The sequence below is a fragment of the Diplotaxodon limnothrissa genome, linkage group LG15, assembly GCF_057381915.1.
Source record: "Diplotaxodon limnothrissa isolate DT_005_m linkage group LG15, D_limnothrissa_male_GT1.1, whole genome shotgun sequence".
NCBI classification, from domain to species: domain Eukaryota; kingdom Metazoa; phylum Chordata; class Actinopteri; order Cichliformes; family Cichlidae; genus Diplotaxodon; species Diplotaxodon limnothrissa.
In genome coordinates, this window is record NC_140610.1 from 11198003 (window position 1) to 11270091 (window position 72089).

Consider the following 72089-nt stretch of genomic DNA (forward strand, 5'->3'; position numbering starts at 1 on the left):
CAGGAGGATCACCAGGAGGATCATCCCTGGCGATGATGGTGGTGCCCGGTGGTGGAGGTTGTCGCAGCTGCTGAGTGGTGGTGGTGACCCCTGCTCTCTCTTTCAGACCCAGGCAGCCCAGACTGTGGTGCAGAGCCGGGAGGGCCCTGCTACGCCGTGCATGGCTTTCCTGCTGGGTCTCGTGGGTATCGGCATGTCCGGCTACAGCTCACGCCAGCTCACGCTGCACTACAAGCCCTCAAATCACCTCTTTAGATGAAATGGATGGAGAACACACAGACTTTTCTTTTTTCTTTTGGGAAATACGCTTATTAAATGTGGACTCCAGCAAGTTTGTTTTTGTAGTTAAGAAACGGTCTAACACCTCTAAACCTCACAGTGATTTATACACTTTCCAGTTTTGTGAGGTTTAGGGATGTTGATGAATTTTGTTTCCTGGCTCAAAATTCACAATAAGCAGAAACAAGTGAAAATGATGGGATAAATAATAAATAAGGCTATTTCCCAAAAACTCAAACTGTCGATTGAAGTGATGTTACCACATTGTATGTTTCTGTTCTGTATTTTTTCTTATGTGCATCCCTACTAATTATTCCCTTCATGTGGTTAAAGTTCAATATTTAATTTGTTATAATGTTGTGGTATTTGAGTTGACAAGATTGTTGCCTTAAGGCTCAGATAGTGCAGTTAAAAAGCAGAAAAACATATTTTAAAAAATCCCTCTTACTTCAAGTACCGTGCATTTTTTTTTTCAACCTATATGCAGTAACACAGAGGCAGCTTTTGATGTTTCTGCTGAACGTTGTTGATGCTGCACTCGAGCCACAGTCCCAGCCCATGTTTGGTGCCTTACTGTGGGAGTATTCAGTCAGAGCTGGCCTTTGAAATGCATCAGCGGTCTTCAGAGACACTAAATACAGCTTAGCCAAGCCTAAAGAAATCTCTTCCAAAATCCTCAATCTTTTAATCATTCCTTTCTTTATCTGTGAGATTTTGGCAAACTCTGTGATGTAACACAGAGATCCCAGCTCCCTCTTCTTTCTGGAGGAGGAAAGCCAGCGTTGTGATGTCTTGGCCTGTTTGTGCTTCTTGGATTTCTTGTGTAACAGAGAGATCAAATTAGAAGCATATTTAAATCAGGGTAACTGAAGTCTGCTTTCACTCTCAATTCTTGTCGAGAGTTGACAGCGTGGGTTTCTGATATCTTTTTCCGCTCTATCAAAATGCCAGAGAAGTGAAGAAAATCTGCCTGCTCACAGTCGGCTGCTCAGAAGAGCACAAAGAAAAATGCTTTAACAGAAACATAAGAAATGTGAAGCCTTTGAGATGCGAGCAATGCTGTTTTGCACTTTTTTGTTGTGTGTACATATTTTGTATATAATCGTGTACATATTGCATGCTGAATGAGATTAGTAGCCAATGACGTGGTGTGCTACCAGCCTGTGATGTGAGCTGGACTGGGGGACGTCTGGCTGGATTGACACACAGCACTGCTGTGTTGGTGTCAGGCATAGGAACCAGGACAGCCACCCTGGGTACCACCTGGACAGCCATGTGAATCCACCCGGATCTCTCCCATTTGCACCCCACTGTAAATCAAAGTGAATGTAGATGAATGACCACTACGGTCTCTTAACATAGGTAGACTCCTTTTCTGGGAGTGGGGGCGGGTATCTTCTGTGCACAGTAAATTTCAATGGAAAAAACACTTTGACAGCATATGAATGTATTGCCTACAGGGAATAAAACTGATCAGTTAAACTGTAATTGTGAAGATGACTGTGTCATAATCACCTGGCTAAAGCAGTTTAGCGTGAACAGGTCACAGAGGAGGTGCAGTTATGCTGCAATCCCTCAAAGATCTTCTGTCTTTTTTTAGATAAGCTTATACGTAAAGGTGAGAGGCTTCTGAAATACAGATATAGATATAGCAGTTCAAGAAGTGTGCTTTTTTATGTCTGTTAACTGCATGGCAAAGATTCAAATCTCCGTAGGGTGATTTTAAATAATATGTTGTTGTTATGCTTTATTATTGCTGAAGCTTTACTCGTTTAGCTTTCTTGTTAGTGTTTGTGGACTAATGGCATAAAATGTCTCAAATACTGCTGATTATCTGAGTTTGTAATTAGAACTGTGTATGTTTAAGCCCATCATCATATCCTTTATTTATTTAGCTAGGTCCTTTTGATGTTACAAAAGGCCAGAGGAGATTATTTGCATGCCACCAGAGTGCTTCTGTGTTATTATTATTTTTATTTTTTAATTTATAAGTAGTAAAACTGAGCTGTGGTGTCATGGATCGTTAAGGTTTACCTGAAGCATTCTAAATACACAACTCAGCACCTCTGAAAATGCATTATTTTGTACTGTTCAGTGTATTCGTGTGTGCTAATAAATCAGTAGAACTCAACACAAGGTCTTTTTTGTGTATCCTGCAAATTTCAGAGTCCTGATCTGAAGAAAAACAACTTTCTGCTATGTAAATGAAAAGAAGGTAATGCTTTATGTGCTCACTAGATGTCAGCGTACTTGTTTTTAGCCATTTTCTCAGGACGCAACAAGTGCACAACCTGGACAATATGGGAGGAAAGGAAATGACCCATCATTTACACAAGCTGAGGGAACATTATCAGCAAAGCAAATATTTGAAGGAATACTGGTATTTCATAAATTTCCACTGCAGTCCCACCTGGTTTGTCAATCACTTCAGTTCACAAAGTAGAGAAAATCCCCAGAGCATGTGCTTAAATCATATCTCGTGATTTAAACAGATATTTGTTTTGCTTTCTGCCTTTTTAAGGTTTTTGGTTGGTTACTTTCTGCAGGGAAATAACATATTGTTCTCTAACAGCTGGAGATTCATGCTGTTTCAAATCAGCCAAATTGACAAACACTTCAGAAAGTCACATTTCCATTGAACTGCTAACAAGTGAAGGCTGACCCACTTATAGATGTACATGTGAGCTGCTTTGGGAACAAGCCCTGCTCTATGTCGGTAGGAGCCAGTCATGGTTGCAGTTGTGCTACTTACAGGGAAAATGAGTGGAAATATACTGGGAACTTGTGATACTTGCAGTGATTAAAATGGGGTTTAACCACTTGTTGGTAACAGTCACACCAGTGTGGTGGCCACAGTGGGCACAGCTAAACATGCCTATTCTTCTGGGTTTTAAGAAAAACCTGTTTCCTCGGGGTGGAACATCAGGAAATCTTACTAATGAGCAAACATTAGAGAGGCAATGTGGAGACAGTTTAGACATGTGCACAGGAGGCATAGTGGATATAATGGACGAAGGATGTTGAAGATGAAGCTGCCAGAAATGAGGAAAAGACCACAGAAGACCAAAGAGAGGATGCATGAATGCCATGAAGGACAAGCAGAGGGTTGGTGTCACATACATGATGAGGTGAGACTGCAGCAGATGAACCACTGCGATGACCCCTAAAGGGAGCAGTCAAAAAAAGAAGAAGAGAAGAACATCTGGAATCAGGACAGAGAGACATTTTCTTAGTCTGCCTCATTCAAGTTCACAAAAACACACTCACACACACTCACACATACACACACACAGAGGTCCTTTGTGTTTCAGAGCCGTCACCTCAGCAGGCTCTTGTTACGTCCCTTAAAGCCAACAACAAAGAGCTGAATGTCTTTTCTACCAGAGCGATGGATGAGAGGGGATCAGGGGCATATCCACATAACCTGATAAGCCTGATACCGTTGGTGAGACTGTATGTGTTTGTAGGTATTTTCAGAGTTATTTCTCCCTTATAATCACCTAATACAAGCACATGTTAATGAAAAGAGGGAAATTGTAACAAGATGGCCTGACTTAATAATGTGCATTGTACAGCGGCACCTCCAGTGGGTTTTGTAACAAGAAACAATCTGTCAATGTAGACAACAAAAAATTAAAGCGCCTCTGACCAACAGCAGGCCACAAGAAAAGCAAGCATTCCTCTCGTACTGTATGTCCCTTTCATATAGCTTATATCCTCTTCTTGAATCAGTTCCACACATTATTAAAGAAAAAAAGGTGGTTTTGCAAATTTGTGGTGCCAAAACGAGACCCACTAATGTCAGCAGTTATGCAAGGGGTTTCACAAGACATAACCAAACACCAGCACCAGCAGCATCAGCAGGGAGAGACTCCTACGCTTTAACTTTTGCTACGCATAGATATCTAATCTGTCTTTTCCCCTCAAATACACCAAGATAACTAGAATCAAAAATGTAGCTTTTCAAAATATTCTTTATTACATACTTTCCTGTTTCTATTCTGACTTTAGAATGTCATTCAATTATGATTGGATTTTCATAGATGATTTATAGGCTGAAATGTAACTTTTCAGCAAATAGTTTCATATATCTGTGAAGCATAAAGAGGGAAATAAAGACATATTTCTATCAGATTCCCATGTACACACAGAAGCATAAACAGATTGATGTGAGAAAGCACTTTTCCTTTTTTAACCCTATGAATTTGTATGTTGTACTCACACGTTCTTTCTTCTTTTAAATACCTCATTAACAACAAAAGAGCTTTATTTTTTTAAGTTATATTTTTGGCATTTAAAATTAAAAAAAAGAACAAAATATAATGCTTTCAGAGTTTTTTCATTCATTCATTTCATTTGTTTGCTTAAACAGTAAATGACTGGAACTATTAAAAGGAATAAATTGCTAGAAAAATACTAAAAGGAAAGTTTGCACATTTACTAAGTAAAAGAATAAATAGAACAATAAAATATGAACCTTATTAAAATGCAGCAGCTCATTATCTTTTCTATGCAAATACAGTCACGTGTTCCCAGATTCATTAGTCAAAAGAAAAAGAAATTCAATCAATGATCTTTAATTCTGTAGAAATGTATTTTTTTTGTCATGTTTTGTCCTTCCTGGGCTTATTTATAGACTTAAAGAGGAAACAGCAGCGTTGTGGGTGCGTGATTGTTCCCAAACACTAAGGGCGAGCTGTATATGCAAAGACACATCTAACCGGTGTTAGGCCTACACTTCAAAATTAACGAGGTGTGATCACGTAAATGTCTCCTCTCTTTGTGCTGAAGCAGTGAGTTACAAGTGTTTGATAACACTTATGTAGAAAATCCTCTGGCATATATAACAGTGCAGCTGAGCTACATTGCTACTGCCAAGTCATCTATCTTAGGGGAAATGCCCTCAGACATACAGCACAATTTGTGCAATTGCCTCTGAGACCAGTGGAAACATGATTTATATTTACGTTTAAAATCCCAAATGCAGGATTGAAAAAGCATGCATTTTCCAAGCTCTGGCCCTGATGATGTCCAAAACCCCCAAAACCTGCTAAACAGCTTTAAATCATGCTGTTTCACTGACTTACCCTCACGGTTATGGTTTCTGACCTTTCCTTTTGTTTTCTGTCTTCACCTTTCAGTGTTTTACATGCCCTTCATTGACAGTCCTTGAACATACAGGCAGGGCTTTTGTAAGGAAAGAGAGGAGGAAAACTATAATGACTTTAATGTTTATTGGAATATACAGAAGGAATGGCTGCATTTGAGTGAGAATGGTCTAGGTTTGAATTCTGAAACTTTACTTGATGCGTGAATGTACAACCTCATTTGGTATTTTGATGACGGTGATGGAGAGGGCTGCTGGGCTGAGATCTGATGATTGTTAAGGCCATGGCATAAATTCATATAATATTCATCTTCATGAGATCATTCAGTGCCCCATAAATACAGGCAGCAACACACCCATCAGGGTTTCCTTTAATTTCTCGCCCATTGATACTTTTAGGCACATATTGCCTGATTTTTATGAGTGTTTGGTGGTTTTACTCTTACCTAATGTTTAAATCAAACATATATATAATGTCCTGCAGTGTTCAGAGAGCAAACATTTGAGTTTAAGTCACTCTTTATGTGACAAAAGCACAGCTCAGCTCAGCAGATATTCTCTTAGGAACATCTTGGTGAGTTGGCCTGTGGACATACAGTAATTAAAGCTTTAATCTCTGTTCTTGGCTAACATGTTCTGCTGCAGTGACCTGTGGATCTCATCAGATAGTTGCTGAGTCACAGTTAATCTCAGCCCGTCTCCTTCTGTTTGCTGAGCAACCACAGTGAGCATAAATACGGTGTAAAGACAATAAGGTGTTAAAAATAACTTGTTTTCCAACATTTATCAGACCGGGAAAATCTGAAAGATGATTTTAAAAGTTCTCTTTGCAACAACACACTGCTCAAGACAGGCTATAAGCAATCAGCAGTGGTTACAAAGATTTGTAATGTACACACAGCAAAATAAACAAAATAAATAAACCAAGATAAAGAGTGAAAAGTAAAAAGATTCCCAAATATCAACCACAAAGCTAAGGTAACTTAAAACTTTAGGATAAGCAGCAGTCTGTAAGTGAATGGAGCAGCAAATGTGAATGTGTTGTAGACACAAATAGTGCTTCGTAGTGTAGTGGGTTACACACCTTACAAGCAAAAGACCTATGGTTTGATCTCAGGAGCAGATGCAACTTTGCAAACATGTTGTGGTGTCTCTCTCTTTAAGGGAGTATCTGAAAGTAGTAGATTTACGGATGTTGACAGAGGGAATAACTCTAAGACCCAAACTATTTTGTTGACGTATGTAGGACATTAAGGAAGATTGGAGCAGAATTGCTAAAATTGCTTTGTGGAAATGAATATACAGGTGACTGTGTCACGGCGGGGATCGCTGGTGTGTTTATGGTGTGGACCCAAAAGCAGACAAGGGAGAGGCAGAACTGAATCCTTACTAAAAAAGCAAGCCGTTTATTTCAGGTTGATGTTAAAAAACAGAAAACAAGACAAGGTGTACTGGGACAAATAAAAACTAGAAACTAAGCTGGGAGCAGCTAAGCTAACTATGAAAACTAAGACGTGAGAGACAGGAACATGGAACTGAACAGGAACATGCAAAACATGAACATGAAGAATCAAAAACATGAACATGAACCTGAGCAGTAGTAAGAAAAAAACAGCCAAAAAACTCTGTGACCAGATATGACTCGCCGCGAAGACAACAGACAACCCGACAAAGGACAGAGGAAGACAGAAGACCTAAATGCACAGAAGGATACTGAGGGAAGTGGAAACCCCTGGGGGACACAGCTGACACAAATGATCATGATGTCACAGGGAAAAGTAAAACTAAACACACTGAACATGGAAACACCAGAACTTTCAAAATAAAACAGATTAAAAATGGAGCGACATGAACTGGGACACGCAAGCTTGATACAAGAGGGAGAGGGAGAGGGACACAGAGGAGAGAGACACAAGGGGAACCTACATAGAAGAGGAGACAACACATGACAAACAGAAAAAGACTCGGAAAAAAGGAGACATAGGTGAAACATAAACTAGAGTAAAACTCAATTAAATCCAAGCTGGTAATAACCACACAAGAACTTAACGTATTTCCAATATAAGAATGTAAAATGTAAAATAAACTCAAAACGCTGGGTCGCAGACTCAGCCCTTGATAGACTGAGTCTAAAAGAAGGACTAGCATAACTCAAGCGTAAAATAGGCGGTAACCGTTAAATGCTTTAAGATTTGTGATGAATCTCAGTGCTCAGTAGATAGCGTAGCAGCATAACCCTGCACTAATTCAAAAGTGGTAGCAAAAAATCTCCTACCTGCCTCAAATTAAAGGAAGTATTTGATTTAATTACAAAGTTTTAAAACAGAAATCCCAGACTCCAACTTTACTTTTTTTAAAACCAGTTGCCGTCTGTGAGTCATAAAATTGACACTTACCAATTATAACTCCACACTATTTGTTGTGGGAAACTAACTCAGTCTTGGAGCCTGGTGCACAGTGATACATAAAAAAAGGAACATTGCATTCTTGACATTCCAGTAGGAGAGGTCCAAGGACTGATCCCTGTGGCACACCCCTATCAAATAATTTTCAAACTATCACACATTTCTTCTCTGATACGTTGTGGGTTGTTTTTTTTCCTTTAACATTGCATAATCCACAGCCTTTTTTTTGCTATTTAATATTCTTCTCCTTCTTTCAGCTGCTCCCTTTTAGGGTTTTGCAGCAGTGGATCATCCATTGCACCCTATCCCTTGTGTCCTCTTCTGTCCCATCAACCCTCTGTATGTCCTCCTTCACCACATCCATCTGCAGTCATCCTCCCCTCCTCCTGGCTGATCCATCGTGAAGATCTCTCAATGAGTATGAATGACTACAGTAACAGTTTTGGTTTGTTACTTAAATGCTATTAAAAATCAAGAAACTTCAGATTATCAGTATTTTCCTTTTCTTTGTTTAAAGTAAACCCAGAATGTTGAATTTTGACCACATGATGGTAGCAGAAATAAGTTGCAAAGATGACACTGGCATATTTATTTAAGTCAACAAAGTTTAAGTGTTGCTTATTTAATGATTAAGCATTATGAGGCAACATTGTTGTTCATTTCATGTTTCTATTCTCTGCCAGTTCCTGAGAGAAAAGTTCAGCTCTTTAACTGCAAAATTCTGCATTACACTCACTTAATAGTTGCTGACTTTGTCTATGTGTCATCCTCTGCTGGAAAGAGAGCATGTAATTCACTTTTAAAGCTTTTCCTCTTTGTTGAAGCCAAAATGATGGAGTGAAGGTGGTCAAAGGTAACAAAACCAAAGCTTTCACCTGAATGACACCAAAATGCTCTGCTACAAGACTTCCATTCTCTCAGTAGTACAGAGAGGTTATTAAAACAGCCTTAAAATGACAAGAAGCTGCAACGTCACCGCTGCATCACTTTTTAAACCACATGTAACTGTCTTAGTGTATTAGTGAAGCACAGGTACACAATTAAGGGGATTGATTAGTGATGTGCCTGTTTGCATCAGAGCCACCTCGCCCGTAAATAACCTCTGTGTTGATACAGTAAGAATGTGTTGATGCATTTCCAAGAAATGGTCTCAGGTGAACAGTTGACCCTGTGATTAACTTTATTATCAAAGGTCACTGATCTGACTGAAGATGGATCCTGACGGCCAGTCGTGGCTTACGTCAGCTGACACTAAACTTTATATACGAGCAATAGAATAAACCGAAACAGGTTATTGGGGACATTTGTCTGTGATGTAACCCTGTTTTCAGTGTCGGCCGTGTAATGATTCTGTTTTGCACCTTATTGTGGCGTAAGTAGTAAAATTACCCCACTAATGAATTCAGAACACAACCTTAGTGAAGTGTTGCACAACAACTTGTTTGGGTTAAAACACCTGTGACCAAAAACATACACTATTCTAGGCGTTAGAAACACCCATAAAAGTGTGTGCTTTTCTAAAAAAAAAAAAATAAATCTGATAACATTTGTTTTTTCTCTCTTACATGTCTTACAACCTGGCTTGCATTTCCAGCTGGCTTACTGTATAATGAGGCATTGAGACAGGAATTTAAGGATCTTTGAATCAGGTGAATGGTCTTAAGCTACAGCTAAGCTAAACTGCAGCTATTTTAAGAGGCCAGCCCACCAGGATAATGTGTCATTTGTTTCCCCGAGCACCAGAGGTCTTTGAAAAAGAGATTTTTAAATGAATACACAGTGGCTCATGCTTAACCCAGCAGTCGCTGTCTATAGTAAACATGAGATCAGACTGTTAAAGATTTTGAGCATGTTTTTTTCTTGTTAATGAATGACTCAGCAGCTTTTTATTGAAGTTTGAAGTTTAACTGCTAATAGTCAAGAGGAAAAAACCCCTTTGAACAGTTCAACACATCTTAAGAGACACTCTGATCTGAAACTGAGTAGCTAAAAATATTTAAACAATGGCTGTGAGAAAAAACAAAAATCAAACAGGGTCTGGATCACAGCTATGCCCCCAGAAGTACATTGTTGTTGTTATTTAATTTTTCTTTCTTCTGTGTGGTCATCAGAATTAAAATACTTTATGGATCCCAGGGGGGAAATTGCTTTGTTACAGAAGCTCAGTTAAAATATAAAAACAAAAGTTTGGGACAGCGCAGTAGTCTGGTGGTTATCGGTGTTGCCGCTTAGCAAGAAGAAGTTTTTGGGTTCAAATGCAGGCTGGGGTCTCTCTGTGAGGAGTTTGCATGTCTGCGTGTGTTCCTTCCTGGTAATATGGATTTCCTCTACAGTCCAAAGACATGTGAGAGATTAGGTCAATTGGTGATTCTCCAAACTTTCTTTAAAAAGATAAGTAAAGTGCAATGTTAAACTAAATATTTAAAATTAAAGAATACTGTGTGCTCTTAAGGGTGAAAATAGCGCAGGTGTCACAAGTTGTTTGGTACTTAATTGAAACACAGACCAAAATAATATTTTCCCCAATCTTCCAGTGAGTCTTGCTGCAAATGGGAAACAGATTATGGAAATACAATGCCACAATGATAAGACAGCAAATGTGACACAACAGGCATGTCCAGCCTTTCTCGAGTAATTACAGTTTCCATGCACCTTAAGGTATCTCGATTTTCTGTCAATTTACTCTAGACTGTGTTACATGTTGGTGCGTCTTTATACGAAACACATACACATAGAAATGTTAGTCTTGGTTATTTTCAAGACCAATAACATGTTATAAATTAATGTCCCCAATGACAAATAAATTATGACTGGTGCCACGTCAGAATAAACAACGCAGCAACATACTAATAAGAGCATGTTGAAGCTAATAGTTTTGACACTGTAGTTTTTCTTCTGCGCCTTTAATTCAAATACAAAACAGACTGATGTCGCTATTTATACATTTTGACTCCCTGGTAAGAGATAAAAAAAAGAGGGGGAGAGAGTGACAACAGCTATTCTTGGCGTATACTTGTATACTTCCTCTTCATTTATAGGTGAGTTGCGTTGTTATTGGCTGGAGATGAAACGTGTGACCTCTTCCTCTGTCTTCCATGGCAACTTCAAGCAGTCGGAGGAGCAGGGGGATATGGGAGGAGCGAGCGCTTGAGCTCCAGGTGGTCGCGCAGACTGCGTAAAAACGCACGACAAACTATTACGAAACGAATCGCGATCGTCACCTAGCTTCTGACACGTCTATGAATGAGCCGCTAACGGAGAAAGCGGTCTCGATTCTCGGCTGGAGAAACCACCGAGAGAGTTCAAAGGCTAGGGTGATGCGTCGCTGAAAGAGTTATCAAGAAAAGACGGACAAAGCGACGCAGGACAGTGCGGGGTCGACTTCAGAGTTTCTCATACAACTTTTTTTTTCTCTATAGGACCGACACGGTCCATTTCAGCGACAAGTGGAGATATGTTTAAGAAAACCAAGAGTAAAGTGCTGGTGGATTACGCGTCAGAGGAGGACGACATGTCCTGGCACTATCATCACTCCTACAAGGTAATGACACGGATAAAAAGCAAACAGAGGCATTCACTGCTAATAATGGTACGCTTATACTCTGATGAACTCGGGAAGCTGTAAAATTGTAGCAATACAAACAAAAAAACGAAAACTGTATCAAAATGATTGATTTCACCTGTTCAGGCTTTTTAAAAATGACTTTAATAAACACAAATAAGAATATAAAGTAGCCTGAATAATTATACATCTGTTTAAATAATGACAAATCATAATTCTTCTATTTCTTATGTTTTCTTCTCATAAAAGTTGCCAAATAGACTTCAAACAAAGAAATGGAGGAGGTGCACAAGTGCTGAAACTCAGGTTAGAAAATGCAGCTTGGAGGTCAAAGAAGGGAGCCTGAATCTAAGAGCTAGAGTGTGTGGACTAATTTTGGCACAATACTGCTCAAGTATAAGAAATATAATTTAAATTAAAACGTAATAAAATAAAATACAGGAGGGTAAATTCAGCATGTTATTATAGAGATGGATATGATTTAATGTACAGTAGGTTAGGTTTTACATGCAACTTTGAATCTATTTGCAGTTTTCGTAAAGGTCAGAGGTGTGATTGGTACTTAAGAAGGCATGGTTCACAAATGCCTGTTTGTTGTGGGTTGTGTTTTTTTTCTTCTTTTTTTGTTACCCATATTTTCCAGGTAAACAATAAGAGTGTGAGAGGTCTAAAGAACCTCTGTATCACCACTTGTAAGCAGCTGGGCTCTGTCATGCTGATGGGAGCATGGGGGAGGATGCATACGCACCCACAGACACACAAGGATAGCCAGCCACGACTCATTGCTCATAAGAAATAGCAAGGTGACATGTTTATCAGTTGAGATTCTTGTGGTGGTGTTTTTAACCACTTGGATCAGGTTTTGAGTAAAAACCTATGTTGAGTGAGCATAAGGTGCTCACATCTAGTTGAATAGTGAAGCTCCAGTGAAAGAGGAGGAGGACGGGCGGCTTCCAAATCTCTGGATACATAGATAAATCTGTTAAAACTCATGGGATATTTTATTCCTCATAAAGGTTGGAGGCACAAAATAATGTGCTTTTGTCATGCTTGCGGTATGTAATCAGCTTACTGTATGCATGATCAAAGCTTCTTTAAAAGGCCAGCCATGATTTTAGGTTTCTTTTTGGTAGAGCGAGTAGTGAATCACATTTTTAAGGACATTTGCAACACCAATTACATAAAAATGCTCTCCTTAATCATATCAGTGTCATATTTTACTCACTGCCTGCACCTCCATCCCTGTATACACCTCAGACTACATGTATACATTTGTCATGCAGTACACAATTGGGAAAATCCACCAACATCATTTCCCAACATTTTTCATCTGCTGTTGTGACAGTGCTGATATCTGTGACCCTTGGCTTAGTTTTATCAACCTCCAGTAATAACGCATGTTTCCCTTACATGTGTAGGGGACAGAGCTGCTCTGAGTTCACTTTGTGTCTCTGTCGCCAGTGGTCACAAACAAAAAAACTATAAACTGACCTAGGATCAGAGCAGCAGCTGCTCTTTAGAGATCCTGGGAAAGCAATCAAGGAGGAGGTGGGTGGAGGGGGGGTCTTGTCCCGTCTGCATGGCAGTAAAGTACATAAAAGGGTCAGGGGTCAGATCATAAAATGCTGTAAACACAGCAAAGACCCAACAGGATGAAGTCAGGATTAAAGTTATGATAACAAAGTCTGCAAAGGAAAGATTTTTTCCTTCCAGTTATTCAAACTGACGTAGCTGCACTGTCTGATTTACCACATGCAGAGCAACCGAAGAGGAGAGCGAAGCGAATCTGCAGCATTTTTGTATCACAATGAAATTGCAGGGATAGCCTTTTGAATTCTTCTGTACTTTTTAAACAAAAAACAAGAAAGACCCCCCCCCCCCCAAAAAAAGGATTAATCCACTTTAAAGCTACAAAAAGTACCAAATCTACTAATTATCTTGACAAATCGAGGACAGAAAATAGACGAGATGACAGCCTGTAAGCACAACATGGGAAAAACACATGACTACTTAAGTGATAATCATGAAGAAAACCAAAATGGTCTTGTTGAGGCTGTCGATTGAGCTCTGTCCTGAACTTTGTGCTGAGTCACACTGTATGGAGTTTTTTTTTTCTGTACCATTTTTCGGTATTAAGTGTAGCTTTCCTGAAAAAGAGAACATTGCTGGAAACTACTCAAAACAACAATAGTCTGATCTGTTGGCTACTGTGCGCCTACACTCAAGCCATCAGGGGTCAAGTTTCTGCTTAGGAGAATCTGAAATCCTGCTCTTTAGCTTTCTCCACCCACATATATCCAGGTGGCCCAAGAGTCAGCCAGCGACCTTCATTGTGTTATATCTCACACCTCTTCCTCTGTTATTTTGTCTGACAAATATACTTCCACGTATTTAAATCTCCTGATCAAAATCTTATTTTTGCTTATCGTCATCACAAGACAGCAGATCTCTTTGGTTGTAATAGTGGAGAGACCTGCAGTCGGACAGATACGGACAAGTAAAACACAAAGACAGGGAGGGAGAAAAGAGCAAGAGCAGAGAAATGCATAGCCTGAAGTTACTATCATTCCTTTTGTCTATGAACAGTGCACCGGGGTGACAGCAGGCCCTGTGCCTGCTTGCTTTTGCCACTCACTTCTACTGAAGTTCAACAAGTTGCAAGCAGCTGTCAGCTTGCAGAAGGTGTGTTTGCCTGTTTGTCTGTGGCTTACTGCAGTAACACTCCTAAATGCTTATATAAAACCACCATGACTGTGAAGTGGGGTAATAAGAGTATACATCACGTCTAGCGAACCTTTGAAGGCCTCACTTCTAAATCATTGAGTCATAAAGAGGATAGTAAAGGAAATGTGATCCCCTGCTGAAGGGAAGAGAGTTGAGTTCCTGGACCTCAGACACTTGTTTGGTCTCACAAGTTTGCCTCAGTCCAACACTAAAAATGTCATAAATAGGATCTGTCTGAATGCTTTCTACATTTAGCTGTTCAATACGGGGACCAGGAGATGGCTTGTTTAACTTGGGATGAAGAATGGGAACAGTGGGGGAGTCTATTTTATGAAGCCGTTTAGTATAAGGTTATTTAGTTTTTTTTTTGATGAAAGAAGGAGAGCCAGCAGAGAAAATATGGGGATTGCAAAAACAACCTGATAAAGACTACACGGATGGATAACAAGGAACAGGTGAGTTTAATCCGACACTTGGGAGAGTGGGGAAACGATCAAAGGAGGGAAGTAAAAGCCACAAAAGGATCAAACCTTCAAAATAAAACAGGAAATAAACTGAAAGAGGTACATGTTAAGGAATCAACAGCACAAACAAAGAGAAAAGTAGGGGTAATGACAACTGGGATAAAATGCAGATGATGATAAGCCCAAAAAATGTAGGTATACATCAATTCAAATGATGTGGCTAGAGTGTTAATAGTGGTGCTCTGTTCATTCTGCTTCCATGAACAAGCATGTGGCCTTTCTCTCCATTTACAGGCTTTCTTTTAAGCCGAGCAAACTTGCTTGGTATTCAGTCTACAGGCGTGATACTGGCATGCATGCCCTCATTTAACCTTTGGCAAAAATGTAAATAAGCACATTTCCCAAGACATTAAACTGTTTCCTTAAATGCTTTCTGTGTCCCTGGGTTTGGAGAATGTGAGGTATAAATACCGCTTCTTTGGTATTGGAATTCAGAGTGGTTCTTTATCGCCCGGCAAGCTCGGTTGTGAAACACTGCGCTTAAATGTGTGCAGACACAAAGAGGGAAAGTGAGAATGCAAAAAAGGCCGCCCTGGGGGTGTGAAATAAGAACTCCTGATCTCTGTTGTTAGGAGGATTTTTTTCCAAAACACTACTCCCCCTTGCCCTGAATCTCCTCCCCCCCCTCACACTCTCTGTTCTGAAGTTGTTAATGCTTTTTACGCTCAAACAGTAGTCAGCAATTGTGTGAGACTGTATCTTTGATCAGCTCAGGTGGCGGAGACCCAGCAGACTTTGCTCAGACATGTCCAACCACCATCTCTCCTCCTTTGTCCCATAGAGTTTGGAGATGTTAAAAGTTAATGCAGCTTTGATCATTTAGCAGGAATTCTGGCGCCGCTCCTATAGAGGCTTGGCTGTACAATTAATGACTTCAATCAACCTACTTATCATGATTTAATATCCTTAAGTCTTCTGGGGCAAGTTAAGTAATAAAACTGCAAGATATGGATGATGGGATGTGTCATTTAAAATTCTAAAGGAGTCTGAAGTTTATCAAACTGTAAAGTATTTTCAAGTGCAAATATTGCTTTTGAAAAATGCTTTTGCTTATTGTCACATTTGGCATCTTGGTGTAGAAGTTGAGACAGTTAGACTCTAAGAAGAGATACAAGTTAGATGTAAATACAGCTGAAATAAAACGATGGCGTGAAATAACACTGACACTGTAAGCCGAAATAATGGCTGGTATAAATACTTATGCCATGATTTGGAAGAGATGACAGAGGTGTCAGGTGACTGAAACTGGTGGGCAGGTGGTAAAAGAAAAGGACCTGGAAATGTCCACAAGAATTCCAGGAAAAAGTGAGGTGGAAAAAGTGTCGTAAGGGAATGACTGAGGTAGTGACAAAGATAATGATCCTCAATATATTTTGTAGTGGTTTGTATTTAGGTGTGATGTTTTACTAGGAGTGTACTTCCACAAAAACATAAAAAAGTGTATTTCAAATTTAATATGAAAGAATGCCGATTTTATTTACCCACCTCTATTTGAATACATTAAACTATACTTGTTCATTCAGTTATCGTGGTAATTTTATGACGCTAACAAATGAAAACACTCTTGTAGCATGTAACTAAATGATTACTGTTCTGATAAAAACTCCATTAGGTTTACAGTAAACTTTAGTACTTCTACTTTCAGAGCAAGTGCTTTCTTGCTGCAGGCCTAATTCATCCATTTCACACAAATGCCCTTTTTCCTATACCTAAGCACTTTTAAGCTAGTGTTCACGCATCAGGGGCAACTCTGGGTTTGGGATGATTGCCGAGGATACTTCAAATTGTAGACTAGAGGAGCTTTGTGGAAGTGCAAATATAACGGTCTTGGAAAAAAAATGAAAATTTAGTGAACTGTTATTGTTTGCTTCTTTCTGTTTCTTGCATATTTCTTGTGGGTGTGCAACTATAGTTAAACCCTACAATAATAAAGTGAAAACAGAGAAAACCCCAACAATCAGATGAACCCCTATGAGCAAACGATTTGGCAACAATGGAAAGGAAAAAACTCCCTTTTAACAGGAAGAAACCCCCAGCAGAACCAGGCTCAGAGAGCCTGGTTCTGCATCCCAGTCTGCTTTTAAATACTCTAGAAAACATGTATGCTATGCCTTCTAAGGATGCTGCCTAAGGGAAGCATATGTAATGTAAACAGAATTGGTCCTAGGAAAGAACCCTGTGGAACTCCATAGTTAAAGTATTTGAAGAAGCCTCCCCATTTACATGAAGAAATTGGAGTCTATTAGATAGATATGAGTCAAACCACTGCAGCGCAGTGCTTTTATTACCTACAGCTTGCTCTAATCACTATAATATTCCTTTAACAATGTATATAACCTACTACAGTCTTGAGGAGTCATTGTGGAATAAAAGTGGATAAACATGCAAGTATTAAAGCAGACCATAAAAATTGCTTATATAAATAATAAGAGGTAGAATATTGGTGAATGGAGTTATTTACATGGTTAAACAAAATGCACAAGCCCATTGGCAATTATATAAAAGCCAAAACAAAGGGTGTCAAATAATAACACAAATACAACGTCTATATTAAAAACAGTCTGCAGACTGAAACACAATGAGACCAAAATAGCTCTGTTCAGTCCACATATTGTTGAGGACCATTAAGGGAAGAGGTCATGGGTTTGTTTTCTCTCCCTTTTGTTTAAATCTGCCCTCAGAGCTTAGTGGTTTCCCCCCATCTCTCCCAGCTCTCTATCCATCCATCCATCCCTCCATCCCTCCATCCCTCTATCTCGCACTCCAAATACGGTGTGTTTGTGTTAGCACTTGAAAACGGTTGCCTCCCTTTTTTTTTTTTTTTTTTTTTTTTTTTTTTAACAGGAAGGCATGCGCACAGTCCGCAAACACACAATCCCTGCTTTAAAATGTGAGAGTTTCTGTTTTGGGGCGGGAAAAGGTTGCTATTTGTCTTAACTCACTGCGGGTGTATGTGTGTCCTAGGACAAAGACATACAAGGAGAGGAAGAGGATGAGGAAGCCGTCACTGCAGTCTCCAAGGTAAACAGCACCTTCACAGCTATTCAGACAGAACACAGACGCAAACACACTATCTGCTTCCAAACATACATCAGCTTACACAGTTGACACGTGATGGTTGTCCGCTCAAAGATATGCACTCAGGCGACCCACGCTTATCTTTCTGTGCACACGCTCAGAACATCGCAGGAATCGACCCTGAAAGAGTCAATTTTATGTCGCCCAAAACATCCAGATGCTTTAAATGGCCAATGCTCTGTCAGTTCACACACGCACGCATGCACAAGCTCAGTGTCACTGCACTGTTTATCTGTAAACACACCAGCTGTCAGCCATCATCCCCCGTCTTATCCTTAACCTTATCGCTGGAAAACTGTCTGGGTTGTTTTGTCACTGTGTGCGTTTGTATTGTCAGCCTTATCCCAAGAAAGAAAAAAATAGGTTATTTTGACCTTTCAGTGGACTGTTTCTTTTATTTAAATCACTTCAGTTCAGTCATCTAAGGTATCGGTTTTTATTTTGTAGGAACCTCTGATGTCATATCACAACATGGTTTTGTAAATAGTTTGAGCAAAGCAAAATTACAAATTGGAATATTTTCCATTCAAAATCATGATGCAGGTGCATTTGTAGCTGAAGACAAGTACAAGGCCACTTTTCTGGGAATCCTCTTGTTTTTCAGCAGGTACTTGAGGGTCACCAGCATTTTGCCCCTTAACTTGTATGCCTTGCCTCAGTGGATCAGAGAAAATAAAGTTAGTCTTCACTTGCAGAAGGCTTCAACCTGCGAGTTTTCATCAACCATAACCATATTGGGCTTGCTAACTCTCTAGTGGCACTCTTTAATGCTTTACTTTCCTAGCTGATCTTCTGCAGGAAATCGTGCACTGTTCACAGCCAACTTTGACAGGAAATGACACTGCGTGCCATTCTTTGACAAAGGCCTCATCAGCCAGATTTTACTACGTGGCTTTCTTCAGATCATGAAAAATGGACAGCGTGTCCTCCTGGAGCACAACAAGTTTGACTAGCAAGATGGTTTTTGTGCACCTACATAGGAGAATCACATCTGGGTGGAGTGCGGGAAGACTTTCTGAGATCTGGTTGCATCTCCTAGTTAGAGGTGTGGTGCAAAATGTGGGGCAGGCAGTTGTTGTTGCCTTTGAAGCAACATCCCCTTCCCTTTGGAGGCTGATAGCCTCAAGTGGTGACGGCCTGGAGTTTATTAGCTTTGACCGTCCATTTGGTGATTTCTCTTACGGCTTTATTATGCCTCAGCCTGTAGCAGACATCTCTCGGTGCTTTGGGACATCCAATTAAGATGTGTTTCAGGGTTCAACCAGGCCTGCTCCACACTGCATACAGGTTGTGTAATCATAGTGATGTTCATTAAGACCATACATTTAAAACCCCAAAAATTAACCAAACATGTTTATGAGAAAGAAACAATGATTGAAATGTATTACTGTGACTGTGTGTAAGCATCCATCACAGTTTGCACACAGCCTTCCTGGTTCATTTGAAACTTCTAGTGCGTGTGTACATTTTTTCTGTTTAATAAGCAAGCATCTTAAAACCTGTCTGACTGCTTATATTTGACTTTGTCCAGGCACTGATACATGTAGCACTAATTATGTCAGTCAGTACTGCATCCTCACAGCTCTTAGAAACAATGACCAAAATAATTAATATAAGATTTAAGGAGTCACAAATTAGCTGAGCTGAAAGTGAGTCTGCTGGAGGAAAGCTCTGATCAGCTAAATCAGCTTGGTCATCACTGCTGTAAATATAATAAACAGTGGTTTTATTTTGAGGGTTTGAGGACATGTGTCCTTTGTCTGTGGAGGTGAGTTTTATCTCAGCGCTCTGTTCATCTTATAATCTGTGCTGACGGCGGTCCTTTACTCAAAGGCGTGCTGTGTGTGAACTTGTTAAGTCTGATTTGAAACCGCACACAGGTGATTCATTGTCTTTCAACCCCGGCTGGTCGCTCGCTTTATTGTATAGCCACTGTATTCGACTCAGTTCACAGGACATATTTCATACACCGTCCTGTTTGTGAGGACGGGGTGGCCGAGCTGGAGAAGGGAAGGAAACTGAGCATTCTTTCGAGGAGCTGGGCTTTTTGGAGTGGAACAATCAGTGTGGAAGAAAAACAAGGCTGAAAATAGCCACAGACACTGTGGAAGGCTGCAATTCTTTCACCCTCTGTTGTTCCAGCTCATATTAGGACTCACTAAGTGCACAGGGAGCCCTGAAAGTGGAGGTTACCTGTTGCTGTTTCACTCTACGATGCTTCAACAATGTTCATTAAGCTTAATGAACATGCTTTTGTACTTAAAAATAGGCTTTCATGGGCAGATGCTTCTTTACTTTCAGAACTACCACTCTGTTCTATACATTTTATCTAATGCTAAAAATAATGAATTGAATAATTAATTGGTTAACGAGTCAAACTGCAAATTAATGGACAAAAAACATACCCCAATGACTACCACATGAGGCCCCTAAAACCACTTGTGTGCTTTCAGTCCAAAGCTAAGCTAAAACAACCAGCTGCTGGCTTAAATTTTGTCGGAAATATGGGAACATGTTATTATTCACCTTATCAAATTCAAACAAGCTTATATCTTAAATGTTGTTGTTGTTGTTGTTGTTTGTTTTTTTTAAAATTATTATTTAAAGCTGTTTTTGGTGTCATTAGAAAAAGCAAATCCACTAGAACTTTTCAAGGTATTGCACTTGACCCATAGTCCTGTGTTTTCTCTGGGCTCTGTTTACAGAATATAAAGACTGTAAATTATGCATAAAAAAAGAAGATTGGGTTAAGATATGGGCTAAGAAGACAACTCTCACCTTGCAGAGGAGAGGTAGCACAGGGCGTAGAGTGGGTTGTTTATTAATTGGAGGGTCAGTGGTTTGATTCCTGTATATGAAAGTTCAGTATCTTGGTTTGTTTGTGGTTCTACCCCTTTAAACTGTTGCTTTTGGTGCACTGGACAGTTTTTAGATCAATTATGAAATTAATTGGTGATATAAATAATGTTCATAATAACCAAGGCCTGATTGTGAGCTTAAAACCCCCCTGAATTTATCCCCAATGTGTGCAATTCATGCAGCAATCCCTCTGCTTCAATGTCAGAGGTATGGAAAGAAGAATTTGGTCCATAACACCTCCATTGTTCTGCCAAGCGTGAATAACACAGAGAGCCAGAGAGCCATTTGCTTTACCTTCTTGGCCAGTCACTGAGCTGCTTTGGATCTAGAGGCCCAGAGGTTAGAGCACAGTGGCAGAATAGGCAGGCCTCTATTTGTGCAGGCATGCATGCAAGCACATACACTCATATACGTCCATTCAGAAAGGCTCCAACTCTTTCGGGATCTCCGGTTTCTTTGCTGGACAGCTCGAACTGCTTCTGCAAACCTTATGCAGTTTACACTCGATGGCACTCGGAGAACAAGAGCTGGGCAGTCAAGAGTTGAGACAGGGTGCTGAAACAGCTGAGATGAGGTTTTGTAAATGTTTTTTGATGATAATAAACAACAGGAAACTGGTAGGGGGGCAGTATGCCTGCAGGCATGTTCAGAATGAGAAGTGAGTGGAGGATATTTGGGATTTTTTTTTTCTACTTATAATCAAAGAGACTTCCTCTGAGTGAGATGCAGAGGGAGATATGATGCATTTTCACTGAGTAAAGTGTTTAAAGATCCATCAGAGATATGAGCTGTATCTTAAGTATTTGCATGTGTATGACTTTAGCTGGTGGAGCCTATGTAGTGGTAGTTTTGTAAAGTTTGTTTTATCTGTTGGTGACAGATCTTATCATACGTGTTCCTGTTAGGCTTTGGGAGACAGCTGATTTCATATCCAGCTCATTGTTTGTTTGTTTGTTGTAGCTGCTGGTGGCATCCTCTGGTCAGAGATCTGTGCAGGTACTGCACACAGAGCCCTGAACTAAAGTCCTTCATAGGTATGAGAACAATAAAAGCAGTTGAAAGGTCATGTCAGGGTTAAGCTCATTAATCATGTAATATTGTGTATACTGAGAATGCACACTCAAGCAAAGGCGAGCACGGATGTGAGTAGGAGTCAAGACCTTGATAGCTGACCTTGGGAATTCTTCCCAGGCGAGAAACAAAGCCAAAACTTTGTTCCGCGGTCGCTAAGGGCGGCTGCGTCAGTGCTCGGCGGAAATCTGCGAGGGCATGGCAGGGAGGAATTCTGATGTGACGGGGAGGCTGGGATTTTCAGAGGGAGTGGAGGATCTCCCGGTGGAATGTGCTCTATGCCAGTGAGGCCCATAACAGAAATTCCCCTCTCCCCAATCCAAAAAAATAAATAAAGATTGCACGTTCATCAGTGTGAACATGCTGCTCCTCTCAATTCCTGCAAAGCCAACTTTGTGAAATCCTCGTCTTCAGGGTGTATCAATCACTCACAAACAGGCATACAGAGATATCAAGCTAACATGCAACAGATGAGTGAAATCGAGTCAGATCGGCATTTCAAAAACACTCTTGTCTTGCTGGTGTCTCTCAGGAGGCCAAAGTGAAGAAGATCATGTCCAAGAAAGACAGGAGGGAGAAGAAGATGTTCTCATCTAAAGATGACGAGCGTTTCTTGCTAACTGGAGAGAAGCTGGCTGACCGCAAAGGGTGAGGTTATGCGCTTATTACCTTTATCATATTCCAAATATTTCTCTTACTAGGGGGAAAAACTGAGCTAACACAAAGTAGAATATGTGACAGAAAATAACTCCAAATGAATAATAAGAATAAGAAGCGCTCCACTGTTTTCGCTTCTATCATGGTGTAGAAGGCAATGTTGTAAGAAATGGTCTTTCTGAAATTATTGATTACCGATCAGCAGTTCTATATAGACATATTGATTAATAGCATGCAGTAAATGCACAGTCACGTCACAACTACCCACAACATTTCTGGTTTCCATCATGTTTATACAGAGGCACTCAGTAGCCATTACTGGTCAAGTTTGTGAAGTACAAACATTTACACTCCTCACTAAATATAATGGATCCATGTCAAAACCACTTGTGTGTATATTTAGTCATGTCACAGCTACCCACAATAAATAAATATATATATATATATGTATGCATGCATGCCAAAGCTTTATTGTCCAGCTGTTGCTAACTTTCAGACCCCTTGAGGAAGTGGAACATGTATGAAGGTGGAAATCTTAATCAGTTCACTTGCTTTGATAAACAACAGGAATTCCCATATAATAGCTCACTGTAAGTGTTTCCCACCCAGACACTCCTGTTTATGTAGGACGGGGGAGGAGGGGGAGGATGGAGGGGTGGTTCTTAGTAAGTGGCTGTTATATATCAACATGTTTAAGACTACAGTTATGGTTATAAGTTTACAGGCACTCATCGTTGGAATGTATGTCATGGTGATTTTGTACTTTGAATGATTTCTTTTAACTTTTCTTCTACCAGGAATGATTGTACAGCAAACATCTGCAATGACTTTAAAAATCAAGAATTGGGTGAATGTATTTTTTTTTCTAATCCACATAGGCTCACATATCTGCATACACTCATTTAAATCTCTCCAGTTGTTTGAAATCATCAGTTCAAACAACTGCGCGTAATCAGATGTTTTTCAGATGTGGCACAACTTTTCCAAGGTTTGGAAGAAACCCCAAACTGTCATGCTCATATGAAAGAAAATTGCTTAAATGTTCAGCATTCAAAAAGTTCAAATCTGCTATAAACTGGAATGTGCTTTTTAAAAAAGTAATCAAAGATGTATGCTGTACAATCATTCCACCCAGAAAAAAAAAATCAAAGAAATGATTAAAAAAATCCAAAATTGCCTTGATATTAAAATGTCAGTGAATGCAAATTTCTGACCACAACTGTATATTTATTTCCTGCTCAAAGGTCTCACAAGAAAATCAAGGATGAGGAGAAGGAGAAAGAGAAGAAGGACAAGCCAGAGAAGGCCAACTGCTTCTGGGAGAGTGTTACGATGACGATGAGGCAAATCTCCCCTGCCAAAAAACTGGAGAAGATAGAAGGTTGGGAACCACCACACTTGGAGAACTTCGCTGAGACTGCTCCTGATGAAGCGCTGGTAGGCAAGAGCCAAAATGGGGACGTGGCAGAGTCATCCCCCAGCTCCCTGAGCATCCCGGCGACGGCGTTAGAGCTCCCCTCCTGGTGTGGACGGGGTCAAGAGGAGGACTCCTCCCGCTACGCTAACCTGTTGGACTCCAATGATTCAACAGCTGCCGTCAAGTGGACGGCCCGTGCTAAAGTCAAGCTGGCCGGCATCAGCAGGATGAGCAGAGGGATTGTATCAGAGAGTGCAAGTGTATGGGAGGGGTTTAAATAGCAGCACTTTATACCTCTGTACTATCAATAAATCTGACAATCTGAACCAAATATTTCTTTCTATCTAGCTCTGGACACAACCAATGTTAATGTCAACATCATGCTGACATGTTGTAGTGAATCAGAATATAAGACGAAGTATTCTGACTGAATTTGTGACTTTTAAATCACAAAAACTACAACTGAACAAAGGAAAACCTTCAACTGCTGTACATTTTTATCTGCAATACTCACTGGCATGGCAATTACATAAATAATGTTGCCAAGAAATAAGAAAAGTGATTTTTATTTAATCTTTGGGGCGTCACTGGTAGAGACTCAATGAAGAATATCCTGCTGAAGACGTTTTTGTTGGCTCTCACTTCCTTCCTGTCTATGCAGTCGCAGTATGTGAGCGATGAATGTCTTAAGCCTTAACTTGTATATTAATTATGGGCTGTGCAATCACGAAACAGCTTATGACATAGCATTTACGTGTAAAATACCCGTGTGTGTTTGAGAGTGACAGAAGATGACTTTGTGGGAAGACAGCTGGCATCACGGCTCTGAGATCTGAATCTCTGCTGTTGTATTGGGGCTGATGCTGCACTTGTGCCATATCAGACTTATAATAAGGATTTCTGATCAACATTCATGTCAAAATCTACATTAAAACGGAGAAAACTACATTTCCGGCATGTAATAATTGAAAAGTGATTAAAAACTCAATGGATTTTGTAATATGCTGACAATACATTGCATTTTAATCCCCAGATGACCAACTTTGTGATCAACTCACCATCTTTATGACATGAACATTTGTAAGATCTCATCTGTAGCATCTATCCCATATGATGGCAAAGCAGCTCTGCTGGTGGTTTCATGGACGGATGTTTTTAAATCTGATGCTGGATATTTGTAATTTTGCTAATGATGGAAAAAGTAAACGCCAAACTAATACTAGGACCATTTCTCATGAGAAGCAGTAGCTCTGTGCACTTGTGCCTTGTCATTAAAATGACATCATGTGTTTGCTGTAAACGACCAATCCGCTGAGCTCATTGATGCACCTGTATGTGCTCGACCACACTTCCTGTCTCCAGTTACAAACCAGTGTCTCGGGATGCTATAAGCTTCACCAGCAGGAGCAGCAGAAGTGTTTTTGTTTTTGTTAATTCTTAAATGCTGTGTGATATATTATGTATATTGGCTATAACACATACAATGAAGAGTCTTCTTTTCCTACGATGATTTTTGTTTTCGTGCTTTCCATTGATATGTACTCATCTTTTCTTCTTTTTAAATGGGTTATTTGTTTGATACTGAAATCTGCTTCATCACAACCAGAGATCTACACATATGCAGCTCCACTGGCCGGGATGCCTGTGACTTGTATTTATTCACTAAAAGGCTGGGACTCATTTTTCTCCAGAATAAAGATCTAGACTGACACGCTGCCTCTGCTTCTTTCAACATTTTGCGAGTGAAGTAAACACACTGGACTTTGCTTTTGGAAACTATCTGGACTAATTCAGTGATCCAAACAGAAATGGTCTACTCTGATCCCCCCCCCCTCTCTCTCTCACACACACACACACACACACACACACACACACACACACACCGAGATAAATAGAAAGAATACTGCAAATATATTGTTCTATTAATAATTAAAAACATAATCTAACCCTTACAAATAGGCAAAATGTGATCTTTCACTTCTTGTTTTCCAGTCTCCTTTTTAACTTGATTACATGGCTTCAGAAAATTGAGTCTCATCAATCAAGTAATAACAGAGTACAAACAGGTTTTTAGAAATATTTATTACTGAATAGCTACTTCCTGCCCCGGAAAAATCATGACAGTACCATCAAGAGTATGGGAACAGTAGAGGGGTATTACAAAAGTTGGAAGGATACAAAATGTTCTTTTTTTTCATAAATAATGCTTTGCAATTTACCTGTCACATGACAGTTCTGACAAAAGTAGAACAACCTGATCAGCTGATGGGGTTTTACTTCTTTTGTGTGTGTGCGTGACGCATTGACGCTTTTGATGTACACAGAGCACGGCAGGTATTCACAGAGGACAACATAACAGAGACGCAAACATGGCATGCAGTTATTGTAGGAAAATGCCACCAAAATGAAACGGAACAAAAAGCTGTTGAACCCCATTAAAAATAAAAGATTAACACAAGTCATCTTTTTCTGCCACACAATAAATGTTAAACTTTCTTTTTAAACACATTACCATTACTTACATACTGAGCCCCCTAAAGATCACTCAACAGAATAGTTCGCCAGGCTACATTTACCTCGCAATAACCTTTTATCTGGCTGATGAATTTAAGGTTGAGCTGTATTATACAAAAGAAACAGACTGGATCTCTGAAAACGACTGCAGACAGCTTTAAGTCACTTTGGCGGCAACCGTGCCTTCACTGCAGCAATAATGGCTGGAACATGGTTGCTTTTAATGGGAGTAAAACTTGCACTGGGTCAGGAATGTGTTGATGCTACTTCATGTTGCTGATACATAAATCAGAAGCACCACAAATATCAAAAGTACCACGCCTGCTACAGCTGGACATCCATAGCACCACAGACTGAAACACAGCAGTGGGCAAAGTCCAAGCTGGGGAGGTTACAATAACTCTCTAAAGGCGATAACTGTGGCGTGTCTTTTTGTATAGTTATGGTAACTGATTTTAATATATTCAAAAAACAAAACAAAGCCGCACAAAAAAAACTAAATTAGAAATGAATTTGACTGATAGCATTATTGCTACAAAAGTCAAATGCATCTCAAATATTTTAATATATATAGTGTGCCTATAGAGCAGATAGTAGTAGTGCAATAATATCAATATTGTGAAGTGCTATTATGACAGGCCTGGTGCAATAACATTAACTAAACATACAGCAACAGCTAATGGCAGAAGAAATGCTTCCAACCAGTTCAGAGATCTTTTTCCAATCAGTTTTAAAGAGTAACTGAACTGGACCGACGCCTGCAATCACAGGGAATGGAGGGCAGACTGCTTTTGATACTGACAGAACACAAATGAACGTATTATGGTCGTAGATCGCTTTGTTGTAATGATGCAATCATATCCTTTCATTTTCCCGCTTGTGAGGGGAAAGGAAGTTCATATCAATGTGACTATTTTATGGTTCGTTAGAAACGCATCTTTGTGATTTAAAAAAATAAATAAAAATACATGTCTGCAGTTAGGTTCAAAATTTGTGCAGACTTTCAGCTTTGATTTAAGCAGTTTTAGAGAAATTTTGCTTTAACTGTTTGGGGATTACAGCCATTTTTATACACAGTTCCTCAAATTCAGAGGATCAAAAACGACTGGACAAGTTAACAAAATTTCAGGTACGAGGATAGTTTTTAATACTTGGATGAAAATTCTTTGAGCTTTTTCCCTGGACCTGCTCTCTCAGGCCTTTACCGCAGCCACCTTCAATGGCTTCTTGATTGTAGGTCTCTGCATTGAGTTTTGTATTTAATAACTGTAAAGCATACTCTGATGGGTTGAGATCAGGTGACTGACTTGCCCATTGAAGAATATCCCATTTCCTTGCCTTGAGAAAATCTTTTTTGTTTACTTTTACAGTATGCTTTGGGTGACTATCAATTTTCACAAAGAAGTGGTGTCCAATTAAGGTTTACAGCATTTGTTAAACCCCTTAAGGCTGAAAGTCATATCTTCAATGTTTGATTTAAATTTAAATTCCACATGAAAAGAACTCCAGTCATGATCTTTAGGGGGCTTTGTACTTAACATAAACATGCTAAGATTTGCTCTACATATATTTCCTTTCAAAATATTCACATTGCATTTACATCATATTTTATTCCCTGTGTAAGGAGCAACCTTTCTTGTCTTAAAAGACAAACATGTATGCGAAAGGAGAAAGCCTTGCTTATATATCACCTTCTATCAACATTCTGAGAAATCCTCTCATTTAATTTTTCCTCAATTTACGGAAATAATTGTGCGTAAGGAAGTAAAGACGTAAACGAAATAAAGAAAACATTTCTTTGAAGCCCTTTGTATTTGGGTTAAAGACATCAAGTTCTTGTACACACCTCTTGGTGTGGGAGTGATGCTAAACGGATGCTTCAGGTGAAAAACAGCATGGAGGGTTTAAAACTTGAACAGGTCGATAAAGTGCTGCGGAGAGATGGGCATCAGGCAGCTGTCTGGATCGTTGGCTGTGCACGGGTGGCCAAAGTCCTGGAAGGAAGTCAACAGCTTAATCATTAGAACGAAGGCACACTGGGAAACCTCCGAGTTGGCGCAGTCATGATTCTAGCATTTACTTAGAGTAGAATTAAAACTGATTACAGCACAGAAGCGAGCTCTTACTCTTAGGGTGATTTAGTAATTATGTCATAAACTGTGAACATAACAGCACTGGTTATGGCAGTTTTAATTAAAGGTTCTCAGGGCCATGTGTCACTGTTTACTCGTGGTAAAAACACACGGCCTATTTAAGTGCATATAAAAGATAAAATGTGATGTGACACTTGATAGATAAGCTTGTGAAAACTAAACAGAACTTAGGAAGGATTTTACAAAAATGTGGTGAGCAAGTTCTGGATGATAGCACATGGAAGTGTCCAAATATTTATGTTGGACAAAGTGACAGCTGACATTCAGGGGGAAAAAAAAAATCTATTTTAACCGGAGCAGGTTAAAGGAGAAGTCAGCGGAAACAATGTCAGAGTTTACAAAACACGATGACAGGACAGCAAAAGACAAAAAACTCAATACAAGGAAATGAAATCGGACCATCGGGGCAATCATCGGGGAAATGAGACAAGATGGCAATCTAAGAAATAGAAAAGCATTATGGGACATAAAGTACCTTCAATAACAAAGCCAGATGGCAATCCTTAAGGTATCAGGGACAAGGGGAACCAGGAGAAGAGGCAGGAAGGAGAAGGATGCAGAGAAAGCAGCAGGTTAAATAATTTAGGTACCCAGGAAAGGATAATAACGAGTTTGTGGCAAGTAAATAAAGAAACAAACAGAGGAAACTGAATGTATAGGAATACTTTTTAATAAAAGTGCTGCACTGTTCAGTTTCTGTATCTCTAGAAGTTCCCTGATCTTGCTATAACATGATATCTGTCTTAGTTAGTTAGTTAAAAGGTCAGATTTTCTGTGCTGCTGAAAGCAAACCAGTCGGTTAATTTGCTTGACACTATAATTTTTTTTTAATTATTGTACTGTAATCGTGAACAAGGATCTGCACTACAGGCAGTGCTCTGCGGTTCTTTTTGATTCAGCAAACCTTTTTATTGCTGGCTTTAAGAATTTAGAGTAAACTGAATATTAAATAATTAGAGTTAAAAATACAAAAGCAATACCAAGGAAGGTAAACTATTCAAAATATAAAGATATGACTTTTCTTTTAACAGCAAGCAGTTAAACTTGGACTAAACCTGTTAGGTTATTTCAGAATAGCAGTCTGGTGAACTAAATTTATAATATAATAGTCATATTACTATTACATGACTACAAGTCATGTTAGATTTTATTCATTACATATGTGCCTACAGGTTTTGATTATCTTGATCCCCACCAAATCTCCCACCAAAATCAATAAATCAGTATAAGGAAACGTGCTTAGACTGTTGCTGCTGCATTGTCTCGTTTACCTTCCAGAAGAGGATGCTACAGTGTTTGCAAAAGTGCAACGTGTCGCCGTACTGCTCCTTCATGGGGTAGTGTTTCTGCAAGGTGAAATACATCAGCTTCCAGTCCACATTGTCATTCCTGGTTATGGCTAAAGTCCTGCAGAACTGCAAAAATGCAGTGGGCACACACACACACACACACACACACACACACACACACACACACACACACACACACACACACACACACACACACACACACACACACACACACACACACACACACACAATGGATGGAAAGAAACTTTTACCAGCTATTTAAAACACTCTGGGGATAGATGCAATTAAAACAAGAACAGTGTGTATTTAGATATAATCAAGAACAATTCCTCATTAACATCAATCCTGAAAGAGTGCGAAAGGTCTAAGATAGTGTGCTTGGGTGTGTGTGTGTGTGTGTGTGTGTGTGTGTGCTTGGGTGTGTGTGTGTGTGTGTGTGTGTGTGTGTAAGAGCTAGAGGATAAGCTCATTTGCGAGCTGTGAATAAATTGTGCCAACTCTGCCCTCTAGTGGTTAACATGGGCTCTACTTCTAGTTCTGAAGCAATCCAGTTTTACAACACTCGACTATATATGTATGACTAAAAGTAATAAAACCTTAGATTCAAGCTCAAATGATTAAGTGTAATACTCACCGGTCTGTCCGAAAAGTGAAAGAGGCAGAGTTTCTTCCACAGTGTGTTGTTCTCACTTAGGATGTGCAATGTTGGTGTGGCCTGTCCCAAGTTAATGATGTCACAGGCATCAGAGAACTTATAGAGGATCTTGTTTTGCATGTGCAGGGGCAAATCACTGAATGACATGCCAGTGCACATTTGCTGAGGAAACAAGAATCACCAAAAATAAATAGTGGACTAACAACACTTCTGTATTTCACATTTCTCCCACATTAAATTCAGCTTGTAAATTGGACCAGCTTGTCAATAAGTCATAATTCATAAGCAGGTACAAATGGAGCTACATGTATAGCACTGTAAATAAAAAGGCAGATTTTTAGCCTACTTCTCATTTTAAACAGCACTCTTATGACAAGTCAGCGCAGACAGATTTCCAGCATGGCTGCTATTTTAGATTGCTGTCTGGAAGTTCTGCGGTCCACCTACTCTGCGATTTCAATAAAAATACCTTGGGGATCTGGAGGTTGTTCAGCTCCTGCTGCCATTTAACAATGGTTTCCAGACGGCACAACCAGATGTTGACGTTTCCCACGAGGACACACCTGCCATGGATGGTCAGACTGTGCAGGGTGGAGCTCAGGTCTTGTAGAAGCTCTTTGACGAGGCGTGGGTTATAGTGGTCCTCCAGAACTGGAATAAAAACACAAGCAAAAGAGAAACATGAAGGAAAACACCAGGGCTATTGAGGAATTTTTTTTTAAGGATCATAACACATTTTTTGTTGTTGTGCGGGCTCCTGCCGTAAACCACCCCATATACATAACAAAAAGACAAATGGAAAACTAATATTTCTTTTTACAAAAAAGCTTCAAGTTTGCAAAAGAACTAAAATGTGTTTACCAGAAATATACACACCACTGAAGGATGAAAAAAAAAATACAGTCCTGGTCTGTCCTTTGTAACCCTGTAATGATGGAGCATGCTAGCCCTATTGGTTTTGCGGTTAAACATGAGACTGCAACGACTGAACAGCAGGATGAGAGAAAGCATGTTCTGATCGCTCAAAGGCTTCACATTCACACACGCACACACACAAAAAATCTATAAACATAAAAACTACTTTTCCCAACACAAAACGCCCTGAAAAAAACTAAATTAGAGTTTGAAAGCCGCTGACACCAAAAGTAATAATGAAAATAAAGAGTCTGTATGTGCAATTTATCCCTCAGACACCCCATGTCAGGTCTTCTCACCCTTTCGTACAATCTTCTCCAAGATATTGAAATAGTTTTTCTGGGCAGCTCCACTCAAAGACGTCAGCTGCGATCTGGCTATTAGCTGAAAAAGCTGTGGGTGACAGAAAAAAAAGGAGGAGCTTAAGATGCGCTATATAAGTCATACAATTAAAAGGTTTCTTTAACATCATGTACGAGCATCAATGCTCACTTTTGCAACGTAATTAAATCTTCTCAAGTCCTGAATAGCGCTGGAAAAGTCTAGCCGGTTGAGAGCTTCGCCGAGTGTGCAGTATCCATGTCGCTGTAGGTACACATCAGAAAAAACATGTGCACACAAGCTCTGTTAATTAAAGAACTGACTAATGTGTATTTTCCATTAAAAGACAATCGCTCCTTTGTGTGAAACGCCTCAGTACTCACTTCTTTTGTGCTCCCTTTCTGAATGTAGATCCATTTATCTGTGAAAACAACTAAAAAAAAATGCAAAAACAAACATTTTAATGAAAGCTTTCTTACAGTTGTGCATCATTGAATTTTACATATTTTAATGACAAGAGAGGGACAAGATATTTCACCTGAAACTTAATGACTTTTTAAAAATGTATTTATTTGCAAAAGTTTGAGTCAACATTGAACATTATAACATTTCCAAAGTCTGAAATTGTTTAAGGGTTTCTGTATGGATTACATTACAAGTCTTACTGATACAGTAGGATAATGATATAATACAATCAATTTGTGCTCTCTAGAAGAACTGATAGTTATGAAAGTTTCAAGATCATTTAAGGGCAAATTATTATTAAAAGTATAAAAAGTTACTTCACTTCAGATTTTCTATGTAAATCTTAGCTATAAAATGCAGAAGTACTTAGGTAAGCTAGACAACCTCAAAAGGTGCACAAGAGCTGCTGATGTGCTTATTAATATTATAATGGATGCACTGCATCTGGAGACGGAGGACACTACAAATTGATAAAAAAGACAACATTTGCAGCACAACCTTAATCCAAATCCCTGAGAGTTTTATTTCTGTCTCACTGACTTTTGCACTTTTGTACACATTGCTTTTAATCTTCATGCCACAAAAAGTTCCCCGAGCCAAAACAGTGATTATGTGCAGCTGAAACTCACACTGGGATTTAGTGTTATTGTTGTAGAAGTCCTTTTTCCTCTTTGTGGTGGAGAGCTCACACACATCTCCAACAAACAGATTTTCATTGTTGCCATTGCAGAGCCTGTTTGGACAGAGGAAACATGTGCGTAATGCATTAATAACACTTCCACGCAAGTCTGAAAACACCATGTAATTACAAACCACCGAACCACTGTGGCGTCGCCCTGAAGCAAATCAGTGACTTTTTACTGATAGCCTGTGTGTCACAGTTGCACGGCAAGATGGCTCATAGCCAAGTTAGGTGATGTAGTGTTACTGAACTTATAGGGAAAACCAGTGTGAGAAATAAATAATTAAAGATCAGAGGAAAAAAAGAAACTGAAGGAAACCTGTTGTATTACTGCTACACTGATATGCAGGCCAAGGTCAAACATGTCGGACAGAGGTCTCAGAACATTAAGCGTGCTGTATCTAATCTTTGTTGTTTCTTGCCTCAGGGCTGTGTTATTTTTGATAACACAGAACTTAGCATTTTCGTTGTTGACCTCAACTTCACATTGCTGTCGGAGAACACTCAAAAAGGCCGAGCTCCAACAGAAATACGAATTAAAACATGTCACATTCAAGTCAACATAGCGAATACAGATGTTCCCAGGGTTTGTGAAGACGTTTCTTACCATTTTTACTGCATAAAAAGGCTAAAAATTCAGATTACAGTCCTGTGTTGTGCGAGAGACTTGTTGCTTACTTTGTGCCTGTTCTCTACTCTTTCAATCTACTTCCACAAAATTAAACCACCAATTAGGTAAATTATTACTATGTCTTTACTAAATTCAGGTCAAAATATTAACTAATACTCACAAAACAAATTACTTGTTGAGTACAAACAAATTAAAACAACTATCTACAAATAAATCTATGTGAAAAAACAATAAAAAACAAAAAACAAGCTGCAAAACTTCAATCATGAATAAGAGTGTGATTATGGAGTTCTGGTTCGCTGATTTTCTAATGAGCGTTGTGAGACAGATCAAATTACTGAACTAAGCTGGTATCTGATACACTGCATTAATAATCCATTGGTTAAATTAAGCGGCAACACTGCCAGCTAAGAGAGAATTCTTGGTAAGCTAACCCCTCCCTGGGTGTCATAGGGTGAGACGTGGGTTCTTTATCGGCCATGTCACCAGCCTGTCATGACTGACAAGACAGACATGCTTATATTTAAATCTAAAGCCAATTCAAAATCACTGGTTAACCTAACATGCATCTACACAGGTACAAGGAGAACTTGCAAACTATACACAGAAAGGTAGCATCTACCGAGTTCGCTCAGGCTCGGGATTAGAACCCAGAACCTTCTTTCTATGAGGCAATAGTACATTGTACCATGGTGCACCCATAGCCCTTGAGTAAGTCAGAGTCCTGTCAGTGGGGGTTTCCAACTCAGGGTCATCATATGGGTCATGTAGTCTTTAAATAGTTCCCAACAGTGCTCAGCGAGCAGTTGGAAAGTCTGCTGATAACACACAGACTTGTTTTTTAATCTCATACCTTTTAAAAATGTGTTTCCAACTTCTGTGCTGCTATATCTCTATGATGTGACTAGCATCATGCTAACCTTTGGAACTAGTGGATGCTTTTTTCCTTTTTTTTTTTTACCCGATTGCTTTCTAGAGGTTGAAGAACTTGTATATTTGGTGCATTGACAAAAATGTCCAGTGCGGTTGGTCCCATGCGGCTTCATTTGATATGTTTTGTGACTTTTTCCTCTCTTTTTCCTGCTCTTAAGCACTGGATTTTCTTCTTTTGCAAAACAAGTTGGTTTGGACCAATCCTGTCTACCCCAATGTAGAATAAGATCTTGCGAGTGGGGCCTCGCAGAAGCACAAAGATAGCGGGGGTGGACTAGTGAAGACGGAGGGGTCAGGACAGGGACAACTTTGCATATTCATTGATCTGTCCATGCTAACAATCAATAAAATAAAATAAAATCAGGAAAAGAGGTAGAGTTACATTTAATACATGTTAAGGCACGAAGGGAATTTTTTCATGGAAAACATCTTCGAGGAGAGCTCCAAATAAGACCCTAGGGCAAATGGATGGTATTTATACAGTCCTTTCTTTTGAACTTATCAAAACACTAACAGTGCAAGCCACATTTCACCATTCACACGTATATTCACACCATTAAGTCCATTATTCTGTGGACTTTATTGATCAAATAAACCAGTGGACGTACTGGGTATGCAGTCTCCTGGTCAAGGACACTTCAACGTGTAAAACAGTCAAACCAGGGATCAAACCACCAGGCTTCTGATTAATGAACAATCTAATCAACTCCTGAGCCACAGCTGTTCTACATTACACTGGTTATCAATTCTAATATACTTCCAGAAGCATATTTAAGTTGGTCTTATGGAATAAGAGACCAACTTAAATTTTCTCCAGCATAAGTAAAGACATGGCTTTGCTTGTCTGACTACAGAGTCAGCTGATCAGAGTGAATGAGCTCCACAGTAATCCCTTGTCTCTATCCATTTATCCAGTTGCACAGGCATAAACGCAAACACACTTGCAAGCGCAGTAATCTGTCAAAGTGAATTATAAAAAGGTGGAATTCAATAGGGTGACTTTCTTACACAGGCTGCACATGGAATAACCGTCTCCAAGGAACCAATAAAAACATCACAAAGGAACAACTTATTCAAAAGGATTTGTGGACATTTTAAAATCCTCAAATAAAAGATAAACAGGGCCCTGAAGGGAGCACGTAGTTCCAAAGGAAATTAACCGAATACAAAATATAGTATGAAGACTTTTAGATGATGTTCTAGTCTCTTAGTAGACAAACACATTTGATTAAGTTCAATCAATTTACACGATTACTTGTAAGAGAAATGAGCATTAAACTGAGGTTCAAACACTCAACTGACACTCGACAGCATGAAGATCAGTGACCAGTTTGTTTTAGATTTACACACGCACTGTGATCTGAAGTACTTCTGTAACACTGTGTACCATTCTAGTACACACCCAGTGTATTGTCTCCTTTCTTTCTGGCCTACATGTGGTCGCCTGGCAAACGTACCTCGGTTGCCATGAGGTCACTGGCTTTGTGGAGGGAGACTGCATCTGAAGAGCAGCCAATTTGCCTAAATGATGTAATTAGTTATTGTCTGATGACAGGCTAAAGACTGCTGACGAGTCACTGTGGTACCGAGAAGTACTGTTAGTTAGACAGAAAATTCCCCTGGCCTGAAGGGGACGTCACCAACTGCTACTGAGATGCCATCAATTCCACCCTGTCAGTACCAGCGTGACACGAACCAAACCCTGCGTGTGTGTTTACGTTTTATGAGGCTTGCTCATGAACTATTGTCCACCATATCAACAGTCTCTGGTCCTCACAATGATCAGAGATGTCACCAGTTGACTTGAGAAGATCACTTTTCAGTAAACTCTAATGAAAATGCAACAAAATAAACAACAAATTTCTAAACAACAGAGGGAGGGAGTCAGATAAATTCAAGATGTAGAAGGACGTGCCAACATATAAATGCCTAGTCATATACAATGAGGCAATTAATAATCCTCCATCCAGTAAAACTCCAAAACACAAGCAGAACAAGAAGCTGGAGCAGAAAAAAATACATACAAAAAGAAATGAATGAATACAGAAAATCCCCTCTTGTCTCCTCATTTTTACAACTGCTCACTGCCAGTTGGCACATGTCAAAACAATACAAGTTTCCTGTGGAGAACAACATGAGCTCTGCTGTGGGAGGCCACATGAGCTGCAGACAGGGGCAGTGTGTAATATAAACCAGAAAGACGAAAAGCAGAAGATGTTTTTTTGGTTTAGCTGATCTCAACAAGCTGTTGCCATTAAAGTCTTTAATCCACTAAGCCCCATTATTTGAACACACAACAGCCAGCGTGTTTGAAATTGGAGGTTATCATTATGCACTGTTATCATAAAAGCCAAGGCTTGTAAAATAGTTATGATGTCAATTCTGAGAGGGAACCTAAGGTGTAACCTGTAGTTTTCCGTGATTAGGCTCAGTCATGGCAACTTATGCTTCAAACCTAACCTGCTCACAAGCACATTAACTTCAACTCATTTTGTTACAATCTAACAGCATGCACGATGAACGTGTGTGAAAAAGAAGTGTCATATGCACAGAGGTTTAGGATTAGCTGTATATACTGCACACAGGTCACATTCAGAAGTTGTTTGTATGATATTACTATGTAGTCAGAAAGAAAAAAAGTTGAACTGTGTGATGTAAATCACCTCATAAAAGCCTAGATGTTATGGCACCAATTCTAAGCGATTTAATGGTTCGTGAGCACTTCTGGTCTTATTCTTGTAATTTCACCAAGAAAAATCCACTGTGTCCTGGTGGTTTGAGACGGACCATGTAATTGGAAACATTAAGCTTTTGTTTTATATTCCTATCATTTAATTTCCTGTCAACTCTCCCCTGTTTTCTGTTTAATAATGGAAAAAAAAATGTTTACTTGAAAACCTTCTGAGAATGCTCTGCGGATGCTGGACAGTGTCTGACAGTCATGTCAACATTTAGAGAGAGACTTGGCAGTCGATCAGTTGTAGTCAGTCCATCTTTATACTAAGAGTTGCAGCGACATTAAGATTTAAGGCACTATTGGAAACATTGGTTTAGTAAGAAACACCAAGCCAAAACACCCTAATAAAGTTTAATATGCTTAAGTGAAAAAGTTATGACCCTGTAATACTTTATGCCCTGAGAGAAGCACGACTATACTTGCTGTGATTAAAACCTTGAAAACTTGCCAAAAAAATCGAAAACAAAAAACTTTGACACTTTAAAATAAATAAACAAACAAAAACACACATGCTTAGACTATTCTAAAACTTCACCACATTCATAAGACGGCATGAGACAGAACTACTTGTAGAGGTAGCATAAATAAATCTGATCAAAGACCTTCATACATACACACATAACAATTTGGTTATTTCATTAGGAATTTAGTAGGATTTCAAAACCCCGATTGAGGGCTCTGTGAGAAAATGGAGTAACACTTCCCAGTATTAAATTGAGCAAATCAAATTCCAAGTTTTCCCAAACGGTAACAGCCTTCTCTACCTGAGGTTGGCTGTGAACTCTCTGTCATTATTACCACATGGTTGTTTCATTATTCCAGACCTAAACTGACCTTCTGCTGGAATTTTGTGTCTTTAAAGAGGTTTTTTTTTAGCTAGAATTGTTAACCACAGAGCAAAGCAACTGAACTCTGAACTCATAGTAGTGGAGCTTTTTCACACGAGTCACATCCAAGCCTTTACCCGAAGTCTCCACACTGTGTTCAGACTCAGAGATGATTAAGGAAAAGGTGAAATTACGCTGAAAGCTCAAGTAGGCCTACTTTCTTTTAACACAGAAAACTGGAAGAATCACAAGAATAATCAATAAAGAATGTGACTTATACGCAGAACCAGATGAAAATCGAATCTAATCAATATTTGCTCCACTCTCACAGCGAGCGGTTTGTGTGTTTTGTCACTTGCTGTGCAAGTAGTCTGCAGCATTGAGAAACCTTGATGAGATATCACATTCAGATTTGTCACAATTAAATAATTGGTCATAATTAGGAGACTCTTTTTCACATAAACACAACTACAAACACTCTTTGCTCTTACAGAACTACAGGATTCACTGCCAAATCAATGTCATTGAAAACTATGTTAAAATATGTCGACTCAATTCTTTTTTCTGTAACAACACTCTTTGGCAAAACCAAGCTGAAATTATGGGAATGTACAGTATAATCACCTCATAAAAGGTCAAAAGTTTACATACAGTCATCGTGAGAACCAATGTCATTGCTGATGGTGGCTGTGGCTCAGAAGGAAAAGCAGGTACCCTACAAAATTGAAAGGTTCAATCCCTGCTCCAGTTTGCATCCAAGATACTGAACCTGAGTTGCTCCCGATGTGCTCATCAGAGTCTGGATGGGTGTGAATGTTGGACAGAAAAAGCTTTGAGCATCACTGTTGCCTCAAAGCAAAAACAGAGGAAGCTGGGCCAGATAGCAAAAGCATCTGCATGAGATGGGACACTGAACCAAATATTAGTGGGCGCATATGTATACTTTTGACCCTGTGCAACTTAAAACTCCTCATAAATTCAATTTGTGTGAAAGTCCTGCTGTTTTTAAAGTCATTAAAGATGTATGCTGTACAATCATTCCACCCCTGAAAAAGAACAGTTCAAAGAAATCATTAAAAAACCCAAATTACCACAACATTCATCCCCATAATGAGTGTATGTAAACCTCTGAGCACAACTGTATGTGCTATGGCCCTCATAATAAGTGGTTGAATGATTAGTGAATTGTTGCCTTATGTACCCTTTAACCCTGGGCTATTAGGTATCTCTATAACAGACTTGTGTAAACAGGTCATTTTACACCAGTTCCCCTTTAGCTTCAGTATTATCCTGAAGGAGAGTCAACTTACAGTTAGGGATTAACACATATCATAGCTTAGAAAATTCTTCAGTAACAGCAAACAGCAACCCATGACATTAGATCCATTAAGCCAGGTATTACATGTAATTAGCCTACTGTTGTGGTTACATTTTTTTATTTTACACATATAAAAGAAGCCTGAAAGAGTTTGTAGGTCTTACAAAGTTTAAAAATGTGAAAAATATCCAGAGAAATGTTGTTCAGCGGATATCTGTCCACTCATGTATCCTTATTAAATCATTCACCACTGCTCCTTTTAGTTTTTTCCCCTTTTCTATTTTCTAAGAAATCTGTGATTCTGTAATCCAATTTAGAGTATCCACTGAAGGCCTAGATTGGCCTCTAAAGGCACAGTTGGATTATACAATAAAAGCAACCTGTTTTGATTACTATACTTTTAATATAACTCATAAAATTTTACAGCACTCCAAAATGTCGTCAGCAAACTAAAAATGGTCAAAGTACAATGTACATACAAGCTACTACAAACATATTGCCATATAAGGCAATGAATGTAAGCCAATAAACTATGATCTACTTTTACTCAAAACTGATTAAACTCCTTGTTTTTTTAAAGGAAGATGACCAGCAATTTCGTTTTTTTTTTTCATTCCATTTTAGGCTGTATCAATATTTTGAGCAGCAAAACTTTAGATATACTACTGTTATGCATTCTCTTTTGCACGCCCTTATGAGGGTCTCAGGGAGGTTGAAGCCTATCCTAGAGGTGGGGTACACCCAGGACAGGTCACCAATGTGATACAGAGCTAAAGTGCACTTTAATTGGGTGAATTTTTGACTACTTAAATATGTAGAGCTCAGACAGAGATGATACTAAACTAAAGAAGTTTGATTAAAGGTAGATAAAGGTGAAGGCAACATACTCTTTCAAATCAATCTCTCCGTTGTTGTCCTCCAAAACATCTCCGAACAAGATGATCCTCTTCCAGCCATCTTCCGTCTTTGTCCAGCTCCACCCCGGCGATCTCCAATCCTTACCCAAGAAAGGCATCTTGTCTGGCAGGTGTGAGACTGTGAGCAGAGAGGGCCGCTGCTACTTCACACCTGGAGGTTTAACCAGCTTTTGTTAGAAAATGATTTTTTTATTCTTGATGCCACCATGCAAAGAAGAGAGAAATTTTGAAATCTAATTTGTCCTTGTTAAATACAGCATGCTACAATAAAATTTCACAAACAGTTTTAAGCATTTAACCGGTTATATTCACATTATGTTCACATTAGGTTCTACTGAAAAAAACAACAACTTTTAAATGAAAAGGTGAACAAGTTATAAATATCACCAATTTAATGGCAGTTCAAAAACACTGAGATGATTTTTTTTAAAGCTTACAAATTGAAACTGACTGTTTTTAAACAAATCCCACCACACATAGATTCTTATATTTTATGCCAGCATTGGTTAAAAAAGGTGAAAATAAAAAGTATTATTATGGTTTCTCACACTGTAGCCTGCAGCTACCTTTCAACTGCATATCACATAAAGCAGAGGGCCATCAGCCATTCTCAATTACCCTGTTACAGCGCGTTTACAGATTTAACACTCGTATGTAAAGGGCCAGACTAAGCCACAGCGTTTTAATATACTTAAATAACATACCTTGCAATATCCGTGACGCAATTATATATTTTTCTACCTTCAGAATTTGGACAATGACAGCGTTAGCGGGCGCTGTTAAAGTCGTTTTAGCTATCAAACACGAAGCTGTCAGTCGACCCAAAACAAATAATGACGACAAGAAGAAAATAATGAATCTCCGCTACGCTGGTATAAGACTGTGAATTTCTGAAAAACGGCCAAACAAACCGTTAAAGAGAAGCAGCTCTTCTGTTGTGTCTCTGCTTCCGTCTCTAGCCTTCCCCTCCTGCGGAGCTGGAAATATTGACGGAAGTAAGCTCGAGAATTCGTCAATTCACGCCCCCTACTGCTCTCTGATTGGTCAAAAGGTCTGTATTTATCTTGTTGCTACCCAGATTCGGGAGGCCGATTGGATAATCACTCCTGTCACTCAACAGCTTTTTTTTAATCCCATTTGTTTTGTTGGGGGCTTTCTTCGACACGTGACAGCGGACTGCACACATGTACTTGTGTTTTGATTTTGAGATGGGGGATGGTAACTGGTCTGCTGGAGCTTTGAGTGACTGACTGATGCTGAAAAATGTTGTGAAACGCTTTAAAGACTTAACTTGAATAAATAACTATTTTCTCACCCCACCCACTGTTTTTTCACATCAGTTGTATGGTTTAAGTTTAAGCCGTATATTTTATGACACGTTATCTAGGTCACAGTTTTATTACTCTGGGACCTTCCTGCTTTGATGTGCATGGCGTAAAGCTGCAAACTGGATGTGAAAAGATAAGTTTACTTTTGATTGTTTCAAATGACGTTATTCTCTTCAGTTTAAGTCGCAAGTCGTTCAGAGCAAGGTCAATTGAATACTGTGCCTGTATATGCAAATTAAAAAAATGCAGCTATTTCGGATGTCCAAAAACGACACCCCGTTTGAACATGTTTCTTTCAAAGTTTTGTACGTATTCAGCAGCCCTGACTCATTGTACACCGGCTCTCAAAAATTTTATTGTTATTGTCACGTCACCTGTTTGAGCTTAAAAATACAGTCTAATGTCCTATATGGTTTGCAGTGGGAGTTCTTTGTGGTTAAAATATGAATTTAATAGGTATTCATTTATGTATTTTGTGTGTGTAATTTAGTGTCATCTAGTGGTAAAGGTTGGAGAATGCAACCAACTGAACAACCCCTTCGTACCCAATGTTGCAGGACCTATTTGGCCATCACGTCAATGTAAAATCATGTAGCAGTGCTAGTGGCAGGAGTGAAAGCACCCACCCATTCACCCAGCTCTACCCTCTCCTTGAAAAAAATCAATGAATATTCACAATATTCATTGTGAATATTAACCATAAGGGTTAAAAGGCAGTAAAGTACAATGTGAAAGTGAGCTGATGTCATCAAATATTCTACTGTCTCACTGTGAGCTGGATGTTCCATGCTCAGAAGTCCTGACTTCTGAGTGTACTTGCAAAGTAGGAACTAGAAGCATGCAAGTTCAAACTCTGTGTACTTGTATTGAGCAGTGTTCACTGAAAGAACTGACTTCAGACCAAAGCAATGATTTTGATTAAATCAGTGTTAGACATAGTTCTTGATTTTGATCAGTGAGATTTACATGGAAAATAAATTCATAGACAGCAGCACAGGAACTATGAAATAATTAATTAATTAAATATTGGAATAATTAAATATGTCTTAAAATGAAATCAATTATCATTTTATTTAATTTATGATAAAGCAATAACAATGAGTGACATGAGAGTACTGACTAAGAATTTTATATTACTAGTAAAACAGGTACTGACAATTTGGTCTTGTTGTTGGATACTGCGTCCCATAAGCTGGATACAATAAGCTCAAACATTATCCAGAATCTATATATACCCACTCATATCTGCTGGCATTGTTGCTACTTATATACATCCTCTTTATTACATTTACCTGTTAATCAGTCACATTGGAAAAACTGGTCTGAGTATTTCAGAAACTGCTGATCTACTGGAATTTTCTCACAGAAATATCTCTAGGGTTTACAAAGATTGGTTTGAAAAGAAAAACTATCTAGTGAGAGTTTCCTGGGTGTAAATACTTTATTTATATTAGAGGTCAGAGGAAGAACTTGTCTTAAATGTTGGTATGACATGAACTGAAGGCTTACTGTGGAGCTTGATTAGCTCAAGACTATGAGATTATTAATCTCAGGGTTGTGGGTTAGACCCAATGTGTTGAACCCCACACATTTGTTTGCCCAAACAAATCTCTTCTGATTGTTGCTTTCCCTTAGTAGAGGTTTCTTAGCACCTATTTGACCATAAAGGCCTGATTTGCACAGTCTCCTTTGAACAGCTGATGTAGGGATGTGTGTGCTACTGGAACTCTGTATGGCATTTATCTGAGCTCTGATCTGAGCCAATTGAGTCTAACAACAGATTAAATGCCGTGTTGAGGCTGTCATTTTTGTATTTCTGTAAGGCAAAATAAATCGATTTGTTGAATAATTATTAACTCATGAAGTAACAGAGACCTAATGTTCAACAATCCACATTTCACTGTTTTAGTCTTTGGTGCTGTTGATGATACTGTATTGTTCTTTCTTTGTGTTTTTTTATGTTTCAGTTGTTTTTTGCTGGTTTTTAGTTTGTTTGTTTTTTTGTCTGCTTGGGAGCTGACACAGACCTTGAGGGGATGGGGTTTTGGGGGGATAATGGGAGGAGAGAAGCTGCAGAGAGGCGTGTAAGACTGCAACTCTGTTTCCTGGTCCCAACTCTGGATCGTCACGTTTTGGGGGGCTTAATATATTTGGCCAGATTCTTAGAAATGAGAGCTTCTCCATCCAAAGTGGAATGGATGGCGTCTCTCTTAACAAGCCCAGGTTTCCTTCAGAAAGTTTCTTAATTATCTTTAAAGCCCACATTGTTTATGTATCTACAATGTAGAAAGTAGCAAAAATAAAAACAAAACATTGAATGAGAAGGTGTGTCCAAACTTTAGACTGGTAGTGTCAGTGATGTTCCATCAGGACAAGCAAAGCAAGTAGCGTGCCTTGTCAAATCTAAAAATAAACGTGAATTATAACATAGCAAAGTGAAGTGATCCCTCATCATAAAGCTCCTCCTGTCAGTTAATCTGTCCTTTACATTACTGCTATTTTGTGACTGCAGTTGGCTATTGTCGCTGAAAGCTGTGCTTATTTTATCTCACAGAAAAATGTAGCTGTTTCCATCTCTGAAGGCGTGTCTGTCTCCTATTAACAATAACTGGAGCTAGGAGGCCAGCAGTTTGTTTCAGGTGATTTGTGCATGTCCTTTTTGGATAAACCACTGGTCTTTCATGGTAAGCTGAGGGGAGCTTTCATTGCTCTGAGATCAGTAATATGCTTCGTATGGAAACACAACTAGTTGTCTTACTGGCCACCTTGGAGAACATTTGTGATGTAGAAAAGATGGGCAACGAACAAATGATTTTTTTTTCATAGATATGCGGTCCTCACAGGACAGCCACGACAAATGTGTGATTTATAGAATTTGATGCTGAAAATTAAACAGAAATACAGTGTTTAAAATGTGATCAACCTTAAACATATGGAGCAGTGATAAAAAATAATATTTAACACTGATTAGTGACATTTTTCTGCAGAATAGTTTTAGTTTTGATACTTTATACACAATTTTTCAATAATACAGTTTTATGTAAAGTAAGGTTTTTTATTGCTTTTTGGTTTGAAAAGTTCCTCCACCACTTGTCATTGTCAGTTAACAATACAAAAAAGTGGGGGGAATATGGTAGATATTTATTTAACTAAGTTATTAGAAATATTTTACATCTCTTCAGCCAGGAAGGAGTGTAGAAACGTGAAGATGTGCAGATGGACAGCACAAATGGCATGTTTTAATCTGATCCAGTTTATCTTGTTAAATTGGTGTTTTTGAAGAAGGTGTGTTTGTTTGTGTGTGTAGTGGGTGTGAGGGGTGACGATTGTCTCTGCTTGCCTTTCTGTAAAAGTCACGGCATGCCACTGATGAATGTGTGTTTGTATATAAAGCAGTTGGAGGGCTCAAGTACAGTGGAAAAACAGAATATAAGAAACAGTTAATAGACACCTAGAGTACCTTTGGCATGTGGTGGAGGAGGAGATTCTCATAATTGATCTTCAGCTGAAAAATCAGCAGCAATGTAATGTAATGATATGATAATAATAATGATATCACATCACCAAGAAGAATTAAGGCAGCCCTGAAGGTAACCCAGTGTTAGCAATGTGTAACTGATGAAGTGGCAGTGTATAGGTAATTGATAATTCTCATAACCAACAGAACAACTAATAAAAGAGTAAGTAGTTTAACATCAATCCATCCGTCCATCCATTCCCTTCCGCTTATCGTGGTCGCAGGGGAGTAATTCAAAGACAATATATTCACCCTGGGTTAAAACTTTTAAACTTTAGCAAACATTTCCATTCCACCCACTGTGAGTATACTCATGCAACATTTTACTTGTAAAAACAGTTTTATTTGTGTTTTATGTTTTCAGTAGCAGTAAAACTGGGCAAAAGGTGGTAAAGATATACAAATTATCTAGGAGTACAAAAATTTTAAGTTTTACATATAAAAAACAAAATTAAATGCAAACTTGTAGCAATAGTGAGTTCACATTCACAATCAATAATCACATATTGATGACTATCATTATCAACAGGTAACCTCTACTTTTGGCAACCAACAAGTGGAGGCTTGTACTAAACAGTCAGTCAGGCATTTGGAGAAGTGAAAGGTGTGTCTGCACCAGCTAACTACTTTGTGCCCACTCACATGAACTTATAACGTATATTGTTTGTTTCTTTCTCTGTAAGAAGACAATGAGTGAAACTGAATAGGTGGCAATACGTTTAACATACTGCGTCAAGCACAGTCTTTCCATTGCTTTCCCCCAGCTCATGTTCAGCCACTGAGCTTCAAAGAATAAAAAAAAACTTGGCTAAAAGACAAAAAGAGAGAGAAAGCAATGAAGAGACAAAGCAGACGGAGCTTGGGAGAGAGATACAACAACAACGGGTCACTGGACATAAGCCGATCAGATTATTAAGCACATTCCCCTAACAGATCTAAGGGAAAGTTTGCGAGGAAAATAACCACTTCCTCAAATGTTTTTTCATACATCTGTTAAATATAAGCAGATCTTCCATACGTAAATTTTTTTGTATCAGTTGCTGTGGTTTGCATTTGAGTGTCTGTGGGGTGGCAGATATTACACTTGTTGTGGTGACCTAAATTTATTTACACACATACATGCAAATTTTTTTTTGTATGTGGACAAGGGAACAAATCCTCATGATCTAAATCATTCAAATTTATATATTAAAGCTATCTTTTAACATTAGGATAAGTTATGGTCAGAGTTTGGCAGGCAGTAGTTATGGGTAAACTCAGAGTAAGTCTCCAGGTTGTGTGTGGGTGTGTGTGTCTTCTTGTGTGTTGGTGTGATGGAATGTATACCTTTCACCCCGAGAGAAATGGGAGTGCACATTATTGGATTATAAACTTAAAAGGCAGGTTGTACAAATTCTGATTTAGGGATGCTTTCATGTTTGAGGTGGCCTAAAGGTATTCGCAGAGGAGCAGAATTTATGAGCATCAGTGTGAGACTCCTTTTAATGTTCCTGGGAAGAATCAAAAGGCCATGAGCTGTGAGCCTTTTATCTTAAAATAATAGTACCACTCTTTACAAATAGTACATTTTATAAGTGATCGTATAAAATAATTGCATGTTAATGAATAATAAATAAACACACAAATGTTTTGTAGATGAATTATGTAACATTGATGACAACTCATCAAAAAGCTACAGCTAGAATTGCTGCAGCATTGTTAGACGTTGAGTTATCATTAGCAGGAAGTATGTCATGTTGACAAATTTTGTACATTTTCAAAAGCTTTAAATTATAGTCGCATAAAAATACAGTATAGCTTTTATAAACAATGTAAGTCTATATGACTGTGGGCCATTTACTTTAAAAAGGCTCACAACCAAAATCACTGAACTTAAAAGTATTTTATTTTTATGAAAAAAGAAAATAATCCCAAACTAGTTCATACTAGTATGTTTTTGCTTCATATCACAGCACTTCACTGAATTCTTTTGAATTACTGCTTGCCTTCTTGTATGCATGTTTGACCATATTTAATACAGAAATGTTTTTTTATAGAGTCTGAATAGAACGCAAAAGTATTATATTAAATAAGCCAGTAATCCTAAAAATGTTGAAGCTGAATAATGTAAATACTTTTTGTTTTTGTATCGCTTTTATGACATTGTATTTTATCTGTTTCCAGTGTAACTGAGATCATAGATGGTCCTGTGCAAGTAAAAAAAAATTAGAAAAAAATAAGAAATCACCCAGTCATCATTTGCTCTCAGAAAAGTCATCAGTAAAGGACACACACACACACACACACACACACACACACACACACACACACACACACACACACACACACACACACACACACGAAGCATACACAATACATATCCTAAGATTTAGGTACAGTTGGAAAAGTAGGGTATCATTCAGTGTTTTCTAAGGCCAAAAACAAGAAACTACTTCCATCTTTGTCCTCAAAATATAACTTTTATGTAACATCACTTGGTAAAAAGAAAAAGCGCAATCAGTGAAGATCTCGTAACTTTTTTCCAGTGTCACTAGCATTTTTACAGCTGTACAGCCACTTGATAATCCGTGCGTTGCGCTCAATAACTGAGGTCTCTTGACGTATCTTCTCGTGCAGCTTTTCCTCCATGAGCGCATCGCTGTCACTACTGTTCCTGGAAAAGCCATCATCTGACGTGGAAACACTGACACTCCGAACCATTATTGCAATTTCATCTGAGCGAGCCGAGAAGTTGTCCTTCCCCAAAGACTCAATGACCTCACCGTCCAGCCCGCAGTACTTGAAAAAAACATCAAAGTCTGCAAAGTTTTTGGAATACCTGGAGCTGATATCAGAGTGAGAACGACTGACTCCTTTGCCAGACCTCCTTTCAACCTCAGGAACTGTCAGGAGACCACTAGATGCATTTACAACTCCAGCCTTAGGTTTTGTACCAGAGTCACTGTTCTTGATTCTGCACTCTTCTGTCACTCCATTGCTCTCCGGTTTAGAGATAACTACATGTGGATTCCATTCCTTTGCTGTTTCCTTAGGCGTGGTGATTTTTCCCCCGTTGCCCTGAGACTCACATTCCTTATCTGTCCCCTCGGATAATGGGGCATTTTTATTCACAGGGTTGAGCAACAACTTACGGGTTATATGGTGTTTCCGTTCATTTGCTGGCCCTCTCAATAACTCACATTTCTGTCTGTAAATTAGAAGAGAGTCTGGTCGTTTTTTGGCGCTGGAGCGATGTGCCTGCACTGGTGAAGAGATTTGCACAGTTAGTGTATTCCCTGTCAAGTGACTCCCTGTAGGAAGATTCCCATCCCGGTGTGAGCTTCGGTTAGAGGACCCAGTGCTACTCACAGAGGCCGATCCAAGGCTAATCACTGGCTCCTGAGTTGAGTTAACCACCTGTTGGCTTTTGACGTATTTTGGTTTACTTGCGGCGAGCCTCTCCACGGCACTCATGCGTCCTTTTGTCTCACTCTCTAAATCCATTTGTTTACGAAGGTATTCAGGACCTTTCCCCAGGATTTTTGTGGTATCATTAGTTGTCTCCATTGTGGTTTTGACGGGCACTGAAGTCTCGTTGTAGATTTTCAGTGTACAGTTTCCCCAGAGCTACAGGTAAAGGATTCCATTCAAGCCCGATCTTTGCCTGAGCACGTATTGTGACGGGGGACCTTACCTTGTCTGTTTAAACACACACCACATTACCCCACCCATCCTGCGCAAGGGTAGTTTTAGCCAGACACAAGCCTGTTCAAAGTACACCTGATACCATCGCAAGTGAGAACGATGAAAGGTGACACTTCTGCAGAGTGTGTTTCCCAGTCCTTCAGGTGAAAATGTGGATCTTTAGCCTTGTTGCACAAGACAGGATGTTTCATACTGTCAACATTCAGGAAAACTGGCTTCTGAATCATTAACAGTTTATAGTTTTTAATGACTTTAAATCTGAGTCATCATATGGGCTTGGTGCTCATTATAGTGAAAAAGTTGTGCAATAAGTGTTTACCCTCAACTAGTCATCCTTAAATTCTGGAGAATGTGTATGAAATATAACAGTTGGATTGTTGGAGGTAGGTATGAAACAGTGATGCTTTTTTAAAGCATGGTGGCACTAATCCATAAACATAAAAAAATAGTTTGTTGAATGTAAGTTTCAATTTAGAACTTTTTATACTTCGGGGGAAAAAAACTCCATTTCTCCACTGTGTTCAGTGTGGTGACTGTGACTGTGCAATTTGACGAGTGTTGACAAAAAAGAAATTGTGAACAAACTGGTTTCTTTCCTCAGGCTTGAAAAGTGTCTGTTTGCATACGAAGAAATGAACTTTAACACAAAATTCAGGTCTATTTGAAACAGAAGTTGATGTTCTTGCTCTCTCTGCAAGTTTGAGGGCTGTGGTGAAACCAGATGCTGTCTACATATCTGAGAAGATGACCTTGCGTGGGAGATCACCTAAATATAAATGAGGTATTTGAATGACTGATTGATTCCCAAAGTTGATAAAATTATAAACATCCTGTCTCAGAGTGGTGATAAAAACTAGTTCGTGCATTTATTACTTGTAGATTGGACTATTTTGATTCTTTATTATGTGACGGTTCTAAAAATTCCCCATAAAGCCTTAAGTTGAACTAAAACACGGCAGTGAAAGTACTGCCTGGGACAAGAAAGAGAGATCATGTTTCTAACATATTATCTTCTCTTCACTGGCTACCTGCTAGACCCAGAATTTACTTTCCAATTCTTCTCCTCACATACAAGGTCTTGAATAATCAGGCCTCATCATATGTCAGAGACCTCATAGTACCATATTATCCAAACAGTGCACCTCACTCTCAGACTGCTGGTTCCCAGTAGTAAGTATAATGGGAGGGAGAGATTTCAGCTGTCAGACCCCTGTGGAACCAGCTTCCAGACAGACGACCTGTCTCCATTGAGGATTTGACTTTAAACTTTACTTCCAGATAAAGCTTATAGTGTGAGCTAGATCAGGTGATCCTCTGCAATAGGCTCAGGTTGCTGGGGGACTTCCCATGATGCACTGGACTTCTCCACTAACCTCTCTTTACTTACCAGGTGTTTATATACAACTACTATATTCAATTTTGCCTTCTCTCCCATCATTTGTGTCTTGTCTTGCTTTATGGTCTTCTTTATCTATTCTTGAAGAAGGTACAATTAGCAGAAAAAATTATAGATTTTTGGGTGTATATTGGTCTTCATGCAGTTTGTTTTTTTATGTTCCCATTCACTTCTCTCCTGTTGTTCCAAACCCACCATTCCCACCTGCCCTGCTTTCCTTTCAGCTTCTTTGCTCACCTGCATCCACTTCACCAACTGGTCCCCTTAGTCATTACGGCACACGTTCACGGCTGATTTCCACCCCCCTCGGTTGTCTTCCTGTATTAGTCTGTTTTTTCTCTGCCTGCTTTTGAACCCTGCCTGAATCTTTGCCTTCTTTGAAGGTAATGTTTTGATATTGGTTCAAGTAAACTTTGATCTTATTTTTACACACCTGCTTTATGTCATGATTTTGGGTTTCTGACACTATATATCTCTGTGTTATGTGCCAGAACTTTTCATCCATGCATTAATGTAGCCAAAAATAAATCACGGAATGTCCACTGAAACATAAGTATTTAAGCAATCATCGAGGCCAGTGTAAAATAGCCAAAATAAAATACATATACATAACAAAGTCATTTAAAAATCAGATTTTTCATTTATGGTGAATCTACACAGCAATTTTGGAAACAGACCTCTTTGCAGAAGTGGAGAAATCAGCAAACCTCTGCTCAGCACTGCAGATTCACACACTTTCCACCAAGTGTTATTAGTCAGTGTATGAGTAAGTGACTGTGTTTGGCAACTTACTGACAGGCTTACAGGCAACAAAATAAGTGGCACCTAGAGGCAATGGTGCTACTGAAACAAAATGTTCTGAACCATAGTTTGAAGAATAATTGATCAAGTGCCAACCATAGAGCGCTTCTCATTCACTTTTTTATTTTAAAATATGCTGGGGCCATGTCTTGCAAAGGACATGAGAAGATTGTGGCTCAGGGGGTTGGGAAGCGTATCTGTAACCGGAAGGTCGCCGGTTCGATCCCTGGGCTCTCTGTCCTGGTCGTTGTGTCCTTGGGCAAGACACTTTACCCTACTTGCCTACTGGTGCTGGCCAGAGGGGCCGATGGCGCGAAATGGCAGCCTTGCTTCTGTCAGTCTGCCCCAGGGCAGCTGTGGCTACAACCGTAGCTTGCCTCCACCAGTGTATGAATGCGAGAGTGAATGAATAGTGGCATTGTAAAGCGCTTTGGGTGCCTTGAAAAGCGCTATATAAATCCAATCCATCCATTCGCTTCCGCTTATCCTTTTCAGGGTCGCGGGGGGCGCTGGAGCCTATCCCAGCCGTCATAGGGCGAAAGGCAGGTTACACCTTGAACAGGTCGCCAGTCTGTCGCAGGGCCAACACACAGGGACAAACAACCATTTGCACTCACATTCATTCGCACATTCACACCTAGTGACAATTTGGATTATCCAATTAACCTACCCCCACAAGCTGCATGTCTTTGGACGGTGGGACCTAAAATTAAACCTAAAACTGCAGAGAGAAACGAGCTTCGCATCAATCCAATCCATTATTATTATTATTATTATTATTATTATTGTAGACTGTATACAAAAGATGGACACAACCGCATGACATTACCTAGTGATTAGTGAAATTTTGAAATGAGTGAGTGGGTCTGACTAATGAACCGAGGGACTGTACATGCTCATAAAATAGCAGATTGTCAATCACAAAATATGGTGTCCCTAAAGCGTACACTTCTTTATAGTCCTTTTTAAACTATAATGAGTACCATGCTTTACAAAATAAACTTTGTGATGTATTTGGTTATACTGAGCCCGTAAACTCACCTCATTAAAAGTGTTTACTGCAGTCAGATATCAAGTGTACCACGTAGTGCTGTATAACAGGCAGGTTGCAGACCCAAATGCAGAACTTAGGATTGTGAAGTGGAATGAATGAATGAATATTGCTGGCTGTTTAACATGTTCAAAGACAAGCCACTGTAAAACACTAGTGAGCACACAGGCATGACGATAGGACGTGACAATGACCAAAGGGTGACACAGACAATAAATACTCATAAGATGACAAGAGGATGGGCAACAGGTAAGGACACAGCTGACAACAATCAAGGGAGACACGACAAAGGAAGCAAAATAAAAAAGGAATTTACTAAACATGGCATCACGGACAGATAAAAACTAGACAACGCATGGCAACACTGGACAAGCATGATAATTGAAACAAGGGATAGAATAAAAACAAACTTAACTGAGAGCAGAAACCAGATAGGTAAAACTAAGGTGGTCTAAACTAGAAACACTGACGTAAAGAAAACTAAGAATAACAAGAACCAAAGGCTAAACACTGAGGAATTACATTCTCCCTAACATAAGGGACTCACCCAATAAAACAAACTGAAATAAAGAAACCAGGAAACACTAAAAGTTAAAGAAAATCAAAACACTGGGTCCTAAATCCCAAACAAAGTGACTTGTAGAGTTATTTTCTCATAGATTTATATATGTCAGACATCTTTTTCCAACAAGATGCCTCCTGTTGGTCATTTGAAAGATTTGCAGGTTTGTGGCCCTTCTGCATTTACTTTACCTCTTAGACCTGGAAACTATTCCCATTCTTTATATGCAGTCTGTGTGGTAGATATACGTGCTCAGACATGAAAATCTATGCAAGCTGGTTTCTCATCTCTCATATCTGATAAAATTAAACACAACAACACTCAGCTGTCCTCTCTAAGCTTATAATAGCTGCAAGATCAAGTTTTGAACGTATACAGAAACATTGCAATTCTTATTACAAAACCTGGAATGATATCCTACTCCCTGTTTTCTCCTTCCTCATGGAAATGAAAACAGTAATTGAAGTAGAAGGTGAAGCATGCGCCTACAAACTGAACCTGAAAGATAACAGTTCTCCAGGATTATTTGTTCAAAAGGCAGAGGGCAGCACTGGAATGGATAGCATGGAAGCCATTAGCCTCAAGTCTACCACGCAGTTAGCTTAGAAGACTGTATCTGATTCATATCCTCACTTCAAGACTTTCTTTCAAGAGCAAAGACCACATGCAGCATCGCTTATTGCATCCATTAAACATCAAAAAGAGGAAGATGCTATTTTACTGCATGTTAGATTGACTAAAGGAAACCAAAGCTGTAATTCAGATAATTTAAACTGACATCTCAATGTTTGTACATAATCTTCATACCACATCTGTTTCCATGTTGACATTTACATTTCTTAGCCATGCAATTTTTAGCTTTGTTTACTTGCATTTTATACTTTCTTGACCCCCGTTTCAAATGAATGTCAACTTCAGAGGTATCCAAGACATGTCATTATGATTAATGACACGATTGGGTCATTAATCATAATGATTAATGACCCAATTAAGAAAAGAAAAAGCTCTGTAATAACTGCAGTAGTAACGCACAACAAGCATCCAATAGCTGGCTTCCAGCCTGGGGAGCCCTGGTGATGTGCAGTTAGGTTTGGGAGTATGAGGCTAACACACATGTTGCAGAAAGGTTTTGTTTGTATATCATTATCACAGACATGCAGGCTGTAATAAATAGTTTTTATATCAACAATGGCTCTGCCAGTTTATGAGGATACACCTCACTTGTTTCTGTTGTCTCTAAAGCAAAGAAGATGGAAAAGTTGCATATTCTATGGCACATATTCAGTTAGGTGGTGAAGACAAAAAATATAATATTGTGGTTTTGAGCCACTCCTCCTTTCTTCATATTTTGCTTCCAAGGAGCCGTAGATTTCTCATTTTTAAAGCAGTCTCATGCAATAGTTCTCCAGGCTTTCTGAAGGTTTTTCAAAGTTTTTCTTTGGACATTGGCTGCTTTTTCACTCATTTCCAGTCTAGTCCTTTTCATTTAATTATTATTTGTATTTTTTGATGAAGCCACTTAACTTATGAATCATTCAAACAAAAAAGGCACCTAACTCAAAGGATGAACTAATGTTGTGTCTACACATAACGGATAACAATAAACCAGTTGCATCTTTAGGTACCCATTGCAACGTATAACAACACATGATTTAGTCCCATCTTATTCTTTAGTCGAACAAAAAACAAACATAAAATTACATTTTGGCACCAACAAATGATTCCCAAAGAGCTGTTACCTGAAAACATGGCATGTCTTGGCATGGTGAGCATCCATCCATCCATCCATTCGCTTCCGCTTATCCTTTTCAGGGTCGTGGGGGGGCGCTGGAGCCTATCCCATATCCCAGCTGTCATAGGGCGAGAGGCGGGGTACACCCTGGACAGGTCGCCAGTCAGTCGCAGGGCCAACACACAGGGACAGACAACCATTCGCACTCACATTCATTCGCACATTCACACCTAGTGACAATTTGGATTATCCAATTAACCTATCCCCACAAGCTGCATGTCTTTGGACGGTGGGAGGAAGCCGGAGTACCCGGAGGGAACCCACGCAAACACGGGGAGAACATGCAAACTCCACACAGAAAGGCCCCGGCCTGATGTTGGAATTGAACTCAGGACCTTCTTGCTGTACGGCAACAGTGCTAACCACCGTGCCGCCGGCATGGTGAGCAGTGCATCCTTAAATAACTAAAGAAACTAGACTGGTGGGTAACAAAAATGGCAAATTACTCAACAGCTCTACTGAAAATCTGTGGCAACAGGTCTTATGGACTGATGAATACAAATTTGAAATTTTTGAGTTTAACTTTCAGCAGCATGAAGCTGCTGAAAGTTAAACTCAAAAATTTCAAAGGAATTCAGGAGAAACACCCAACAATGAATGCCTATGCCAATCAGAAAACAATCAGGGGCTCTGTTATGGTTTTGGGCTCCATTTCAGTGGTGTTGGGGATCTTGTCAAAAATTGATGGAATTAAAGTACCATCAGGTTTTAATCCACCACGCAATACCCATCTGGAAAGCATCTGATTGGTAACAACTTGCCCTGGCCCTCACTGTAATTGAAGCAGTGTGCGATCATCTTGACAGAGAACATAACAAATGGCAGCTAACATCCAAAGAAGGGCTCTGAGTGTCCTCCAAGAATCCTGGAGAACTACTCCTGAAGACTACTTAAAGAAATGACAAGAAAGCTTGCATAACAGAGTTCAGGTTGTGTTGAAGAATAAAGGTAGTCACACCAAATATTGACTTTCAAGGTCATTAAAATGTTACAAACTCTGTTTCTGTATGCTCTGTATGCTTGATATCCATTTATCCATTTTCCAATAAATTACAACACTTATTTCAGGTTTTTGTGCAAAATATAAAGAAATGGTGCTGCTTGAGACTTTTGCACATCACCTCCACACAAAGATAATTCATCCTCAGTCAGCCCCCCTGGGGGCACCCTCGATGGTTAGGGTTTAAAGTCTTTGTTGTAAGTCGTTTCCCACCTCTTTTTTCCTCCCTCTCATTTCGTGCCATTTCTCCAATAAACACAAAAAAGGAGGAAAATAGAAAAATGCTTAAAAACTAGCCCTCTTTTGAAGGTTCGGCCAAAGTGACTATCGGCCAAAATGAATTACAAAGACAGATGTTCGTCAGCACATCTGTCCTTTGGCTCAGGGTTGCAAGTGGATGACTTCAAACATACCTGTGTCACATCTTTTGATATAAGGATTAGCGCTAAAACTAATTGCAGGCAACAGTGTTTATGATCATTTAACATATCGTCTGAGTGATTGCTGAAATCTGTTTCTCATTCGAAAAACTGAGGGTGGGATGAAAGGAAGCAAAGTAAACATGAGGACTGACACCATTAGTCACTTCTCCCCCGAGTCCTCTCACATTTATTTAATTCTAAACTTATGCCGCTTGTTGAAAACCCCCCCCACACATTTTGCGTTTTAATGTGACACTGTATCGTCTGCTAAATGTGTTTTTATTAAGCCATTCACAATTACCATCCATCCTGAGACGTGAATGAAACTTGTTGACTCAATTAAAAACGACTCGCAAATTGTCAAATATTATTGCCGCAGCCATCTTTTGCTTGCAGTTCTTGTCAGAGGGTTATGTAAAGTAACTGATAATTGCTAATTATGCATACAGCGCTAATTGTCATCAATATAAGGTCACCTCCCTCTCAATTATTCAGTGTCTGTTAATCAAAGGCTCATCTTACAATTCTTCAGAAAACAACCGTTCAGGGGATTAATGATGCAATGTTTTTTTCCTCATTAAATGATTTTTCCCCCCCCTTTTACCTAATATTTTTTCTTTGGGCTAAGATGAATAACAGACTCGCTTTATGTCTAACAAGGGGTGGAAAATACACTCTCTGGACACATTATTATTAGTTAAACCTGTTCAGCTACTTGTTAGCGGAATATCCAATAAGCTGTTTACATGGCAAGAACCTAATGTATTGAGGCTCGTAGACTAGGTCACGATGACCTTCTAAAGTTCAAACTGAGCACCAGAGAGAGCGAGAAAAGCGACTAAAGTGAGTTTGAATGTGGCATGGCTGTTGGTATCAGAGTATTTCAGAAACTGCTAATCTACTGGGATTTTCATGCACAAACATTTTTAGTGTTTACAGTGAAATAAAGAAAATTATTGAGTTAAGCTCGTTACATAACTTTGAAAGTAAATAGTGCCACAGATGGTTTTTGTTTTGTTTTAAAATGAAAATTTGATTTTCATAATGTCTTTATTACGAACACCAATAAAATTTAACATCTTAAATCATGTAGTTAACAAGAAATTAAACTGTAATTGGTAACATATCTCTTGGATCCTAGCTCTTTAGATCTCATAACTGCGAAATGGATTCATACAATTTCTAACATATTCAAGTTTTAATGATTGCTTTAAAGAAAAGCAATAATTACATTGCTAATACACCTCCATTCACATGTAAATATGTTATATAACACATTCTCCTGTAGCTAATGACCGAATACGCTGATAAACCTGTAATAACAATACAATGATGTGCATCCTTTAAATCCCCAGTGTGGAGCAGATGAAAAGCAATATGTTGGATGACAAGTTAAAATGTCAGAAGGCCACATTGTTTTCACTGTGAACAAATATTGAATTTCAGTGTGCACACGGATATTGCACAATGTTTTGTGTTGTTGAAAAAGCAAGAAAAAAAGTCTTCTTTCAACATAGTATATGATGTATACTATATATCATGATCCAGCAGGCCTGCCAGATGCTGCAAACCAAATCATAGTATTTCAGTCAGAATCATTTTAGTCAAGGAAAATTATTTCCATCTGCAGTCATTTATATTTGGCTGTATGGCCCTGCCCTTCTCCCTGCTCTTCAGTGTGTATACATAGAAAGGATAAGGCAGGGAGAGCAGCAACCTAAACTCCATAGGGCACAGAACAGTGCTGGCTTCAGTGACAGCTGATTAAGTCAGGCATAGCTTGAAGAGGATGAGCAGGGGTGGAGGTGGGTTGCAAAGCAGTTTGTAGAGGAAGCAGCTTGCAGCTTGGATTGGCAGGCTAAAGCAGCTTTAATAGGATATATTAGATTTGCCAACTGCATGCTTAGAAGGGCATCAGCTGAGCCATCAGCTGATGTGGGCCGGAAAGAAAATCAGCTGATGCACTGGGAATGTGGGCTGAGTTTTACTTTATGGCCTGCCTAGACTAGCACTTTGAAGCAGTCACGACTGTCTGACTGTCAAAGGAAATCCTTTCTATCTGCAGCATTTTATATAAGGCAGTATAACTCCGTTTTAGGCCAAGCAGAGTGCAACTTTTTCCCCTTCAGTGTGAATACAGTGAAAGCCTGAAGCAGGTAGTATAGCCATAAATCCCCCCCCCCCAAACCAACTACTCTGGGCAAACCTCCATGCCTGCTGGTGTGCACATGTAGAAAACCCAAGGTAGAGAGCGCACATGCAGCAATCGTGGGAAAGGAAAACAGACTTGTATGACGTGTAGTAAGACCAACTGAAGGTTCACAAATTTGCGGCTTTGAGGTAACACAACGAGAGAGTTTATAAACATAACTCAAGAGGTTATATCATAACATGTACATATGAGCCAGCATTGGAGAAAGCATGAATTTGCAAGGATGACAGTTCTTTGGCTGTAGGTCAGCAGAGCACTGATTATTGAAAAAACCCACGTTAAAAACCCCTGGAGGCCTCGTCTGTATACTACTTAGAAGCTAATAATCCATTAAAAGAAAGGAGAGTCCCCGCTAGGATTTGGTTTCATGAATTGGAGAAAAAACAAAAAACAAACACTACAGCAGTGGGAGGAAATAAAGTGGAGGCTGGGACTACACTTTTCAGTCATCTCAGCAGGGCTCTGTTGCTATCGACAACATCGAAGAAGGGGCCAGGCCTCGCTAACGAGGAGGAAGAGTGAGAGGAAGACCGGTTGGTGAATAAACCGGACTTTAGGCTTTGGAGTCTGCAATTGACATGACAGACTGGATGTTGGACAAGGCTAACGAGATGGCCGTATCTAGGTCCATGAAAGCTGGCCCCTGAGGTGGGTGTTACTTCTGTTATGGGAGTAGTGTTTCCTTTTCTTTCTGCCAGGTGAGAACTCCCAAATGGCTTCTTCTGCTTTAGCTTATTGATGCTGTAAATCATCATGGATGGGGATCAACACAATAAGGGCCAGGTTTAAGGCCAATCTGAAGTTCTGGTGAGGTTGTTGCTATAGTTTTTAGATATGCAGATAGAAGGATTACAGGAATTTAAGGATATAAGGTGAGTAAAGGCTCAATGTTTACAGTTTATTAGAGATTCTGAACAACAGTGGCTTTCTCTTGAGACATACAGCAGTTATGCAGAAGCCAGTAATCCACAAGAACGGGCTAAAACTGACCTTTTATCTGACCTGACCTTTGACCTGAATTGCTAAAACTATAAAAGTGGGAAACTGAAGATTAATTATAGATTAATTATCTCATACACTGATGAAGTGACTTTGCATGATCAGCAGGATGGACTATTATTTTAATTTTAGAAACCAAAAAAGAAGGATGACATTAAGTTTTTGAGGTTTTATCATGTGCATGAATAGACCACAGTTCACTTTCACCACCATAAATTACATTAAGTGAATACCTTATCGTCTCCATCACCTTTAGACACATGCTTTTCAAACACGCTTGAACTCATACATATGCTCATTATCGGATTCTTCATGGCATGTTGAACTACTCACCTTCTCTGGAGATATCTCCTCATGAGTCCACCATAAATCTCACTACACAACAAACTTGGATTTATCTTACTGAAGTGCTTCTTTAGAACTCCATAAAAGAAATGTTTTTATTAATATGTAACTCAAATAATCTGAATAACTATAACTTTCAGCTCAGCAGTATAAATCCTTAAAACATCGTACTTTTTCTTAACTATTTTTCAAATTATCTTTATTCAAGATCTCAATCTGTTGTTATCACACTAGTGTGTTTTGAACTTAATTTTAGATACTCGTTTATTTAAATTTATTTCATAAGATTGTAAATCAAATCAGTATTTAAGAGTATTTGTATATTCTTTGTATCAGTATTTGTAAGAAAACATGAAAATGTTTTCTTACAAATCTTTTTTTCCTTTTCCCCCCTCCCTACCCTATGCATCACATAGACTGTATGTAGAAGATGCACAATGTGATGTTCCACAGGACCATTTCAAAGCCTCAGTTTTAGCAGCATGTACGCTGGCCCTGACAGAACAAATACTGCAACATGGGGGGGAAAAAAGAAAAAAAAAAAAGAAAAAAAAAAGCTAATAGGATAAACACTGCAAAAGCACTCAAAAAGTGTTTTGGGGAGACAATAAGGTGACGAAACAGATGCAAAAGTGACAAGATAACAGTAAACAGTTAATAGCAAACATTAATATTATATTAACAGCATTACATGCAAGTCATGTGATTAAAACTGTCTCCGTGCAAATCTTCACAAGTTTTGGTTTCTGTAGGATCTGCAGCTGCTTCGTCATGTTAGCATCTGCCCGAAAACACTACTGCTATGGTTTTTGAGATTTTTTTTGTAATTTGTTTGTGTTTTATTCAGCTTCTGTCATATTTTGTGTGATTTTGCAGTTGTTGTTTTGTTTTGTTTTTAAATTTGCTGGTGTATTCTTAACTAAGAGTGCATTTGACCTCTAAAAGGTAACCTTAATTATGGCTGTGACCATTTTGTGAGAAGAACAAGTCATCAAATTTGGATGAGAGGATGGTGTACTAAATTTTCATCAGCCATTATTATTAGCAAGGCGTATCCCTAAACTGTTTGGGTAAATCACTCAGACACAGACCTGATAATTACTGTTAACTAATGTAGAAATAAAATACTCACCAAAATTAAAGCGCAGCCTTTTTACATATCAACCACAGAGCCGAACTTACTATTTGTCAGATCACTGCTTTAAAATGCTCAAAAAGCACCAACACCTCAAAGGTGTCTGTGAGGTCTAGTTCAGGGACTCAAATTTGCTCACTTTGGTCTAGCACAACATTAAAATTACAGTGTGCAGTGTATAAAATCTCATAAATCTCTATAGATGTCAATATAGGGAGTGCAGAATTATTAGGCAAGTTGTATTTTTGAGGAATAGTTTTATTATTGAACAACAACCATGTTCTCAATGAACCCAAAAAACTCATTAATATCAAAGCTGAATGTTTTTGGAAGTAGTTTTTAGTTTGGTTTTAGTTTTAGCTATTTTAGGGGGATATCTGTGTGTGCAGGTGACTATTACTGTGCATAATTATTAGGCAACTTAACAAAAAACAAATATATACCCATTTCAATTATTTATTTTTACCAGTGAAACCAATATAACATCTCCACATTCACAAATATACATTTCTGACATTCAAAAACAAAACAAAAACAAATCAGCGACCAATATAGCCACCTTTCTTTGCAAGGACACTCAAAAGCCTGCCATCCATGGATTCTGTCAGTGTTTTGATCTGTTCAGCATCAACATTGCGTGCAGCAGCAACCACAGCCTCCCAGACACTGTTCAGAGAGGTGTACTGTTTCCCCTCCTTGTAAATCTCACATTTGATGATGGACCACAGGTTCTCAATGGGGTTCAGATCAGGTGAACAAGGTGGCCATGTCATTAGTTTTTCTTCTTTTATACCCTTTCTTGCCAGCCACGCTGTGGAGTACTTGGACGCGTGTGATGGAGCATTGTCCTGCATGAAAATCATGTTTTTCTTGAAGGATGCAGACTTCTTCCTGTACCACTGCTTGAAGAAGGTGTCTTCCAGAAACTGGCAGTAGGACTGGGAGTTGAGCTTGACTCCATCCTCAACCCGAAAAGGCCCCACAAGCTCATCTTTGATGATACCAGCCCAAACCAGTACTCCACCTCCACCTTGCTGCCGTCTGAGTCGGACTGGAGCTCTCTGCCCTTTACCAATCCAGCCACGGGCCCATCCATCTGGCCCATCAAGACTCACTCTCATTCCATCAGTCCATAAAACCTTAGAAAAACCAGTCTTGAGATATTTCTTGGCCCAGTCTTGACGTTTCAGCTTGTGTGTCTTATTCAGTGGTGGTCGTCTTTCAGCCTTTCTTACCTTGGCCATGTCTCTGAGTATTGCACACCTTGTGCTTTTGGGCACTCCAGTGATGTTGCAGCTCTGAAATATGGTCAAACTGGTGGCAAGTGGCATCTTGGCAGCTGCACGCTTGACTTTTCTCAGTTCATGGGCAGTTATTTTGCGCCTTGGTTTTTCCACACGCTTCTTGCGACCCTGTTGACTATTTTGAATGAAACGCTTGATTGTTCGATGATCACGCTTCAGAAGCTTTGCAATTTTGAGACTGCTGCATCCCTCTGCAACATATCTCACTATTTTTGACTTTTCTGAGCCTGTCAAGTCCTTCTTTTGACCCATTTTGGCAAAGGAAAGGACGTTGCCTAATAATTATGCACACCTGATATAGGGTGTTGATGTCATTAGACCACACCCCTTCTCATTACAGAGATGCACATCATCTAACATGCTTAATTGGTAGTAGGCTTTTGAGCCTATACAGCTTGGAGTAAGACAACATGCATGAAGAGGATGATGTGGACAAAATACTCATTTGCCTAATAATTCTGCACTCCCTGTACATTACAATCAACTGAATACTTTTCTCTTACCGCTCCCATTTCAAGTGTATAATCTAAACTATGATGGCCACCATAGGGCAAGGAAACCTTACTGTTGTTCATTTGTAGTGAGTGTAGGTTGTTAGTCCAATGTTTATCTGAGCAATTAGCATGTGTCTAGAGCTGGGCGATATGAGATTTTTTCATATCACGATATGTTTTTTTCATTTCAGGCGATAACGATATCTATCACGATATAAGCCAAATAACTATATTTGTAAGATTTAAATGTGCCGTTGCTCACAAGTAAAATGTGAAATAATCAGCAGCTTGTTTTTATTTAAATATTTATTTCCCATAATAAGTTCAACAGGGTAGATGTACTTAAGGAACATGAGACTTTTTCAGATAAATAAAGGCAAATATTGCAAACTACACAAAAGGCAGCCGCTAAAGCGTTTAAGTTTCAAAATAGAACAAACGAAACAGACTAAATTGTCAATTCCACTTAGAAACAAAATATTAATTCCAAAAATAAATCTTAGTTTGTTTTACAGAAGAACAGACAAAACTGACTAACTTTTGTCAATATCAAATAAACTGAGAACTAAAAGGAAATTCTCAATCTCTCCTTGTTGTATAGCTTAGCTTTTCAAACAGTTTTAACAGTTACTTTAGTCTGACAAAAGCCGAATGACGAATTAGCGCTTCCATTCAGAGACTGAGGCTACGTCTACACATACACGGGTATTTTTGAAAACGGAGATTTTCCGTTTTCGTTTTAAAAAATAATCCCGTCCACACATAAAGGGAAAAATGAAGGAAAACGCTGCTATGAACATGCCAAAGCAGCAGGTGGAGCTAGATTCCTAACCGTGCAGAAATGTTGGCCAATCAGAAGTCTAGAAGCCTCGGTGGGAAAAAGTAAACAAAGCTGGGGCATAGAAGCAGAACAGAGTCGTATGTGTGGAGGGACAGTAACTGTGTATATGTAAGCATTTAAACACTGCAGAGAGTACAATTAACAGTAACAGTATTGTAGAAATTCATTTCACCGAAACAATAACGTGGCGCACAGTGTGACGCATGCACCAGTTTATTGTATTTCCAGACTTGCTTTCGGCACAATTTACAGTGCACGCTACTCTGTTTTTTGTCAGACTTGAAATAGCCGAAATACCTTCACACTACGGAACTTCTATGGCTCTTCCGTTCGACAATCTCTCCGGCATTGGAACCATCATCTGTTTTCTCTTCGGTCACGCTCGGTTGATTTTTCTAGTCGGCACACTCATTTCCTCCATTACGCGCTGGCTCCATTACCCGCTGGCTGCTTCCCAAACAAACACACGTGCGGCTTGGCACTTGTGCTGTACGTAACAAGTCACGCGACGTGACGCTGCGGCTGTGATTGGTTCGGCTCTGCGCTACTTAATTTGGATTGGCTGACCTTTTTTTTTTTTTTTTTTTTAAAGAGGACAAGAGCGGCGAGGTCTATCGCGATAGCTTAATTTCTCTATCGAGTAAAAGTTATATCGCGATACATATCGTTATCCTTCTATCGCCCAGCTCTACATGTGTCCATATCAATTTACTCTGGAGGAGTCTGTAAAACTTTGTGAAAGGAGTCTAATGCGAGTCAATAGGTCAGAAAAGCTCACTTCTGTTTGGTGACAGTGAGGTGAGCTGTTGAGGATTTGCTGAATTTTGCTGTTAGTGAGCACTGTTTTTGTTCCTCTTAGCTGCTGTTAGCCACTGTTTTAGATGTTGTTAGGCCCTGTTAGCTGCCATTAGCTGCTGTAAGGCAGCTTTACTGAAACATTCTTTGAAGCATGTATGTGGCCAGTCTATAGCCACATACATAAAATGTAATTAGGCAGCGTTGTAGTGATGTAGATCTTATCCACTGTATTCAAGATTGTGGGGCAAAACATGACAGCTTCCACAAATCTGCTCTTTTGTATGTTAAATGGATTATTTCTAAGTTTATCAGAGTTCATCAATTTATTGGAAGAAGTGATTACACACTAATCAGCTTTAAACTTTCAACTAAAAATAACTATATGATAATAATTATTATTATAATAACCTGTTCACCTGTTGTCACAATGACAGAAATTAGCTATAGAAACTAATACTTTTTACCAGGCTGTGAACCTGTTTTATTTCTGGTGTAAAATCCCAAGAGTTTCTGGTGGGTTAAGAGTTCAATAGTTAAACAAGGATTTGGGTGTAAGCTTTAAAACACTATTACCAACCATAAACCCACTTTAGTATCATGTTCAGTAAATCCAGATGTTAATTTTAAAGTGAGCTAGTAGTATTAAGAACATATTCTGCTGGCTAATGTGAGCAAAAATAATAATTAAGTGTGCATTCAAATTAGTAACAACTAAGGCCATCAGCTGTTTTGCTTGCCAACTTTTTTCTTCATGAGTACAATATGTCACAGCTGCGCTTGAACTGCTCTGTGAGCTTCACAATGACAAAAGTAGTTTTTCTATATTAAATAAATCAGCCTGTGACTACAACCTGGCCACATCTTTCCTTCCACCATAAATCATTCGCCAGTTTAAGTTTCAGTATTCATGTGTGAAATCTCTTAATTAAAGGCAAGGCAAGGCAAGGCAAGGCAAGTTTATTTGTATAGCACAATTCAACAACAAGGTGATTCAAAGTGCTTTACAGAGACATTAGAAACAAGAACAAATAAAAAGCATGATTTAAAATTGATTAAAACAAGCAAATAAACTAACTAACTAATTAACAAACAAACAAACAAACAAACAAACAAACAAAACAGTATATAAAATCAAAACAGATAAAATCAGAACAGTAGATAAAATCAGTAGTTAAATGTAAGTTTTGAAATTTAAGCTTAAAGTGTGGATTTGGTGCTTTATTCAAATGCTAAATGCTAAAAGCACCATTGCAATATTTTCTACGCCAAAATCACAGTTTAGCCCACAAAAAACAATTGCCATCTTGATTAAAGTCTTTAAGAAGGTGATCATGAAAAAGATGGCTGAGTGCGGAAGAGAGTAGACGTGTATTCGTGAGCTCTCGGCGGTAGGCCCAGGAATCTATCTTTATCCTGACTTGCCCTCATATAATTCTGGACCATAGCAAGAGGCAAGGTTACTAAGGAAACTTCTGTATGGCAAGTTATAATTTGCGACACTCAAAACGAAAGAAAACGGCTAAAACTTCAGGACACCTGCACATATTAGCAACAAGAAATATGGCGGATGGGAAGGAGGATTTGCCAATTAGCAAATTACTCAATGCTATCAAGGACACTAAAGAGGACCTCACGAACCAAAAACAAAACAAACAAAAAAACCCCCAAAAAAACGGCTGACATACAAACAACCCTGACGAAAATTGAATCCTCTCACAATGCGCTTTCAGAGCAGGTTGAGGAGATGGAGGCGTGAGTGAGCGCAAACAAAGACGACATTAAAGATGCACACAACCGTGTCGATAAAATGGAGAAATTGACAACGCAACTCAAAAGACAAAATTGACAACTTGGAGAACCGCAGTAGAAGGTCCAACCTTAGGATACTGAACATCCCTGAGCAAGCAGAAGGCTGCGACGCTGTTGGATTTTTGGAGAAATTTATACCACAAATCCTGGGGAATGATAACTTCACCTCACACATTACCCTTGAAAGAGTACACCGCGTTGGGAAGAAGTCTGACAGACCACGGCCCCTCATTGCTAAGTTTCTGAACTTCAGAGACAAAGAGAAAGTCCTCTGACTGGCTAGAAGTAGGGGAGAGATGACGTATGAGAATAAGAAAATATCTTTTTTCCCGGATTACAGCGCAGACCTGCAATGCAGAAGAGACGAGTTCCGTGACGTGGAACAGAGGCTGCGAGAGAAGGAGATTGAATATGCTCTGATGTACCCAGCGCAACTTCGCATCAGGCACCAGGGATCTATCAAAATTTTCCCCACTCCTGCCGAAGCGCAACGTTACCTGAAAGATCTTCCGAGTGATTAGACTAAAGTGATCTAATGTGATTTCAACAAAGCAATTCGCTCTTATACTCTCAGATGAGAAGGCCTCCACTGTTAACTTTGGGGGTGGGGGCAAAATGAAGGAAGAAAAGACTATAACATCAAGCATTGACATAGAAACTCTCCATCCTCTACTTTTCAGACGAATTGGAGATACGACGTATGGTAATCCGGTATTTGATAACTAATAGAAATAATTGCTCGTTAGTCAGTTAAAATAATGTGTACGAATTCATAAAAGTACAGATTTTGTGTGCATTTATGATCATGATATCAACCCCCTACTGGATGAGTGTGATTACATTTTGATCAACCATTTATTTGTCCCTTATACAGTTATGTTCTATATCTGACTGTAAAATTCAGTACTTTGCTGTAAATATTTCACCAAGAGAAATGCATCTTTGCACCAAACCATGGAAGTCAATAAAAGGATGAAAAGTTACCTGACCATAACAAAGCGTGTATAAAAAGAAAATGGGAGACAGACCTGGGCCATGTCTATGAAGAGGTAGAATGGCACCATTTACTGGAACAGGCACAGACCATGTTAATTTCTACAAAACACAGGCAAATGCAATTTAATATATTTCATAGGATATATTACACCCCTTATAGGTTACATACATTCTTATTGTATTCTAATTTTTGCCTCATAACTTTTGCACTGTCCACTTCCTGCTGTGACAAAACAAATTTCCCACGTGTGGGACTAATAAAGGTTATCTTATCTTATAAAATTGATAATAATTATTCCCCCAAATGTTTGAGATGTAAGGTGACAGATTATGATCTCCTGCGCATGCTGTGTCATTGCCCAGTGATAGAAGAGTTCTGGAGACGGGCCATTGAAATAATCTCAAGGGTAATGGGGATCCAAATTGAACTGGACCCAAAACTATAATTCTAGGTGACACAGGTTCTATTAATGTGAATTACCATAAGAGATATTTTATTTTACTTGCGAGTACTGCAGTGAAAAAAATGTATTCTGCTATATTCGAAATCTGAAAATTCTCCAACATTGAGACACTGGATTAATGAGCTAGCGTCCTACTGCACACCTGAGAAGATATCGCATAGTGTAAAAGGGAAATATGGAACCTTTGAAGAAATTTGGGGCCCCTTCCTGGCAGTACTACCGTCTTTGGACCTAATAGATCATAGAGATGACGCAAATCCCCCTGGGTCTGCCTTGATTTGATCCCCGGTTAGGCCCTCCTGACTCGATTTCCTGAATGCTGCAGTTTTATCGTGGGGGATGTTGATTCCTGTGCATGAGAGTTTCTATAGAAACTGTCTGGATACACGAATGTGATGAGGTTGAGAGCCATACAGGGGTAAAGGGGTGGGGGGATGGTGGGAGGGGGTTTACATGATGTGTTTTGTGTTTTGCTCACTTTTTTTGAGTTCTTTGTTTCTTTTGTTTGTTTGTTTTTAAAAAAAAATTCTGTAATTATCAATGTTGTTATGTTATTATTATTATTATTGTCATCATTATTATTATTATGCTTGTATTTTCTGTGTTTGGTTTTCAGATGTCTGAGGTTATCCTTGAAAGGCATAGATACAAGAGTGTGTACCTGGGAGTGCTTCTGTGGTCACAATGGCCTGCCATGTTGTGGTTATTTGTTGATACTTGCTCTGTCCCATAGTTGTGAGTTTTCTGGGGGGTTTTTTTTGTTGTTGTTGTTGCTTTGTTTGTTTGTGTTTGTTTTCTAATTTAAAAATGAAAATAAAGCTTGGGAAAAAAAGAAAAAGAAGGCGATCATGGTAATGAGCGCATGCTATGACCAATAATGAAAAGCTGCTGTTTTTCAGTCAATTAGGAGCATTTTTTCCAGGAATTCATTCATGCTCTCAGAACAGTTAAGCCAGCCATTAAAATGCATTGAAACCATTCTTCGCCAAACAGCCTTGTTTTGTACTAATGTTCATTTCTTTTGAAATATTTATAATAAATACTGTCTGAACTTGCAGAGTGCTTGCTATTCCATTTTTTTTTTAATTTAATGTAGTTTTATTGTGTTTTGACATTTGTGCCAAAAAAAAGACTGTTTTGTATTACAGCCTTTAACATGGTTTTAGGAATAATATTTCTTAAGTACAGTGTTTTAAATTTAGTAATGAAGCATATTTAATACAGCGGCAAACCAGAGGAAATGAGCAAACAACATCTATTTCCACAAGGAAGGAACTGTTTTAAAATGTAAATATCATAAAAATGCAATGACTCGAGAATCACTTAAATGCTATAATTATTTGAAACTAGTACACAGAAAGCATGACTGTTATCCTTCTTGAAACATACTTCATGGGCCTATTTTCTTTGGATACTGGCTGAATTTTAAATAATTTTCAGTCCAGTCATTGTACCTGATCATTTTCAGAGGAATGTCTTTTGTCTGTTTGTTTAAGTCACTTAACACTGACCTATAAATAATTCAAGCATACAAAAATTTGTTATCCAGATACATTTGTTTACCTGCTTGAACTTACACAGCTTTGATCCTTCATTATCATATTCGAGTTGGCATTGAAGGGGGGATTAGGCTTGGGGCCAGTGGTGGATATAGATAATACCACCTGCATCTAATTGCTAGGTTTTCCACTTAAAGACATCATTAAAAAAAGACATTCCTCAAAGGTGAATCACAGGCCTAAACTTGCTTCACTTAATGAAACACTGAAGATTATCTTAAATAGCAACATATTTAAGAAAACCAACTAAAACTAACTTTTTTTTTTGACAATTTCCTGGCAGGTTGCTCTTTAAAATGTTTTTCGAGGTAATATTTTGATCTGTCATTCTACAGTCTATTTACCCATGTCATTTTGAGCTTCTTCTTAGAACTAGTGTGTCCCCTTCAATTAGCAATAGACGTCATCACTGGCTAAGGTGAGGGTAAGAAGCAGAAAAAGAGATTAAAAAGCATGGCACAGCAAATTTTCAGATCTCAGTACATAACACTTAGATTCTTGCCATGTTACATGCTTTTTCACTTTGGTTCCTGCTCTTCTGATTATTCCCTTTTAGTCAGTCTGAAGCTGACGACTTGGGACCAGAATTAAATAGTCTTTTGCAAGTCTTTGCCTCAAATTTATCATTACATTTCTTGCTTCAATTTTTCCTGCAATGTCTAGTTTTTAATTTTGAGGTTTGTCTTTTGCTTGGACTTCTATAACTCTGAATTCTCCACTCCACCTTTAATTGTTTATTTTAACATAAACTATTGACATGCTCCAGGGCCTGATCAACCCTGGCAGGGCCTCCTTGGATGAGGGTGTCTAGCGATAATGGCCGAAACACCCGATGAATCCAAGGTCCACTACTGACGATGTGTCCCAAATTTTAACAATTTAGATCAGATCTCTAATCCCTAAACCTAACTGCGGAAAATGGCAGGTTAGTTTGGGTAAAAGAACTAAAGTTGTGCCACACAACGATGTGGTAAAGTTTCTGGGCTGCTTTTCCTCATAACAACCATCCCTCAAGATTTTCTCCATTAAAAGCAATGCATTGTCTGGGATTGTAACATCTAGTCCTTTACTGACTCATAATGAACCAGCAGAACTAGACATTTGACCTCTGCTTCTTGCTGTTTGAACTTTCCACTTGTCTCACTGTCATCCACATACATATGCTGTTTTACTTCTACTAAGTTTCTTTCCACTTCTCTAAAGAGCACATCTCCACTTCTCCAGGCTCTCTTCCAAATGCTCGTAAACATCATAGTCCATGGAGACTTCTGTCTGACCTTATCTGTCAGCCTGTCCATCACCACTGCAAACAAGAATGGGCTCAAAGCCAGTGTATACCGATATAATCCCAACTTCCACCTCCCTGAACCCATCCATCCCTCCTACTGCACACCTCACCATTGTCTCACTGTGCTCATACATGTCCTTTACCACCCTCACATACTTCTCTGCCACGCCTAACTTCCTCACGCAGTACCACAGTGTTAATCTTTGCTAACACTGCATCTGTAGTGTTCTTTCTCAGCATGAAATCATATTGCTGATTCTCTTCTTGAACTAGCTTCAACGAGTCATGTGGCTGTAGAGCAGGTGGTAGAGCAGGTCCATCAGTTACTCCATCAGTGCTCCTGTCTCTCATTTTCTCCATTTGACTACCTGACAGGCAGATCGCAGTTTGTGAGACTGCAGAGCTGTGTGTCAGAGTCTGAAGAGCAACATAGGAGCACCCCAGTGAACTGTTCTGTCCCCTTTCCTCTTCATCATCTATACAGCCTACTTCAAGTACATCACAGAAATGTGCCTCCTCCAGAAATTCTCTGATGACACGGCCATTATTGGAAGCGTGGAGATGGGAAGGGAAGAGGAGTACAGAGGAATGATTGATGGTTCATGAGGTTGTGTGAGGAGAACCACTTGCAGCTGAATGTGGCCAAAACAAAGGAGCTGGTGGTGGACTTTGGCAGAAACAGATCCCGACCCTCCCCTTGTCTGCATTCGTGGGACTGATGTCAAAATAGTCACATCCTACAAGTATCTGGGAGTTCAACTGGATCACAAGCTGGTGTGGTCTGCCAACACGGATGCTGCCTACAAAAAGGGTTCGAGCCGGCTTTACTTTCTATGAAGGTTCAGATCCTTCAAATTATGCAGCAGGCTGCTCTACATGTTTTATCAGTCTGTTGTTGCGAGCACCATCTTCTTTGCTGTGGCGTGCTGGGGTGCAGGCATCAAAGCAAAGGACGCAAACAGACTGAACAAACTCATCAGGAAGGCAGAGTCTGTTGTTGACATGAAGCTCGCCACCCTGGAGTTGGTCATCAGTGACAGAATGCTGGCAGACTGCTGGGAATCATGGACAATGACTCCCACCCCCTCCATAACACACTGGACAATCTGAAGAGCAGTTTCAGCAACAGGTTCCTTCGCCCTCGCTGTCTGAGAGAACGTTACAGGTGGTCGTTCCTTCCTGCTGCTATCAGACTCTTTAATTCATCCACTTGGGTCAGGTCCACACATGTGGAACAGAATTAATCACACCTCAACGCACCTTGTCACTTTTGTACACTGCAAAATATTTCCACACATACTCGTCCTTTTATATTTATATGTATACCTATATCCATATATTTATCTATTTATTTTAATATTTATCTATTATAACTCTGTTTCTACACTAATCTTATGTGCGTGCTTGTGTTTGTTGTATATTTGCTGCTATGACAACTCAGTTTCCGTCTGGGATTAATAAAGTTTCTCTGATTCTGATTCATCAGCTTCTCAACGCACTCCTATCTTTCAGTCATACTCTCTTCATTCTTCTTCGTTAGTACATTTATAGAACAGCTTCTACCCGTGGGCTGTCAGTACCATAAATGCAAATTAAGAGTGTGAGCAGACAAATAGCAGCTGTTGCTGCTATTTGCTATTGATTATGTTTAAATTTTTTTGTGCAATATTTTGTTCTGTGAATATTTCAGCAGATGTTCAATTTCCATCCCTCAACATATCATCACGTCAAATTGGCAGATTTACACCAGATGGACTTCCTGATACTACTGTCCCCAATTATATGGGCTTAGGACTAACAGTAGGACTACATTGGGTTGTATGTCAACTAAAAACAAAACAAAACACAAACAAACAAAATATATATTCACAGATATCTGGTATCACTTATAATTTCCAATGTAAATGTAAATGAGAGTAATACTCTTTAAATTTAAGGCGCATGTGGTTCATACTTGAACCCTTCAGCACTGTCAGCGTGCTATACTTTTGTTCAGGCAGTACTTGGCCGCCACGTTAGCCGGTGTCGTAGTCGTACAGGACCTTTCAACATGGCGGCGACGGGTACAAAGTCGGTTTTGTTCGTTTGTTTGGGTAAGAGACGTCTTTTAAACCCACAAAACCTCAGTTAAAACTTACACGTGTTACTGCTTAAAAGCAAACATGTCATTCTGTCAGCAGGTCAACTCATCGCATTTTAATAAATGAAATGAGCTTCGTTAGATGTACCTC

At 39.1% G+C, this 72089-nt stretch overlaps 4 protein-coding genes across 6 annotated transcripts in view; 2 read left to right on the forward strand and 2 right to left on the reverse strand.

The window, feature by feature from the left end:
* The first annotated feature begins 10970 nt into the window (after positions 1-10970).
* LOC146617127 (testis development-related protein) lies at positions 10971-25435 on the forward strand. Its single transcript, XM_085372851.1, has 4 exons — positions 10971-11332; positions 17566-17622; positions 22142-22257; positions 23511-25435. Exons 1-4 carry the CDS (start codon positions 11246-11248, stop codon positions 23962-23964), a joined length of 714 nt encoding a protein of 237 aa, XP_085228977.1. The 5' UTR covers positions 10971-11245; the 3' UTR covers positions 23965-25435.
* A 1314-nt stretch (positions 25436-26749) lies between these two features.
* On the reverse strand, positions 26750-41034 carry fbxo25 (F-box protein 25). Of its 2 annotated transcripts, XM_085371810.1 has the most exons (11): positions 40973-41034; positions 40032-40212; positions 32646-32749; positions 31935-31984; positions 31723-31815; positions 31530-31623; positions 30785-30966; positions 30295-30477; positions 29622-29765; positions 28826-28852; positions 26750-28191 (listed from the first exon to the last, which is right to left on the reverse strand). In XM_085371810.1, exons 2-11 carry the CDS (start codon positions 40157-40159, stop codon positions 28102-28104), a joined length of 1095 nt encoding a protein of 364 aa, XP_085227936.1. In that variant the 5' UTR covers positions 40160-40212; positions 40973-41034; the 3' UTR covers positions 26750-28101. The 2 variants fall into 2 exon arrangements, with proteins under 2 accessions (XP_085227936.1, XP_085227937.1); XM_085371811.1 differs by lacking the exon at positions 28826-28852.
* Positions 41035-47402: 6368 nt separating this feature from the next.
* fam110c (family with sequence similarity 110 member C) lies at positions 47403-48464 on the reverse strand. The gene has a single exon (XM_085373612.1). It carries the CDS (start codon positions 48450-48452, stop codon positions 47403-47405), a length of 1050 nt encoding a protein of 349 aa, XP_085229738.1. The 5' UTR covers positions 48453-48464.
* A 23430-nt stretch (positions 48465-71894) lies between these two features.
* The window catches only part of acp1 (acid phosphatase 1), a 16788-nt gene continuing 16593 nt past the window's right edge, over positions 71895-72089 (forward strand). For both annotated transcript variants that reach the window (XM_085372487.1, XM_085372488.1), the window contains exon 1: positions 71895-71951. In XM_085372487.1, the coding sequence (XP_085228613.1) occupies positions 71909-71951 (43 nt within the window). In that variant the 5' untranslated portion in view covers positions 71895-71908. The remainder of the gene's footprint in view (positions 71952-72089) is intronic.

Excerpts from the sequence above, each read along its gene's own strand:
- fbxo25 (XM_085371810.1), bottom strand. The coding sequence starts at position 40,159 with ATGCCTTTCTTGGGTAAGGATTGGAGATCGCCGGGGTGGAGCTGGACA. Across the intron at positions 31,985-32,645 it reads CAATAACACTAAATCCCAGT|TTGTTTTCACAGATAAATGG; the intron begins GTGAGTTTCAGC and ends ATTTTTTTTTAG. Across the intron at positions 31,816-31,934 it reads AGAAAGGGAGCACAAAAGAA|CGACATGGATACTGCACACT; the intron begins GTGAGTACTGAG and ends GTGTACCTACAG.
- fam110c (XM_085373612.1), bottom strand. The coding sequence starts at position 48,452 with ATGGAGACAACTAATGATACCACAAAAATCCTGGGGAAAGGTCCTGAA.
- LOC146617127 (XM_085372851.1), top strand. The coding sequence starts at position 11,246 with ATGTTTAAGAAAACCAAGAGTAAAGTGCTGGTGGATTACGCGTCAGAG. Across the intron at positions 11,333-17,565 it reads ACTATCATCACTCCTACAAG|GACAAAGACATACAAGGAGA; the intron begins GTAATGACACGG and ends TGTGTGTCCTAG. Across the intron at positions 22,258-23,510 it reads AAGCTGGCTGACCGCAAAGG|GTCTCACAAGAAAATCAAGG; the intron begins GTGAGGTTATGC and ends TCCTGCTCAAAG.